Genomic DNA, 72,089 nt, shown 5'->3' with positions numbered 1-72,089 from the left:
AGGGAATTCAAATTGCTAACTGTAGGTGCTGACAAGGCTGCTTCCTTGTAGCTCTTTCACCCCAGCAGTTAGACAGCATGTGTCGGAAGAGGCTTGGGACTGCCTCCTTCTGCTTCTGAGAGTGTATGCTTGTGTTTGCAGGGAGGCTTCGGGCTGCCTTGTAAGATAAGGTGCTGTTTTCTGCTTTTTAAAAACTGTTCTGGGTGTTTTTGCAGTGTGGTTTTGAGCTGGGGTGGTTATGTTTCTGTGCTGTGATGTGTCTTGGGGGGGTTTGTGTGTTTTGGGGTTTTTTCCCCATTCCTGATGGGTCTTGGGGGGTTTATTGGTTTGTTTGTGTTTTCCCCCATTTCCAATGAGTCTTGGGGAGTTGGTTGCTTTTGGGGGGTTCCCCATTTCCAATTGGCCCTGCATGTTTCCCTTGCTTTTTCTTTTGTTTTCTTTGCATTTCCGATCCACCCCCTTTGTTCTCTGTGCATTTCCGATCTGCTCCATTTATTTTCTGTGCATTTCCAATGGGTCTTGAATGCTTGATTGCTTCCCCCCCCCCCTTCAGCCGGAAGGGATTAATCATGTTTCCAATGAATCTTTCAGTGATTTTATTTGGTGATTTTTTTTCTTCAGCCAGAACGGATTAATTGCATTTCAATGCATTCCTATGGGAAATGGTGCATCGACTTACAACCATTTCGAGTTATGTCCATCTTCTGCAATGGAATATGGTCGTAAGTCGAGGCACCACTGTACAAGCTATAAGACCTGTAAACATCACCTCCATTTTTACACATTCGTTGAACAACACTCTTACCATTAGAAAGTTCTTCCTAATGTTTGATTGGAATTTATTTTCTTGTAAATTGAACCTTCTGGTTTGAGCCCTGCTGTCAAGAGCAGCAGCAAACCAACTTGCACCATCTACCATGTGGCAGTCTTTCAGTTATTTGGTGGTGACTATAATATCACTTATCACTACTGTGTTCACCGGTTTTATTCTCTAAGACATTCTGAATAATGTGAATTATGGGCATATGAAACACATCTTTGAAAGGCCATATACAATAGAGGAGCACTATGATTGCTCCATCTTGATTTCCAACCAGACTTAACATATTTAGATACTTTTAATAACTGCCTTCACTCCAGCAAAGCAAAGCACACAGAAGCTAGAAGGCAAGCATTTAAAGCCACAACAGTAGATATCCCAAACTAGGATTTTATGAAGTTTGGTAACAACAAATATCATGAGAAATATCAATTAATTTCAATCATCTGAGCATGCAGGTAGTGAACAAAGACATCAAATAGCAGTGTTATTATAGCTTTTTGAAATTATAATACAACACTGGTTAAGTGTCACACAAAATTTAATATGCAGCAAGAGTCACAACTGTGTACTGGCACATGTTAAATCATATGTGAAGCCAGAGTAGACAGGAAGTAGACAATGCCTTCAGTTTTTTCTTATTGCTTTCATTCTAAGAAATGATGCTGCTGCGTTTTTTAAAAAGGCAAACACCAATCAACCTCTCTTTTTCTCCCATAGAAGCATTAAATTGGGTAATAATTGAAAGGGGTTAATTCATAATATGCATGAAGTGAAGAAATAATGTATTACTAGTACTGTATATCTCTTTGTTGGGTAATGAGAGCATTATAGCATAAATATAGCACTAGGTGCAATGTGTTCCTCTTTTTGCACTTTTGCAGCAGATTCTATAAAATAAATGTTGTGTACATCTAGACAAGCTTCCCAAGAGCAGGAAATAATTTTAAGAATGAAAGATAAGAGCAAACACATAGACAACATGTCTAGCTTAATAAAGTCATTGTCAGAAACTATTTGTCATGTGCTGAGAAGGTGAATCTTAATACATTGTTGATGTGACTCAGTGGGGGATCCTCATGTATTTGGTCTTTGACCAACATGCTGTTTCCCTGGTGGAGTGGGAATCAAGATTTTTTATATATAAAAAAGAGGACTCCAAGAAAAATGTCACTAAAGGAGAAGCAACAATGATAAAACTAGTTTCTATAACAACAGACGGAGCTTCAGCTAAGTTTGGAACCCAGGCGTCCTGGCTCATCACCATCATCAAGAGCAGTAAGGAAATGTGATAGACGTGACACATGCTTAGAGGTGGGTGGTGGAAAATGTTGACTCCATTCAAGTCAGAAGGTTTCAGCATCAGCTCTCCAAAATGCCTCACATGAACCTGAGGCAGCCTGTGGAGAGAAGTGATTTGGGCCATTGTTATAGCAAAGTGCTAGGCCTGAATAAAAGCAGTAGATATCTTTTGTCGTTTAGTCATGTCCAACTCTTTGTGACCCTATCGACAAGAGCACGCCAGGCCCTCCTGTCTTCCACTGCCTCCCGGAGTTGGGTCAAATTCATGTTGGTAGCTTCAATGAAACTGTCCATCCATCTCATCCTCTGCCATCCCCTTCTCCTCCTGCCTTCACATTTTCCCAACATCAAGGTCTTTTCCAAGGAGTCTTTTCTTCTCATGAGATGGCCAAAGTATTGGAGCCTCAGTTTCAGGATCTGTCCTTCCAGTGAACACTCAGGGTTGATTTCCTTTAGAATTGATAGGTTTGTTCTCCTTCCAGTCCAGGGGACACTAGCAAAGTTTTTTCAGCCCTTTGCACCCTTATTTCTCCATTGCAATGACAGTGAAATACTACTCCTTAACATCAAGTGTCTAGCCGAATGGAAAGATAGTGCCTTCTGTTGCTTTAGCCAGCTTCCACAATTCCTTAAGTGGTATTTAAAATATGCACTCAAATGGACTATTGCTCAGCCAAAACATTATGGTTTTTTTTCTTTTTCCCATTGCATGGGAAACTTCACTTTAGTGACTTACATTTCTGTCATGACAGGCATGAAAAAGGAGACCAAACTCAATCAAGAGATGACAGAATTTATTTTAGTTATTTACTTATTTATTGGATTTCTATCCCACTATCTAGACCAAAGGTCTACTCTGGGCGGTTTACAAATTTAAAAACAAAACCGAAAAAACATATATTATAGATCCAAGGTGGCGAAAGTATAAGAAACTAAGATATGGCAGGAGGGAAAGCCTGCCCAAATAGCCAGGTTTTAAGTTTATTCCTGAAAACACCCAGAGAGGAAGTCAGGCAGATCTCCACTGGCAAGTTGTTCCAAAGGCAAGGGGCCACTGCCGAAAAGTCCTTTCTCCTCAATATTTCCTTAAAAACCTCCCTCGGCATTAGGCCCCTCAGCCGCCCGACCTGACAGGAATGACTGACTCTGGCAGAACTGGGTGAGAGAAGGCGCTCTGCCAGATATTGAGGTCCTAAACCATTTAGGGCTTTATATATAATCATAAGAACCTTGAAATCAATGCAGAAACGAATGGGCAGCCAACGCAAGGCTGCCAGTGTGGGGGAGATATGTTGGTACCTTTTCACCCCTGTAAGAAATCTGGCCACCACATTCTGCACCATCTGAAGTTTCTGCATCAGTCTCAAAGGTAGCCCCACGTAGAGCGCATTACAGTAGTCTAATCTTGAGACTATGAGTGCATGGACCAAAGTGGTGAGTGCCCCCACATCAAGATAGGGATGCAACTGGGCAATCCGCTGAAGGTGGAAATATGCGGAACACACCACTGGATCTCCATTGTGAGCACTGGGTCCAGATGTACACCCAAAATGTGAGCCTCACTCTTGATGGCAAGACTCTCACACCCACCCAAAAAAGAGAGTGTTTCCCAGACCACTGATATCTGGGACACCCACCTGAAGGACCTCCGTCTTGCCTGGATACTCCTGCATCCATTGCTGAACAGCCTCCAGGCAGCACTCAAGGGATGAAATAGCATCCACTGTTGTTGGGAAAAAAGGAGATGCAGAGCTATCATCTGCGTACTGATGACATGAAGCTCCACATCCCCTGATGACCCCTCCCAGCAGCCTCATATAGATGTTAAACAGCACTGGAGAGATAATCAAGCCCCGTGGAACCCCACAATTGAGGCTCCACGGGGCTGAGAAACTCTCTCCAATCTGCACTCTCTGGGGACAGTCCCTCAAGAAGGAATGGAGCCAAGCAAGAGCCAGGCCACCGATTCTCAACTCAGAGAGCCCCCCCCCCAGGAGAATACCATGGTTGATGGTATCAAAGGTGGCCGAGATAGCAGGAGGACCAGCAGAGACAGTTTGTCCCTGTTGGCCTCCTTCAATAGGTCATCAAACAGGGTGACCAGTGCTGTTTCTGTGCCATGGCATGGTCATAAGGTCGACTGGAATGGATCCATGTCATTGGTTTCATCCAGAAGAGTGTGCAGCTGATCGGCCACCACCCTCTCCACCACTTTGCTGAGGAAAGAAACATTGGCGACGGGCCTATAATTACCAATATCGTCCACTGCCAAGCTTTGTTTCTTCCTAATGGGCCTAATGAGTGTCTCCTTGAGGGACCCATTAATTATTGTAGCCCATTCAGATGTTATAGGCCTGGCTGCTTTGATTAGCCAGGGTCAAGGGAGGAGGTGGTGGCACGACAGTGGTCAAGCACTCTGTCCACCATGTCTGACATCACAGGCTGAAAGTAGTTAAGTCTCTTTGGGCAAGATGTAGCCTTGAATGCCTTTGCTCAATCCGCTGTTTTCAAATAGGGTTAAGTTCCCAGCAGATGGCCTCCACTTTTGATTTTTAAAAGGCTGCAAATTGGTCAGGTGAGATTCTAGTGGAAGGCTGGTCACTATTACCAACTCTGGATAGATCGTGGACTATATGGAAAAGTTCCACCTGCTGGTTGGAGGTTTTGCTTATCCGGATAGTGAAGTAAGATTGACTAGCAGCCTTCACCTTAGATTGGTAGAGGTTACTCATGATCCTGACAGCTATTTGATTATTTTCCATTGGGTTCCACCTCCATATGGACTCTAGCTTTCTCCTATTTCGCTTCATTGATCGCAACTCTGGATTAAACCAGAAGAAAAGAAAAGGGAGTAGCATGTGGTAAATTGTTTTCAGGTAGTGGCCAAGATGAATAATATGACTTCAAAGTCCATCTTGGCTACAGTACACATTAAAACATGAACATCATATGGATTTAAAAAGAAGAAGAGCAAAGGAGTTTAGGATTATCTGTGGTTTGAATCTTGACATCAATGTGGAAGTGGACAGGTAACCAGTGTAAGGCTGCCAGGATGGGGGAGATATGTTAATTACCTGGCTGCTGTATTCTGGACCATCTGAAGCTTCCGCATCAGTCTCAAAGGTAGCCCCACATAGAGAGCATTACAGTAGTCTATTCTTGAGACGAGTGCATGGACCAGTGTGGTGAGCGAGCCCACGTCTACATAGGGATGCAGCTGGGTTATCCGCTGAACATGTACGTGGGAGGACTGAACCACAGACACTACCTGGGTCTCCATGGTAAGCACGAGGTCAAGATGGACCCCTGGATTGCAAACTGATTTCTTTTTGATGAGAATCATCTCCCCCAAAAAGAGTTCCCCGAACCACTGACATCCTGACCCACAGGATCTCCGTCTTTTTCTGGGTTCAACCCCAGTCCATTAAACAGCATCCATTTTAAGAAGGCCTCCAGGCAGCACCCAAAGGACAGAACGGCATCCACTACAGTTGGAAAAAAGATGTAGATTGGGGTGTCATCAGCATATTGTGGTGACACGAAGCTCCACATCCCTGGATGACCCTCCCCCAGCAGCCTCATATAGATGTTAAATAGCATTGGGGAGATGATTGAACCCTGTGGGACCCCACAACTGACGGATCACGGGGCTGATACATTCTCCCCAAGCTAAACTCTCTGAGGGCAGCCCTCCAAGAAGGACCAGAGCCTCCCCAAGGGGATACCGTGGTTGACAGTATCAAAGGCATCTGAAATATCAAGGAGGACGAGCAAGGATATTTTGCCCATCAGCCTCACTAAGTAGGTCATCTAGCAGGGTAACCAATGCCATTTCCATGCCATGGCATGAAGCCTGACTGAAATGGACCCACTGAAAGGGTGTCGGTTTCATCCAAGAGGGCCTGCAGCTGATCAGCTACCACCCTCTCAACTAACTTGCTATGGAAAGAAACATTGGCGACGGGCCTATAATTACCAATGTTGTCCGCCTCCAAGCTCGGTTTCTTCCCTAATGGGCCTAATGATCATTTCCTTAAGGGCAAGAGGAACCTTGCCCTCAAGAAGAGACCCATTTATTATTTCAATAGCCCATTCAGTTATCACCAGCCTGGCAGCTTTGATTAGCCAGGCCAGGGAAGAGATGGTGACTCGGCAGCAATCAAAGACCTTGTCCACCTCTATGGACATCACAGGTTGAAACTGAGTAATTCTCAATGGACAAGTCACTACACTGGATGTCTCAGCTCGATCCACTATTTTCAAAGAGGGTGCAAGATTCTAGGGGATGGCCTCCACTTTTGATTTAAAAAATGGTGCAAATTGGTCACAAGAGATGCTAGATGGAGGCCAAGCACTGTGGCAAATTCCAGATTGGTCACGAAATATGTATACAGAAATGTTCTGCCTACTGATTGGATGCTTTGCTTATCTGGGCAGCAAAGTAAGGTTTTCTGGCAGCCTTCACCTTGGCAAGGTAGAGGTTAGACACAACCTTGACAGCTTTTAAGTTGTTTTCCACCAGGTTCCACCTCCAAATGCTTTCTAGCCTTCTCCTGTTCCACTTCATAGACCACAACTGCTGGTTAAACCAAGGCGCTGGTCAGGCTCTGTAGTGGAGAGGGCGTTTAGGAGTGATCATGTCCACAGCCTTGACACAGCATACCAGCCATCCACTAGGGCCTCAACAGGAGCACCAGCCAGATCAGTTGGAATCTGACGCATGGCACCTGGAATCCAATAGGATCAATAGACTGGCAGTGGACAATATTGGTAACAGGAGAGTTTATAGTAAACAGGCGCCATTGTTGCCATTCTCCACAGTGGAAGGTTAGATGAGAAACCTCCACAAAGCATACCAGGTGAAGAGGTGAGGAAGAATGGCTTCTATGGCTAATGTCAATGATGGAACTCACAGAGGAAAAACATCCCAGCGACTATTAAGGGGATAATGACAGCACTGCTGTCTCAACTCACTCTGCCTCCACCATTGCCAATGCTGCTTGGGGCCAGTAACACACAGCTGGCAGAGCCTTACAACACTGGGCGCTGATGAGCCTCTCAAACTCCGAGGTTCTACTAAGCCTCTCAGCACCGGGCACACCGAGCTTTATGAAGTCAGGTTCTTCTGAGCCTCACAGCGCCAGGCTCCAAATGAGCCTCATGGTGCCATGCTCCACCAACCCTCACAACGCCAAGTGGGTTCCACTACTCCCCACAGTGCCAGGCTCCACTGGGTATGCTCTCATCCTCCGGAGCAGCCTCCAGAACAGCACAGCGACCCCTAGGACTCTCCCAGATGGGTGAAATTGAGTGAGATTAAGCAGTTAAAAAAACAAAACAAGTAAAGCAAAATAGAATGAAATAAATGAAAGTATATTGAAATAGAAATAAAATAAAAATAAATACAATGAAAACCAAAACAAGAAAAGAAAATGAACCCAGCAGCGGGAGAAACAGTCCCATCTAACTATTGGGATGCCATCTTGGTTCACAGTACTCTATGTGCCCTGTATATGATCTGCATTTTCCCAATTTATAGGAATGATTTGCTTTTTTAAAAAATCCCCCAGAGATCAATAAACACTGAGATAATATCATGTACATAAGGATGGGGCTGATGAAAATGTCTCCTAACACAGTGGTTCTTAACGTGGGCAGGGGGCGTTTTCATTTTTCAGGGGGGAGGTAGAACAAAAAGGGGCAGTGTGGGGGCGGTGGAACAGAAGGGGGCAATAGGGGGGCACTGGAGCAAGCCAAACCTGTGAAGGTGGCTGCAGCCGTGGTGCTGGCAGTGGGTCCAGACAACCCAGCTCTTTCTGCCTGCCACGTCTCGCCTTCCTCCCTTAGGGGAGCACCGAGTGTGGATTGGGTGGAAGGAAAGGGTCTCTCAGGTCCCCGTCCTTGCCCGGTGAAGTGCTGCCTTGCACCTGGGTGAGGAGGGAGAGACAAGCCCCATTTGTCCGTCCTGCCTTCCCGCCCACCTTCCTGCCCGTTGCAAGGGAAGTGCAGAGAGAAACGGGTTGGTTTGGGATGGCATGGCAGGATTTCTAGAGATGGGGCTGGCTCAGGTCATCCTGGGTGGGTGGGAATTTGGCAGCTTTTCCAGCTTTTCTTGTTGTCCTGTTGTGGCTGGCTGGCTGTCGTGTGTGTGGGAGGGTGGGAGAAAGTTCACCTGGCCAACTTTGGCTTTGAGGGACGTCGGACTTGAGATCTTCCCCTGTCTTCTCTGTACATGGGTGTGACATGCCTTTATGTGTCAATCCTCTGGGAGAGAAAGCTCTCAAACTGAACTGAGAGCGCTGAGGGCAAAATCTATGGGGCTGTCATAGAGAGACCAGCAAATGCACTGTGGAAAGTCAGCCACTCCTCTTTATCCCTGAACCCTGAGGATCTGTTCAGTGAAGGCGAAAAGGACAGCATGTCAGTGGCTTGAGTATAACAGTTTGCTTCAGGAAGGGGGTGGCAGGGGTGCTCCAAAAAGTTAGACTACAATTCTCACAATCCCCTGCCCTCGGCCCACCTTCCCGCCCATTGCAACGCAAGCGCAGAAAGAAATGGGTCGGTTTGAGGTGGTGCACCATCTCTCACTGAGCTATTCAGCAGTTCAGTTGTTTATTGTTCTGTTGGGTACTTGGAAAGTTGTTTTTAAGGTAATTTGTTATGGATGTTGTTGTAACCCTCCTCCCCCAAAGTAATTAAGAGTAGTAGTTACTCATTACTTTCTGACTAGTGTAAAACCCTTAGGACTGTGAAGTGATTGGCATAAAACTTGAAAATTCTTCTCAAAATCTTCTGAAAAGATAATGTGAAAATGTTACATTAAACAAGTTTCTTGCGTAGAAGGTTGCTTTGGTCAACAGACTTTTGCATTATTCCAACAATGCTCCTTGAATTAAAAAAAAAAATTAAAACTTCTATAAGGCAATATACAACCCTAATTTGCTTCTCAATTTCCTTAATACAAAGTCTACTATCTACAAAATTTCTCTCTAACTTTGCTCTGCTTTTTCAAAAAAAAAAAAATTTGAGACCCAAGTGGGTTGCTATCTTGAATTTAGGGTTCAGACAGCAGCCAAATCAATATTCCTTTCCTTTCAAACAAATACTCTATTATTCTAAGATTCTCTGATTCTTAAAATTCTGTTAGGACTTGTAGCTGAAGTGACAAAACCAATTGCTAGCATATTATTGCCAGCAATGGCAATAATATGCCAGCTGACATATTATTGGTCAGTATGAAGACTAGTGACCATCCCTTCCACACTGAAGACAAATACAGTCTGTCCCCTGTCCAGCTCCCTGATTTTGCTGCTTTTGAGACTGCCTCTTTGCCTCGGCCTGCTGGACAAGGGTCACTTCAAATTGGGAGAGGCTGTGACGCAATGCCAGCCTCCAGGCTGAACACTCAGATGTCAAGGTTTCCCGTCTGTTGAGGTCCATTCCTAAGGCCTTCAGATCCCGCTTGCAGATAACGAGCGCACCGTTTAATGTTCCAATGGGTTTTCCCGTTCCGTATAGCGATGTTTCCCCATAGTGAAGGTTAATCCGGAACGGATTAACCTCGCTATGCGGGGCACCACTGTATCCTTGTATCACAGCTGTGGTCTCCCCCTGGGGCGATTTCGCCGCACTAATTTTCCATACAGGAGATATTTTGGAATCCGATGTCAAAGGGATCTGATGTTGAGCCATCAAAAACTACAGTGCCATTCATTCCCCCATGAAAGGACCTGATGATGTTAAGGAGTCGAGGTGGACATCCAGTCTTGGGAAGTATTTTAAAAAGGCCCTCCTTGCTAACCAAATCAAAGGCCTTTGTGAGATCTATGAAAGCCACAAACAGTGGCTGTTGTTGTTCCCTACATTTCTCCTGCAACTGTCTGCAGGAGAATACCATGTCAGTGGTGGATCTATTAGCTCGAAATCCACACTGTGATTCTGGAAAGACTCTGTCTGCAAGGACCTGGAGTCTCTTCAGCACAACACGGGCAAGCAACGCTGAGAAGAGAGATGCCAGGGTAGTTATTGCAGTCGCTCCTGTCTCCTTTGTTCTTATACAGTGTCGCTTTGATTTTTGTTGCTTTCCTTCTGTAAAATTTTTCTTTGTGTCTTTTTAACCCTTTTTATAGTGTGCATGAATTTGTATTTTCCTCGAATCTTAATTTAATTTCAGAGTTTTCATCTTGAAATTTTTAGTTCCTGCATTGCGGTTTGTTTTTATGCCCTTTTTATATTTCTGTTTGCATCTTAAAATTCACTTGTAACTAAATCATTAAATGTTAGTGGGTTTTTTTCAGGCATTTCATTTTCTTGCAATTGAATTTTATTTTCAGGGGTCATTGGATTTAAGTGTCAAATAAATAAATAAATAAATAAATAAATAAATAAATAAATAAATAAATAAATAAATAAATAAATAAATAAGATATCGCCATGGGGAGGGGGCGATGATAACTTCCTCAATGGCTCAAGGGGGCATTTCTTTCAAAAAGGTTAAGAATCACTGTCCTAACAGATACAAGGTGGGTTGGCCCTGATCAAGATGCCCTTTATTTAGACACAGAGCAGGTCAGGAGGCTTCAGAGCACCTCTTATTAAAAGCATAAGAAGAGGATACAATGGGGGGAAAAAGAGAGTTCAGGGACCTTTAAGTTGGCCATCCACAATCTGCAGCACCTGGACAGCAATCTCAGGAAATATACCATATTTTTCCATGTATAAGATGCCTCCATTTATAAGACATCCCCCACACACTTTTCTAATCCCCAAATTAAGAAAACTTAGCTTTGAGTATTCAGCCTCTCGGTTCAGAACACTCAGACATTTGGAGTCCCTGTCGAATCTGAGCACTGCCTATAGGCTCCACCTCCAACCAAGTGTTTCAGTTGGTTCATTCAGCATCAGCTGACATCAGTTCCATAAGGCCTGTGACTGGATGAAGCTAAGTCTCCTGACTGCAGGAAGCTAAGCCTCCTGGTTGGAGGTAGCTAAGCCTCGTGATTGAAGGAAGCCTGTTTACAGAGGAAAAGCACGGACTATTTTGTCCTCTCTATGTTCTCAGCTTACTTCTGTGTAAAAGACACCCCTCAATTTTTAATGTAATTTTTAAAGGAAAAAGTAGTGTCTTATACATGGAAAATACGGTACCAGTCACATTCTTTTTTAAATCAGATGATATCAATTGCAAAAATCATTTCTATTCTACCTGTGTTAATATGTGCAATTTTATACAAGGAGGTTTTTCTTTTGACTGCCTTTTTGTGATGTATGTCTTCTTTTTGGATGAGGAATAAGTGGCCACTCTGTCACACAGGTTTTGTCAACTGCCAAAGTATTCTCACTTGCCAGGCATTCCAGGTCTATGGACACTGAGCATGAGGGATTGTATAGGGCTTTGTAGGATTATATTCAGTTGAACAAGAACTAGTGAAGGAATCTGTCAAACCCTTTTTAATTTAAGCATGCTTCTCTGGACTCAAAAATATCTGAACTATATCTGAAACAGTGAATAAAATATTTCCACCTCAACATGCATTTTTTAAAACGTGCTTGTAAAGTCAATTTCAATTGAAACCCCACCCTCCACCACTGTGCAGCATTATGCAGCAACCAGAAGATGACATAACTCTAAAATAAAATATCCCCTGAAAATAAGCCCTAATGCATTTTGGAAGCTAAAATTAATATAAGACACTGTCTTATTTTCCAGGAAACACGGTAGATACTGTTGGTGGGGAAGACTTTCCACAATATACTGGAGGATATGTATATGCCACTTAGCCCTGCCTCATGTCCCATAAGTGATCCTGGTGCTTCCACATCTAGCACAAAATCATGTCCTGAAGACAGTGTTGGATGGTGAACATCCTCCCTGAAGAGCGGAAAAGCACTGTGAAGTACACTTGGGCATCCCTGGGTGATAGCATGCAACTGGTCAAACCTTCACTTCCAGAGGCGTTGCACTGTAAATTGTGCAGCTTTCTAGTATGGATAAAGAAAGATCAGGACTAGAAAGGTAAGGTGGACAATAGAGGGTGAAACCAAGTGAAGCATTAGAAGGAGCCAATTAGTTCTGTTTTATCTGCTTTCTTTTCTCTTGCAATGATAGCGCAACACAAGTCATTGACACTGAACATCTAACTGAATTGGAGAACAGTCTCTTTCATAAGTTCAGCCAGATTTCACAACATTGTATGTGATACTTTGCTAAGGCAAAAATATAACCTCTACTACCTTCTATTCACATTTCTTTTCCATTCATTCTAGCCACCTCTCTAATTAAGCCACAGTTACAGAATGGGGCAGTGTTTTTCCAACAGTATGTGTTCACACTGCACTACTTCATTCCCATATCAAAAATGCACACAGACACTGAAGCTACATATTAGAATCATGAAGTCAAAAAGGGCCTGTAAGACCTCTGAGTCTAATTCCCTGCTCAATACAGGAATACAAATCAAAAGACATCTGCCAGTTGGTTGTCTAAATTTCTCTTGAATGTGTCTGGTGGCATTTAAGCACATTTGTACAAACTTATTATTGCTGCATGGGAGAGCAGCAATAGATAGTGTATTGTGCAACAGAGGAAATCAGCATTCCACAAGGCAATTCTAAAAACAGGGGGAACCTCAAACAAAAATTAAAACTTTGAACCTGGACATGAGATCAGCACCAAATCTGGCACATATATAGCAGACAGGTGGTTTTTGCTCTGTGTGAAATTTGGGGAAGTTTGGGCAAAGAGTTTAAAGTTATGATTTTTTAAAAGATTAAAACTAGAGACAAAAGTAACCAGAAACTGCTTTTTTTGGGGGGGGGGTCGGCAGATTTAAAACAGATCAAATACAGTGGTGCCTTGACTGATGACCATAATCTGTTCCAGAAGATAACTTGAAATGGTCGTAAGTCGAAGCACCATTTCCCATAGGAATGCATGGGAAAGTGATTAATCCGTTCTGCCCCCCCCCAAAAAAACTACCCCCAAAAAATAAAATAAAAATAAAACACTGCAAGCCCCATAGGAACATGCTGGGGCTGCAAAATAAATGAAAGAAAGAAAGAAAAAGAAAGAAAGAAAAGAAACCCCAAAATAAACATAGCAAGCCCCCAAGGTGCTGGGGCTGCAAAAAACAAAAGAAATCCACCACCGCCGGGGCTGGGGTGAGCGGCCAGAGCACCCCGGCCAGGAGGAGCCTCTCCTTCCAGAGCCTGGAGAGGTGGATCGCAGCGGGGGGGGGGGGCGCAGCCATGACGGTGGCCCAGGCCAGGCTCAGCCTCCCGGCAGCAGGACGCTGCTGGCACCACCCCACACCCTGTCCCCGTAGGAGCCCATCCGGGGGCAGCGGCACTCACCTAGCCATGCGGCTTCCTTTGGCGCTGCCTGGCTGGACCTGGTGGAGCCTCTTGCAGCACTTCAACAACAAGGCTGGTGGAGAAGGGGAGCTGCCCCCATGGGGCCAAGGACTGAGCACAGCCCTGCCAGGAAGGAGGAGGTGGTGGCGCGGGAGGACCCTTCCTCTGGGAGCCAGGATCAGGGCCCCCTCCACTCCTGCACTGAGGCCTGGGACCCAGCAGCAGCAGTGGTATTGGCCCCACAGAGGGTGGTGAGGAGCACTGAGGCCCAACTTGGGTGCCCCGGCGAGCAGTCCCCGGAGCCGTTGCCGGAGCGGGAGGCTGCGTCAGGCACCCCCAGTGAGTGAGCCACCTGCTGCTCAGGAGAAATTGGAACATTCTATGGTCCGGACATGTCAAAATTAGTTTACCAAACAGGTTAAAGGGTGTGTCTCCCAGCAACCATAATACAAAGCATGTGCTCATCTTCTGGAATCCTCTTGTCCTGGGTAATTATACATGATGGAAGTTTCTGTTGGAATTTGTGTATAGTGTAAATATATTTAAACTTCTGTTTTAAACAGCCAGGAAATTAATTTATTTTAAAAAAACCTTCCATTTTATGAACATGGGATATTGTACTTCGTTACCCATGATTTAAGTTGGTAGGAAATGGTTCAGTATTGCTGCATAATATTATGCCTGCCTTGCCAGCCAGATAAAAAGATGCCACGCTTTACGCAGCAAAGTGCAGACTGAATGTTGACAACATCAGTGGCAGCAGTCAAGATGATCTACAGGTTACCCTCTTCTGACCACTACCATTCACAAAGTGACACCAAGTAAGGAGAAAATCCCAGAAACTGACTCCTTTTTTTTAATCAGTTCACCACTTCTTACCCAAGCACAACACAAATTTCAGAGCTGTTTTTCAACAAATGTAAATGGTAGTGAAGGTATGCTGTAGAGTGATCCCCAACCTTGGGCCTCCAGATGTTCTTGGAATTCAACTCCCAGAAATCCTGTCCAGCAGAGGTGGTGGTGAAGGCTTCTGGGAATTGTAGTCCAAGAACATCTGGAGGCCCAAGTTTGGGGACCACTGCCGTAGACCATCTTGGCTGCTGCTATTTCCTGGCTTTTTAAATCATGGGTAGAGAAGCACAGTATCCTACATTCATAAACAGGAGGGTTATTTTCTTCTTCTTTTTTAAGGACTGAATCTCCCTATAACCATGGAGCTTCCTGACTCTCTGAAATTCACTGGACAGAAGTTATGTTAAAACACACCAAGCAAATAATATTCTTACACAGCTATTTCTCATCAAATTCTTCCTCTAAAAAAAATGCAGAGCAGGAATTTTTGGCCTGCTGCTGTTCTTTTAAAGATAGTCACAGAGATTCTTCTGTGATTAATATGCTTGCTGACTAATTTCTGATGAGCCAGAGGATCTTAGCCGCCCAACATACATGACCCCTCCAGATAAAGATTGAAAAGGTTGCTTTCTTCAACGAACATGCACTCACAATCACACATGCCACCTTTAATAGCAAGAGAGCAAGACTGTCTCCCAAATGCTTTGCAAGTGCACATCACACAGTTAAGAATATGTATTTCTCTCACAACAAACACTCAAGCAATCCCTTTCAAGTCTCTTTCCTCTACCCACACTAAATAAAATAAAACAAAAACAAAGAGCTGCTCCTCAGTGAACTTTCCTCCCGCCTACACAGGTGAACTCCAAAAGTCAAATAAATCCAATGTGAGGTTTCTTCTTCTATTCTTACCAGCACAGAAGTCCATCAAAGCACCTTTTCCAAACATCAGTGCGAAATTGAAAGAAAAACAGCTGCAGCCAAGCAATTTACCTACCCAGGGCATGACCCCATTAGCTCATTGGCTGGGATGGAGTCCCATCAGAGTCCTTGGAGGGTCAGATTTCCATAAGAGCCCATCCATTAGTGAAGTTCACCTATCTTTTCTTCTTGCCCCTGCCTCTTCCCTCACCCCACCCCCACCCCCTTGTTCTTTATGGACCAAGAAATGTCAGCTCCTGAATTTTGTTGGGCCTTCAGAGAAAAGAAAAAGATGTGTGTTTGTTGTTTTTGCAGGGAGGCACTTGACTGCTGAGCTCTAACAAAGACTGAGTATTTAGCCTTGGTTGGGCATTCAGAAAAAGGTATGTTTGTAAGCCTGAATGGAGATTAAGTTCTAGCCCTGCCTCGTTGTCTGCTGATGTTTCCACGTGAAGGAGGGCAGTCTGAAGAGACAGTTGGCTACATGTTGAGTCTTTCAACATGATTGGAAATAGTGATTATTCCAGTCAATGGAAAAACTCCAGGTGTGGCAGAAATTTTCTTCTTCAAGTAGTCTCCCTCCCCCTGGAGACAAAGACAGGTGTGGGTGGGTGGGGGTAGATCTCCTTACCTGCTTGCACTTTAAAACCGACCATTCAATGCCTGAGTAGGATTGACAGTCCACACATGCTCCTCAATACACCTAGCAGAGCAGGGATTTGAACCCAAGTCTCCTGATTCTGTATCTGATACGCTATGGACTGTATGACACTGGCTATCCATTAACGCCTTTATTAGATCAATATAGTCTCAAAGACAGATTGCCTTTCAAGTCCTATAGAACTCTTCATCAGGCTGGGCTGCACAAAATTACCTTGGTCAGAAGCTGAGGTTAGACTGAGTCTTGAACTGTGTGAAGTAGAAGCTTTGTTTAATCCAGTTTACCAGTCAGTCATCTTTTACATTTTAAAATAAAATGATTCATGGGGAGGAGGGTCTTTATGTAGGTAAAGAAACAAACCACAAACACTGATACAACTACTGGTGCATACAGGAAGAATATGGCACAGCATCCCAATTCTGTATGAACTTCAGACATGAGGCCAGTCCCATTCTGGGACATTCTCAAAGTACTGCTCAGATTATCCCTCTGAAATGATTGTTGTTTAGCTAGATATTTTAACAAAACTACAGCAGCCGCTGTTTATTTTACTTCTCTATATATTAATTTTCAATAAGCTGCAGAAAATACCAGGCAGTGAGCATTTCAGAGTTACTAACCACTATGTCACACTTACCATATTTTTCGCACCATAAGACACACTTTCCCCCCACAAAACAGGGGGGTGGAAAGTCTGTGCGTCTTATGGAGGGAAGAAAACAGATTATATTTTCCTGTTTTCTTCCCCTAAAAATTGGTGCGTCTTATGGAAAGGTGCGTCTTATGGAGCAAAAAATACGGTACTTATTTGATTTATATCCCATATTTTTCTCAATGCTGTGTCCCAAAGTGGTTACCTCATCATCATCTTGTGCAGCATAGTAAACAAAAATGTATTTCCACTTCAATAATAGTAATAATGTCTAATTGTGATGACTTTTGCATATCTTATTCTAGATAAGTGACTGTTGCTCTTGAAGAAAAACGGGGGGTGGGGAGGAATCCCTCGTCTAGGTGCCAGCTTTCATTTTTTTTCCCTGAGAAATCCCGTGGAAAAGTTTTATGGTCATTTTTGAAGGAAAGAAATACCAGACTGTGCAAGATGATGACAATTTCTGCACAGAATAGCATCCTACCTGTACAGCAGCTACATGGTAAGGGCAGAAGATACACCAAGCAGAGCTGAACTGTGACAACCTCTGCACAAAATGGCATTTTTCCTCCGCAGGACTTACAGGAAAGGATATTAAGCTGCACAGAATTTACCAGTTTCCTGTGTAGACAATTATTAACATTTTTCTTAAAGAGAAGACAGGAAGATGGAAATACCCTCTGCCCAAAGGGAAATCTCGGCACAGTGAGAGTCTGCAAACTGCAGAGTAACAAGACGTTCTTGTTGCATCATACTTCATCTCATCCTCTCCCATCTAGTTTTTGTCCCCCAATACTAATTTCACTCTGTGTCTATCAAGCATATTTAGGCCTCAGTGTGCAGGTGGGATTCCCCAAAGAGTTTTTGTCCTTCTCAATGGATATGTTCTGCAATCCCAAGAGTTCTCCACCTCCTTTTGCATGTGTGCTGTTGTGCTGGGCATTGTACCTTGTAGATTAGTTATAATTATAGAAAAGCTTTTACTCGGGCACATTTTGATATGTTACTACTAGCCAGTTTATTAGGCCGCTATACACAAATTCCATATCATGAGAGAGTTTGCTCTTGTGATCAAAAATCAGTGGAGGACCTGGCACATATAGTGCTCTATTGTCCACTATTAGACACCTATTGTGAAAGACTCCTCAATCCTATTTTACAAAAACATTCTAGCAATTCTGAACAAGAAATACCTCAAGATTTTACTTTCCGATAGAGACAAATTTGTCACTTTCCGTATGGCACGGTTTATCTCTACATTGATTAAAAATAAAATCTATATCCCCTGCCTCTACCAATTTAAATTAATAGCTAAGCAACTGTATCTTTGGGGTTGTTACCCCCATGATAGGTGCCTGCTGCTGGCATTGGTTAATGTTTTCCATCTGTGTTTGTCCTCTCCTTAGATGCTTAAATTTTGTGCTGTAATAGAAATCAACTTGATACTAAATGGCTTTTAATATTTTATTGTACTACAGTGGTGCCCCGTATAGCGACGTTAATCCGTTCCAGGATTAACGTTGTTATCCGGATTCTTCACTATGTGGGAGGGGAAAACCCATAGGAACGCATTAAACTCCGTTTAATGCGTTCCTATTGGGGGAAAACTCACCGCTAAGCGAAGAATCCCGATCCGGCCACCATTTTCACTGCCTCGGTAAGCGAGGCGTGAAAATGCTGCGGGCGGCCATTTTCCCCCAGCCGGGCAGCACTTGCTTTGGCTGTGGACGCCTCCCCGCAGGTTGCACCGCCCAGCTGGGGGGAGAAGGTTCAGAGCCCCCGCAGCGGACGCTTCCCCGGAGGTTGCTCTGAAGCCAGGCTTCAGAGCAACCTCCGGCGAAGCGTCCACCGTGGGCGCCCTGAACCTTCGCCACCTTCTCCCCCCAGCTGGGCAGGGCATGCCTCTGAGCACCGGCAGTGGACGCTTTCCCGGAGGTTGCTCTGAAGGCTGCGCCTCCCAGCTGGGCGGCACTGCCTTCAGAGCAACTTCAGCTTCCACCCCGGGGCTCGGAGGCAAGCGCTACCGAGCACCGGCGGTGGACGCTTTCCCTGGAGGTTGCTCTGAAGGCTGCGCCTCCCAGCTGGGCGGCGCTGCCTTCAGAGCAATCTCAGCCTCCACCGGGGGTGCTCGGAAGCAAGCCCCACCTAGCTGCGGGGCTTGCCTCCGAGCACCGGCGGTGGACGCTTTCCCTGGAGGTTGCTCTGAAGGCTGCGCCTCCCAGCTGGGCGGCGCTGCCTTCAGAGCAACCTCAGCTTCCACCCCGGGGCTCGGAGGCAAGCCCTACCGAGCACCGGCGGTGGACGCTTCCCTGGAGGTTGCTCTGAAGGCAGCACCGCCCAGCTGGGCGGCGCTGCCTTCAGAGCAACCTCAGCTTCCACCCCGGGGCTCGGAGGCAAGCCCTACCGAGCGCCGGCGGTGGACGCTTCCCTGGAGCACCGCTGGCGCTCGGAGGCAAGCACCGCCCACCTGGGGGGAAATGGTGCAAAGCGATTTTTCCCCATAGGGGCCATCGGTATGCGATCGCTTTTGCGATCGCAAAATCCGCATCGGTATGCGGATTCGTCGTTAAACGGTGCACTCGTTATACGAGGCACCACTGTATATCCTAATGGACTATATTATATTGTTTATATCATTTTATATTGTTTTATCCGATGTATGTTGCAATGGCCTGTGTGCCACGCAATAAACTTATTTTGCTTGCTTACTTGTAGATAAGAAAGAACATCTTAGATGATACTGCATGAAAGAAACAATAGATCTGAGACCTAAAAACAAACCAACAATCCGACCCAAAAACAAAAACAAAAAACACCCCTCTCAGGTTCCTATGATTAGTTAAGCATGAAATTATAAACACACCATACACATGGTTGTGAGCTCTACTTTTCCTGAGAGAACTCACTCATACAGATACAAGACAATATGCAATATATATGGAGGTGCTTCTGTCAGATTATTTCACTCGCATGATTAGAAAACTGTTCCCTTGGTGCTTTGGGTATCAAATTTCAAGCCCCCCTTTTTATTATAGTGAAGGCATACTGTAATCTAATGGAAAATATTGATTTACCTTTGTTTTCCATTTTTAATTGTAATTATTATGCCAAGTGAAGTCACATTTATTTCAATGACTAACGTCTTCTGCTGTTAGAAGTGATCACAGCAGACTGGCTTCAAATAATCTATGATACGGACCAACAGATATGTAGTGGTTGCATATTGGCTCAAAGTTACTGATTTGTTTAGTTGCATTATAAATTGGTTGCCATGGTTATATTTCAAGAGATAGAACAAAATGACCAACTCTCTCCGCAATTCTGTTCTGTAAATATTTTATGAACTTGACCAAGTATTTTAGGTCATTAGCTTAAAAGTTTGATGCTTAGGCCTCTCAGTTCAGCAGCTCACTTCTTTTCCACAAGGTAAGTTGATTTGTTCCCATGCTGCTGCTGAATAAATATGGTAGACATATCCATCAATGTGCAGACTCTGAAAAAAGCAAGAGGTTGGAAGTAACTGGGTGTCACTAACTAGTCCACAATTAGTCCCTTTCTCAAGTAATTGAGGTATAACTATATCACTTTGCAGTATCTATCTATCTATCTATCTATCTATCTATCTATCTATCTATCTATCTATCTATCTATCTATCTATCTATCTATCTATCTATCTATCTATCTATCTATCTATCTATCTATCTATCTATCTATCTATCTATCTATCTATCTATCTATCTATCTATCTATCTATCTATCTATCTATACCCTGCCCATCTGGTGGCCATTACTCTACTGCTACTACTCAATTGCAACTAGATGAGAGATAATGTCACTTTTTTCCCGTGTAACCTTTTAGTTATTTTTTATAGTTTCAGCAGCAGAGGAATAACATGTTTCAAGTACTGTCTCAAGCTCTGCCTTCTTCTCTGTTGTTGTTGTTGTTGTTGTTGTTGTTGTTGTTGTTGTTGTTCTTCTTCTTCTTCTTCTTCTTCTTCTTCTTCTTCTTCTTCTTCTTCTTCTTCTTCTTCTTCTTCTTCTTGATCATGTTGTTCTTGTTGTTCTAGTTGCTGTTGTTGTTTTAATCTTAGAACTGCAGAGCTGGAAGGGACTCTATGGATCATCCAGCCCCTGTCAAGGAGGCACAGTGCAGGAATCCAGCTCCCAAACTCTGGCTCCACAGCCATATACAGTAAATAAACCACTGAGCTATCTAGCATTTCTTTGAGTGTTGAGATGATCAGTGAGACAGATGGGAGGAGAACTACATTCTGTATCTCAGGCCAGCAGCTTGTTGCATTCAAAGGTGCAAGTATCAGAAAGGAACTATTTTAGCTAATTTGGTGAAACAGAAATTCTGGTTTTAAGGAACTGTACATATCACAAGAGCTGATTGCATTTGGGGGCATAAAATATAATAGCAACCAATGTTTTATAAAAGTAGCTTTACATGATCTGGAAACAAGTAAATGTCCTGTTCATGAGCAAGAATAAGGCACAGCTGAAATGGCTTGTGTGTTGTCCATTTATTCTTACACTCTGGGACAGACCCCATATGCAAGTCCACATGCATGCAAGAATAACTCAATAATGAGAATTAAGTTCCAGGAGAAAAGAGATTCCAGGTAAGGTGGCACTTTGCTTCTTCATTACCTAGATGGATTGGTCACTATAATACACTGAATTTGTATGAATAAAGTGCTCTCCCACATCACTTCAACCTGATTTCAGAAGAAGAGTTTGTGCTTTGTACCACAGGTTACACAACTCTTTCCCTCATTCTGACCTGGCAAACTTCAGAGTGAAGGGAAACATCAGAAATACTCCTGACATTTCCCCTCGAAAGCTTGCCATGTCAGAATGAGGGAAAGAGTTATGCAACTTGGTAGTGTCACAATTGCTGTGGAATGTGCCCAAGCTTTTTTAAAACTACACATCCCAGAATCCTTAAGCCAACAGGACCTTTAACACTAGCAATTCCCACTAAAAAAACAAACAAACAAACAAAAAATGGCCGCGCATTCAGGTGCTGCAGCTCAGTGCTCATCGACTTGGCGTTCTTTATGGATGTTTTTGTGTGTATTATTTTGTGTTGTGAATACCTCCGGCGGAGTGAATATACTCTACAGCAATTGTGAACTTATGAGGATTGGACTGCAATGTAAACAAGAGATAACAGCTAAGTTTATTTGGAAACATGGCATACCATCAGAGATTGCAAGGTCTCCCGGCTCTCTGTGGACTGTAATTCCGGCAAGAGTGAGTGTGAGAAGGAAAAGAAAACGAAAGGAGAGGAAGAAGAAAAGGGGCTGCAGGGCTGGTGTTTTGTATAGGCTGCAAAAACAAACGAAGCGGCTACCACTCCCAAGTCTCTTTCTGACTAATGCCAGATCAGTGGCAAACAAGATGGATGACTTAAGGTTACAGGTCTCCTCAAGTAAGTTTGTGAAAAACTGCTGCTTGTTGTTAATCACTGAAACCTGGCTGAACCCCACTATTCCAAACACTGTTATTGATATGGAAGGTTTTTTATTACATCGTTTGGACAGAGACAGGAATGTGGGGAAGTGCAGAGGAGGAGGATTGTGCGCGTTTGTTAGAGAGAGCTGGTGCACAAACTCAGAGATTATAACACGTCATTGCTTGTTGGAGCTGGAATATCTGTCTGTTAAATGCAGACCTTTCTACCTTCCTCGGGAATTCAGCGTTGTCATTATTCTTGTTGTTTATATTCTGCCGGATGCAAATGCAGATTTGGCGCTGGGTCATCTGGGCAATGAAATTGGCAACTTGCAAAGCAAATTTCCGGATGCTGTATACATTATTGCAGGAGACGTCAATCATGTAGACCTACGTGCGGTCCTCCCTAAATTCCATCAACATGTAAGGTGTGCTACTAGGGGGTTGAACACCTTAGATAAGGTCTACACGAATATTGCAAATGGATACAGGACATTACAATTGCCACATCTGGGCCAGTCTGACCATATGTCCCTGTTTCTAGCTCCGGAGTATATTCCTCTGAGAAAACAGTCAGGGCCAGTAGTCAAGACAGTGAAAAGCTGGCTGGAGGGAGCAATGGAGCAGTTAAAGGACTGTTTTGAACAGATGAATTGGGAAGTTTTTGACCATCCTGATTTGGAAGAACATACAGCTGCAGTGTTAGGGTATATGGCACACTGTATTGACACTGTCACAATGGATAAACATATCCGGGTTTATCCCAATCAGAAACCTTGGATGACCGGGAAGGTTAGACGTCTGTTGTATGCTAGAAATAAGGCTTTTAAGTCTGGGGATGATCTAGACTACAGTGTAGCAAGAACGAACTTGAGGAGAGGCATTAAGCAAGCTAAGGCCGAATATAAGAGGAGAATTGAGGACTGCTTTCTCAGCAATAACATGAGGCAAGTTTGGCAGGGGGTTCAACAACTAACAAACTACAAAGCAAAAAAGGTTTCCTCGGGCGGAGGCGTGGAGGTGGCTGAGGAGTTGAACAACTTTTTCACTCGATTCGAGATCGATCAAACTGAAACTGTTCATTTGCCATCATTTGCTCAGCAGAGTCCCCCCTTCATTGTGACTGAGCAGGATGTGAGACAGACTATGAAGGTGGTTAATTCCAGAAAAGCAGCTGGACCCGACTCAATTCCTGGTCGGGTGGTAAAAGGCTGTGCTGATCAGCTAGCCGGGATATGGACTGTAATTTTTAATCGATCCCTGACACTATGTGCAGTTCCTGTCTGTCTCAAGGCTTCCATCATCGTTCCACTGCCTAAAAAGTTGCCTACAAACAGTCCGAATGACTATAGGTCGGTGGCACTAACTTCAATCTTAATGAAGTGCTTTGAGCAGTTAATTCAGAAATATATTATCTCCTGCCTTCCTGATTCCTTTGATGGGCTTCAGTTTGCTTATAAAGAAAATAGATCAACTGAGGATACGATTAATACTGTGCTTCATATGGCTTTATCCCACTTGGAAACACAAGGGAATTATGTAAGAATGCTGTTTGCGGACTTTAGTTCTGCTTTTAATACCATTATACCCCACAGATTAATAGTCAAATTTAAAGATCTAGATTTTCCAGATTCTATCTGTCTGTGGATTTTGGATTTTTTAACAAATCATCCACAAAGGGTTAAACTGAATGACTACATCTCTACTGACAAGATACTCAGCACTGGCACTCCACAAGGTTGTGTCCTCAGTCCACTACTGTTCTCCATTTATTCATCGGATTGCACCAATAACCATCCCAGTAATAGGATTATCAACTTCGCAGATGACACTACAGTAGTAGGACTGCCTCGGGGATGATGAGTCTGCGTATCGGGATGAGGTATTACAGCTATCCCGCTGGTGCAAAAAAACCAATCTTCTATTTAACATCCAAAAAACCAAGGAATTTATAGTGGACTATAGGAAAAAAAGAGCAGATATCCAGCCACTGTATATAGATGGAGTTTGTGTGGAACAGGTGGTTGAATGTAAGTTTCTTGGGACCATCATAACAAATGACCTGACTTGGAGTGCAAACACCGCTGTGTTAATTAGGAAGGCGCAACAACGGTTGTATTTTCTAAGGACTCTTAGAAAACAACAATTGACTGAGAGTTTGTTGATCACCTTCTATCGGAGTTCGATTGAGAGCATATTATCCTACTGTCTCTGTGTATGGTTTAAGAGCTGCACAGTGGCAGAGAAAAAGGCAATTCAAGGGGTGATCAAGACGGCCCAAAACATCATTGGCTGTTCACTCCTCTCTTTGGAAGAATTGTATAAGAACAGATGTAAGAGGAAGATATCTAATATACTGAAGGACTCCTCTCATCCGGGACATCAGCTCTTTGAACTATTGCCATTGAGTAGGAGATTCCGGGTATTGAAAGCAAGGACAAGCAGATTCAAGAACAGCTTTTACCCAAGTGCAGTATTGAGTTTAAATGCGGGGTCATAAATTTTTGGTGGAATTTTAATTGCTGGGAGAAATGGGATATCTATATTGGTATGGTGAGTGTTGTGTATATTTTAACTTTTTTTTTGTAGCGGTGTTGTCCAGTTTTACCTTGGGGAAGAGCACCTCATTTCGTTGCACCCAATTGTGAGTGCAATGACAATAAATTTCTTATGTCTTATGTCTTATGTCTTAATCATTGACTTAACATGGTGAAAACCTAATTGTATCAGGTCTTCACCATGTCATGTCAGTGGTCAGTGGGTAATGACACATGCTGAGCAGAGGAATACCAGTTGCTCACATGATTAGACCTAACGGAAAACAAATCTGTTATGGAACAATGTACCACAGTTTGAAATCCTCCTGTTCAATGACCTGACTAAGATGTGATCCAGCTAACAGATTTAATTACCCATATCGCATGTTTGTATTCTGGGCATCCCATTCAATTCCCTTCTGCCACCGTTTTCCATTTTTCCCTTAATGGACATTATGATTTATTGGGCTAGATTATACATGTGTGTAGTGAAGGGCAGGTGCCACCTTAGCTTTGTTTTCTTATTTCCTTTCCTCTTCCAAAAGTGTATAGTTTTACAGACTTTGTTGTTCCCTCAAGCTGATGCCTCTGTCATGTTTCCACTGATTTTATTTCAACTGGATTCCTGTCACAATTTGATACCCAAGACCTTTGTCAGAGAGGGTGATGCCAACATTGCTGAGAAGTGTTGTAAATGAACTTATTAATTCATGACAGGATTTGCAATCCTATCAAGGAACGTGATTTCTTACTTTCCTAAAGAGACATTGCAGTTGTTCTTATGTAAAGAAATTACGTACTTAATTTTTGTTTCTCAACCTAAATTGGAATGACACTCTCTTTCTCTGTGTGTCTGTCATTCTGAAAAAGAAATCCTGCAGTTCTACACGGCATGCTTACATTAGTTTTAAAGGCAATAAGCCAATCCCTTATTTTTCCAGAGTGAAAAAGCTGAGCTTGGCAAAAGCAAATTATGCAGAGACAGTGGAAAGCCAAATAATGAAGATGGTGAGGAAAAGGAAGAGGCGAGGAAGGCAGGATATATTCTTGTCTTCTCCATTCCCCGCCCTGAAAAACATGCATTGTAATAGGCAGTCTAAGTCCCTATCATTTCTTGCTTCTTCACTGGCATACCTATATACTAAATGCAGTGAGGTTTATCTACTTTAAGGCTGGCCTTTGCAATCTCAGTTCTAGTCCAGTTCCACAAATATTGGGTCAGAGGAAAAGTGTCAACTACACGCCAACATTTGCAACACAGTTTGAGTATTTCTCCAGCTTAGATTTTAATATAAAACAGTGGAGAAGCCTCTTTCTCCCATCCCTCTAGGCTTTATAGGCATTTTAGCTGCGTGAGAGTGCCACGACAATTTTGTGCAGCAGAAGAAATCAGCATTCTATAAGGGAATTATTAAAATGGGAACATTCTAAACAAAAAATGTAAAATTTTAAAACTGGGCTTCAAACTTACACCAAATTTAGTACAGATGTAACAGACAGTCTGCTCTTGTTCTGTGCCAGATTTGGGGAAGGGTTTTCAAGCCATGATAATTGCTTTTGTGTTTGGGTGAGAAGTGGTTCACTGATGAAAAAATGAGCCAGGTTCTGGGATTTTCCCCTGCTTGGTGTCTCTCTGTAAATGGCAGTGAGCATAAAAGGGCATCTTACTGTTTAATAGAAATGATATAATAAGAAATGTATCTCTCTCTCTCTCTCTCTCTCTCTCTCTCTCTCTCTCTGTGTGTGTGTGTGTGTGTGTGTGTGTGTGAAAAATCCTAAAAGCAGAATAAACTAATTCACAGGTTTAAAATTGCATTTGGAAAACTCAGGGACATAATTTAAAATACATTTATGTGGCACCAAAGGACAATATGAATGTCACATGAATGTCTATGATGAAAGTACTCCAACAGTGGTGTGCTAATGAACAAATCCTCACTCTAGTAACCAATAAACCATATGTTTACCATACCTGATAAGGGTTCCTTAAGGATTAAGACTGGAGGCCTTTCTCCTGGCATGTTTGCTGTGGACATGGGAAAGGAGATGGTTAGTGGTGGCTGCAGGCTGTCCATCTCCCTGCTGTACTTCCATTGGCAGGGAAAGACTGTCCTGTCCTTTGCAGGAAGGCTTTTAAATACACAAACAGTGGCTGAGGAAAGGGACTTTTAAGAGGAAGGTTGTCCTTTTAGCTTTTTTAATGGATTTTACAGTGGGGCTAGGTAAAATCCAGAATAGAACAGAACAGGACGGAACATAACAGCACTGATGTTACCTGTCTGTCATGGGTTTGGAGGGAAAGTTCCATCCTATGGGGAGTGGAAGGCGGGACATCAGGAGGAGGGGCTGTACTGTATAAATATGTGATGCCTGTGTGGTGAGAGAGGAGATGCTGAGACAGACTGTGAGACACTGGGTTGGGACGAAGCAGCAGCTGGGGAAGAAGAAGCTGTTGTGGGAGTCTGGGTGTCTGACAGGGTACTACTGTGTGTCAGAGTACCAACCTGATAAGTTCAGGTGTCTGTGGGTTAGCCAGAACTGATGGGTTCAGGGTCTGTGCTTTAAGTTAAAGGTTCTAGGTGAACCAAACTGTATGCTTGTGTGTGTAAGAATAAGCCACGTTACTTTATTTTATTCACCTGATTGTTTTATTTACCCTGTTTGTATTTAAAATAAACCTTATTCTTTTATTGTTTAAAAATCCATCCCTGGTCTGTGTGACTTCTTAAAGGGAATGGTTGGTGGCAGCTTAGTGTAACTGTGTGGCAGATCCCAGTAGGTCTGGGTTTGTCACATTGATTGGTGTCCAGCGTGTGGGATACGATTGGTCCAGTTGTCCAGCGGTCCAGCAAAGCCTTGGCAGGTGTGCCCAGAGCAAGGGGGGTCTAGTCAGGGACAGTCTGAGGCGCGTAGGTAATCTTCTAGGTGTACCTCACGGGGAGGTGCGCTAGTAGAAGAACGTGCCAACTGGGGAGACTTAGATTAAGGTGCTCTGAGGCAGCCTAGTTTTGGCGGGAAAAAACTGAGGAAAAACTGCGTAGCAACAGCGAGCTAGCTTGCCAGCTGAGAGGCCCAGCAGAGGGGGGTAGGCTCTGACTCGATACTGTTGCAAGTTTAGTGCTGAAGAACAGCAGCAATCTCTAGGGAGAGCTGGTTCTTAGGCAAAAAGGAAAAAAAAGTGGTCGTTTTATTTTGAGGCTTGACTTTTTAAAGCAGCCTGTTCTGAGGGGGGGGTATGCCCTTGACTCGAAGCCAAGTAGCAGACATGAGTGAAGTGAAAGACCCCCAGATTGACCAAGGTTCTGAGGATGAATTTGGCTCAGTGCAAGGTGACAGCACAGGAGAGCAGGACCCAGAACTCAGAAAATTGCTCATAGCCCAACAGCATGAACTGAGGATGAGGCAATTGGAAAAAGAAGAAAGATTAGAGAGAGAGAAAATTGCTCTGGAAAAAGAAAGAATGGCGTTTGAATTAAGAAAACTGGAAATGATGAACCAGAACAATAATAACAATAGGGATTCTGAGGGAGGCCAATTGTCTAAGGCTGACCTGAAGAAATTCCCTGTGTACCACAAGGGAGATTGTCCTGAGGTGTTCTTTTCCTTAGTGGAAAGAGCGTTTGTGGACTTCTCAGTGAGGGAAACTGAGAAGATGACCATCATGCGATCTTTAATCAGTGGTAGCCTTGCTGAAGTTTATGCCGAGATGCCTGAGGAACTGATGAAAGATTTTGCAGAGTTCAAAAAACTGGTGTTTGCAAGACATGGGATAAATGCAGAGCAGCTGAGACAAAGATTCAGGTCCCTTACCAAGAAGCCAGAACAGACTTTTACCCAAGTGGGGGCCCAATTGGTGAGGCTGCTTGAGAAATGGCTATCGCAGGAGGGAGTAGAGACCTATGAACAGCTTAAAGACTTGATAGCCCTGGAACAGTTCTATTCAGTTCTGCATGGGGAATTGAAATTCCAGGTGAGGGAAAGGAAACCGAAATCTGTGGCAGCAGCCGCAGAAATCGCAGATTTTATCTCCCAAATAAGAAAGCCCTTGGGTGAGGGGAAATCTGTAGGTAAACCCAAAGAAACCTACAGCAAGTACTCTCAGGGACCAGGGAAAAGCCAGCAAGGGGGAGGGGCCCATGGTGAAGGGAAGCCCTCAGGCATGAAACCAAGCCCTCAGAATTTGGAGGGAAAACCGAAACCAGAGGAGAGAGAATCCAAATACCCTAGAAAATGCTATTTCTGTCAGGGAAAGGGTCATCTGATCTCAGAATGTGAGAAATTGAAGCAGCTAAAAGGAATGGTGCCTCAGAATTCTAGTGGGACCAAGCCAAAAGCTGTGTTCTGTGTCCAGAAAGAGCAAAGCTCATTGTCACAGAGGGAGCCTGTTGCCATGACTACTCAGTCTGGAACAGCTACCGCTGCTGATCAGGCTGAGGAAAATGGTCCTCTTATGGAGGTAAAGCGCTGCTTGCTGGTAAAAACGGATTCTCAGTTGTTTGAGACAGCAGGGGTGGACGTAGGAATACTTGACCGTCAGTATAGGGGGCTGCGGGACACTTGTTCCCAGGTAACCCTGTGCCATCCCGATATCATTCCCTAGGGAGTTTATAATCCCAAATGAGAGCATGAAGGTGGCAGGGATTGAGGGGCAGATAATCTCTCTGCCAGTAGCAGAGGTACCTGTCAACTTTCAAGGCTGGAGGGGAGATTGGCGGATAGCGATTTCATCTACTCTGCCAGCAGCCGTGCTCGTGGGAAATGACCTGGCTGAACATGTGAAACGGGTGCTAGTGATTACACGCTCACAAGCCACCACGGGGACAGTTCAGGGGGGTAATGATGAGCCAGAGACGGAAGCAGGTGGGGGAAGTTCAGAAGCTGTGGTGGAAACCTTAACCACAGACAGCAGATTTGGACAGGAACAAAAGGCAGACGCCACTCTCCAAAAGTGTTTTGAACAGGTGACTGACGCCCAGCTAACACCTGAAACCCCAGTGAGATTTCTGGAGGAAAAGGGGATTTTATATAGAGAAACCCTGAGGGATATCTCAAAAGGGGGAGATGGGATCAGAAGTCAGCTGGTGGTACCTGAAAAGTATCGCCCCATGATCTTACAAAGGGGTCACTCTGACAGGTTTGCTGCACACTTACGGGTGAAAGGGCCCCTTGATTTGATCAAACAAAATTGGGAGCAGATCACCCAGGATGACCCACAAGACGTTGTGACTTACATAGACACCTTGATGAATGACCTAAAGCGAAATCTAGAGCTGGCAGCAGAAAACCTGCAAGCGCAGAAGGTCAAACAGAAAACATGGTATGACCGCAAAGCTAGAGAGAGGCACTTTGACCCGGGGGAGGAAGTGCTTTGGCTTAGGCCCTGCAGAGAGAATAAACTGCAGCTCAAATGGGCAGGACCATATAGGGTCATTTCCAAGATGTCAGACCTGAACTACCTAATAGAGCAGGAGGAGAACCAAGCAAGGAGGGTGGTTCATGTGAATGCCCTAAAACCCTACTACAGAGGGGAACAGAGGGTTTTATTCGCGATAAAAGCAGCTGAGAGTGAGGAAGCTGAATTACCCTTCTGGGAGGGTAGAGGGGAAGTAAAATACAACCCAGAGGAGGTAAAGATCAGTCCTGCACTCACCCAAGACCAGCAGCAAGAACTAAAAACGCTGCTTAGTAAATATCAACAGGTGTTTTCCAACAAGCCGGGGATAGTGAAGGGAGTGATGCATCGGATCCATACAGGGGATGCACCCCCGCAGGCAGTATCCCCATACCGAGTAACGGGACCCTATAGGGACAAGGTGCGGAAGGAGCTGGACGAGATGCTTAGGGAGAACATAATCGTCCCCTCTTCTAGTCCTTGGTCCTCTCCGATAGTCCTTGTGGACAAGCCTGATGGGAGCATTAGGTTTTGTGTTGATTACAGGAAATTAAACCGTGTAACCACTCCTGATGCCTACCCAATGCCCAGGCTAGACAACCTGATTGAAACCATAGGGGGTTGTCGGTTCATCTCATCGTTGGACCTGGTAAAGGGATATTGGCAATTAAGAATTGATCCCAGGGATCAAGAAAAGACTGCCTTTTGCAGCCCTTTTGGTCTCTATGAGTTTCGAGTCCTGAGCTTTGGTCTCAGAAATGCACCAGCCACATTCCAAAGGCTGATGGACCAGACCTTGGCAGGGCTCAGTGACTTTACAGTGGCCTACATTGACGACATAGGGATCTTCAGTAATACCTGGGAAGATCACCTGATACACCTGGAGTTAGTGCTGCAGAGGTTAAGTGCAGCAGGGCTAACAGTAAAGGCCAGCAAGTGTCAGCTGGGTAGCCCAGAAATAAAATACTTAGGTCACATGGTAGGGGGAGGAATGATAAAACCCCTGGAGGCCAAAATAGAAGCTGTTCGTGATTGGCCTAGACCCAACACCAAGAAAAAAGTCAAATCATTTCTTGGGTTGGTGGGCTACTACAGAAAGTTCATCCCGAGGTTTAGCGAGATTGCGGCTCCGCTGACCGATCTGACGAGGAAGAAGGCTGATGACCGCATCCCGTGGACCAGCGACTGTGAGGCGGCGTTCCAGAGGTTGAAGGAGGCGTTGATCAACTATCCTGTCCTGCGTGCTCCAGACTTCGACCGGGAGTTCATCATCTACACCGATGCGTCTAACAGCGGGGTAGGAGCAGTTCTGTGCCAGGAGGATGAGAATGGTGACCAGCATCCAGTGTCCTACCTGAGTAGGAAACTCCAAAAAGGTGAGAGACATTTGGCAACCGTGGAGAAGGAGTGTTTGGCCATAGTCTACGCGATCCAGAAGGCCAAGCCTTACATCTGGGGAAGACATTTTGTTCTGTGTACTGACCATTCACCATTGCAATGGTTAAAGACAATGAAAAGCCACAATAGCAAACTTATGAGGTGGGCTTTGAACTTACAGAACTATGACTTTGAAGTGAAGGTGGTCAGAGGGTCAGTGAACTGTGTTGCTGACGCCTTATCAAGAAGACCTGAAGACGGAAGACGGCGAAAGAACATGGACTATATGTATATAATGAAAACAAAAAGTAAAATGTACCTGGTTTTAAATTGGTTTGTATTAATAAAGGTAAATTGGTGTAATGTATATGGTAAATGCTTAAATGCCTATTTGAAATGTTTAACTTAGAATGTAAGTAAGTATAATATGGTAGGTATAATTGGTGTTGTGTGTTTTATACAGGTTGTTTTTTTGGGAAAAAGCACCTTAGCTTTCCCCCTACAAAACAACTTATAAAGAGGGGAGGTGTTACATAACAGCACTGATGTTACCTGTCTGTCATGGGTTTGGAGGGAAAGTTCCATCCTATGGGGAGTGGAAGGCGGGACATCAGGAGGAGGGGCTGTACTGTATAAATATGTGATGCCTGTGTGGTGAGAGAGGAGATGCTGAGACAGACTGTGAGACACTGGGTTGGGACGAAGCAGCAGCTGGGGAAGAAGAAGCTGTTGTGGGAGTCTGGGTGTCTGACAGGGTACTACTGTGTGTCAGAGTACCAACCTGATAAGTTCAGGTGTCTGTGGGTTAGCCAGAACTGATGGGTTCAGGGTCTGTGCTTTAAGTTAAAGGTTCTAGGTGAACCAAACTGTATGCTTGTGTGTGTAAGAATAAGCCACGTTACTTTATTTTATTCACCTGATTGTTTTATTTACCCTGTTTGTATTTAAAATAAACCTTATTCTTTTATTGTTTAAAAATCCATCCCTGGTCTGTGTGACTTCTTAAAGGGAATGGTTGGTGGCAGCTTAGTGTAACTGTGTGGCAGATCCCAGTAGGTCTGGGTTTGTCACAGACATCTTAAAATTTGATGCCAAAAATAGTGGGATTCAAAAAAAAAAACAACAAAACCCATAAGAGCAGTATTTGCATTCCAAACCCCCAAAATATTCTTTCATTGACCCCTTATTGCAAAAAAGAAAAAAAAAAGAAAAAAGAAGAAAAGAACCTGTCTGAACAGAATACAATGGCTTGGAATGTTAACGTCCAAGTAGACTAATCGAACCTGGTTCATGACACATGTGTGACTAGATGAGACCAATACAGCAAGCCATAAATCATCCTCAGGAACAATATTTCAGTACCTGTTTGTGAGACAGGGGGGCAAGAGTGGTAGCCCTCTCGCCGAAGTGCCGTCCCTCCCCCTTACAGCCGAGAAAGAGATACAGACCCTGCCCACCAAATCTCCTAAGAGAACAAAACATCAAGGAACAGACACAGAGGAAATAGAGGGGGAAATACGAAAGTTAACTGTTGAAGGAACTGAGGGAAAAACGGTAGGAGTAGAGCAGAAGAAGAGGGTAGAGGTAGAGGTGGGAGTGGCAGGAGGGAGGAACCGTTGCCGCCAGGTTGGGAGTGAGTCTGGATGGAGGATCCCTGGACCAGAGCATGGGAAAGACCGAGGGTCCCAAAGGAAGAGGCGGACTATAGGAAAAGGAGAGAGATTCCCCTGAGACCTTTGTATTGGGGAGAAGCAGAAGCCAAGGAGTGGAGGAGAAATCTAAGAGAGGAAAAAGAGAAAGTAGAGAGAGAGGGAAGGGAGAGGTTGGAATGGAGGGTGAGCAAAATGAGGACGAAGGGATACAGGGGGACCCTGGAAGACACACACACACACACGCTGGAGGCTCCCTGTGGATGGATGGCCGAGAAGACGATACCATGCCCCTGCGGTGAACCTGAACTTATCCTTAGATTGGCCAGGCCCATGGAACCTGAGTGAAGGGAACCCATTCCTAGATGAAGAGTGGAAACCCCTGACTGACCTTTGTCAGAAGGAGAAAAGTGCTGGAATAATTTTGTTGACACTGGTTATTTGTTGAACACACCAATAAACATCATGCCTGTTTCCAAATTTTAAAAAGTCTCCTAATTTATTTGAATGAAGAGAGGAGGGAGAGCTGAAACCTCACACTGTTCTAGGCAGAAAATTGATACTGTGAAGAACAGCCTAAAACAGTGACTTCAGAGTAGGGCAACACAACAAAACTCATCTGTCCCATTGACTAGAGGGAAATGATAAAACTAGTCCCAAAATACTCCCAGAAACAACATTCCAGTGTCCCTACTAGGCAGAAAATTGATATTGCCCCCCTCAAAAATAAAAACAACTCCCACATATAAAAAAACAACATAACACAATGACTTTGGAATAGGACAGCTCAGTGACAATCACCTGTCACAGAAAAAAATGAAACAAAGCATAAACAGCTTGAAAGTACAGAACAACAAGATATGCCCCCTCAGTCTCTTTTCCAGGATAAGCCAAAGTGATGGGCCTAGGAATGCTGGCAGAAAGCATACAGCCACAATCTTTGTGTAGACTGTGGTTCCTGTGGAAGGTCAGTGGCTTGATGAAGTACTCCTATCCAGTCATATATGACTGAGGAATTGGCTGCTGTCACCAGCTCAGAAGATGCTAGTCATGGGCCTTTTCAAAAATATGGAATGTAGGCTGAGAACAGGCCTTGGAATAGGCCTTCCTGAGCTCCACTGTGGCTGGTAGCATTGGTCCCCTCTACAGCAGTGGGATGGGTGAATTGGCAAGGTGTTCTACTTGGAAATTGCTGGTCTGGGTTGATTTACATAATTTTGGTTTCCCGCCTGCAGTGGGTACTGCAATGTACTTCCTGATATAGATAAGGTTAAAAATTAGCCCTGGTTAAAAATTATATATATTTGCATGTTATTACATCACTCCACTCTCATTTGATTTGACATGTGAACATCACAGTTTTTAGCTATTTTGTGATATATGGATTTTTCTGACTGGAGTGGATAGTGGAATATGGTTCCTGGGGCTTTTTTCAGGGTTGTGGAAAGGGTTTCCTTTTGTGGGGGGAGGGATGAGTCGATCTCATTTGGTTGTGCAAGGCTCCCAAATTGCTATTGTAGGCTCCCCCATAGACATAATATTCATTTTCTGCCCAGAACAGATACTGAAATGTTTCTGAATTGGTTTTGAGGATGATTTCTATGTTTATCCATTGATTCTTTTTTGGTATCAGTTTTTATTAAGAAGTCCCCATTCCACCCCATTCTGTTCTGTTCCATTCCAGCTTTTACCTAGTCCCATGTTTTTTATTGTTACAATTGTTTTAATATTTGTGTTCTTAAATAATTTGTAAGCCACCTACAGGGAGGAAGGTAGAGAAAAATTAGATGAATAAATAAAAAGTTGTGGATGGAGACAGTAAATCCTTAAGGTAGTCACATACCAAGCTGTGGAAATCTTCAGAAGTCCAAAACAAAATTCTGAACAAGCTCAGAAGTAGGCTGGAAGCCCTGGTTAAAAATTAATTGCTAACCTGGGAACATCTTATTTCAAATAATCATGAAACAGCAGCAACAGAATGATGAGATGAAGGCCTTTTTAAAAGAGGAAGTCTTACATGTTACACAGGAGACAGTGTATACTATGCTTTCAACCAAAATTCTGCAACAGCATTTGTCCCCAGACTTTGACAGCTCGATAACATCAAAACAACAAAAAGATGACAAATGCTTGGAATAATCCAGCCACCCTTTGTGTGATAGTGAACATAATTTCTCTTACAAAGGAGAGTCTCCAAGGGAAATGGACAGCAACTGTTGAGTGACTGAGAAACAAGGACAGAAGCCACTAAGATAAGAGCATCTTCTTATTCACAATATCCATTCCCTGCCCTGTAGATAATCTCTTTATTCATCTGATGTCCTGGAAATTACATGATTTGTTACAGTTAAGCCCTTAATTACATTCTCACTGTTTCTTATATATAAGAAGACTTCAGTTGTGTAAAACTTTAAAGTATTTTGCTATATATATACTTTAAATAAATACTTTAAAGTTTTATACAACTGAAGTCTTCAATGTAAATTCTGCTACCCTTTACTCCCTTCATCAGCAAGCTTTGTTTCAGAGAGTATTGTGAAATACATGGTTTTTTATTATTATTGTGAAGGGTGTTGACCATGTTTGCTGAAACTGAAATCAACAAAAGTTGGCTAGAATAAACCATGTATCTCACAAAATGATGTAAAATAAAGAGAGAATAGAATGTACTAGAGGAGGGTTGGATGGAAAGTAGCTCAGAAAATACTGGTTGGTGTCAGAGTCATCTGCAGGATATCAGCAAGGTTTTTTATTTTTTTAAAAAAAGACTGATGGGAAAGGATTTTTTTTTTTGTAGTTGAAGTTTTCAAGGAAAGTAAAAGAGTAATATTGTACCTTTTTTACTTCTCAAGACCTGTTACAAAATTCACCTTGGCCATTTTTCTGTATTGCTTTCTATTTATTTTTATTTTTTTTGAAAATGCACAAAATCATGCATATTCCTTTGAAGTGAGAACAGCTGAGCATCTATACAATGAACAAATATATAGAATTACATTTTAGACAATAGGAAAAAATGCATTTCATTCCTTAATTCTAAGTGCATAGTTGGCCAGTATTCTGCAGCAAGCATGGCTTCATGCCCTCTTTATGGTAGACAGTTGTTCATTTGAAGGACTGCCAAAGAACATTCCTCCTTTTGAAGGTGTCCTTCATTTAAAGAGCTGTCCAGTAAAGGAGGAGGGGGAGTTCAGGGACCTCAGAAGTGTCTATGCACAGTCTGCAGGTGGACAGCAAACTTACCGGGAACACAAGTCATCTGGTCACTGTTTTCCCCACATGAGTGGGATCCATTATAATTCCATGCAGTTTATAAAGATAATTTCTAATTGGGCATATGTATCAAATCTGGCATCTATAAATAGGCTGATGCAATTTTATGCAAACCTCAAAGTTTAAGTTAAAGGGAAAAAAAGTCAAGTAGATCCTGCCAGTCTGAATTCAGTGAAGCCCTGTACTGTAAGAACGTTTTGTCACAAATTGCCATTCCGCAGCTTGGCACAGTTCAGCAGTTTGACTGTACAACTTCTTTATTGGGCACCCCAGCTTCCCAGCCCCGCCTCCTCCAGCGGGTGCCCATACAGAGGCAGCAGCCAGAGGACGCAGGGCTGAGAAGCTGCACTGCTGCCTCTGAGTACCTAGGTAGGGCTAGGAAGTTGGGGTACCCACAGAAGAAGCTGTCTGGCTGAACCATGGTGAACCGTGGAACAGTGCTTCAAGCCCATCTCTAGTTAAGTCCATTTGAAATGTAACATCCAGGGGCTTATTTGAGGAGCTTAATTTTGGGAGAATAAATTGTCCTAATTTAACAATCACTCTCTCTATGCAGTATATCTACAAATACAAGAAGCAGGGCCCTATAGATTCTGATGAACACTCTCTATCATAGCATTGCTTCTGAACTTGCAGAGTCACTTGGTAGCTGTGACTGGTGAAAAGCAAAGCAATTTTAAAACAATGTTAAAAAAAAGCCAGACAAAACCAGAACTCTTTGTTCTGGCTTTATTCAGCAAAGCAGTTTTCCTCCTCTTATGTGTGGGTGTCAATTAGTAGAATGGCCTTTTCCACATTAGCAGGTTGACCTCCCTGAAGGTAGGTGGGTTACATTCAGTGCATAGAAAAACCTTGAAATCCACATGAGTTGAGGAGTAGAACATATCTGCCTGTTTGTTCAGAATACAGTAGCTGTTAAAATACATCAAAATTGTCTCTACTTATTAACTTCAGTGATGGCTTTACTTTTTACTGTTTATATGTTTTATTTATTGTTTTCAGTTTATATTACATTGTTAACCACCTTGGGCACGAAGAAGCAATCAAAAATTGCATCTACTGCTACCAAGACTTTACTCAGATACGCAGAAGGAAGTCAGAATTGGATGGGGACAATGCATTTCTGCCTTGCACTTTTTTTAGTATACTGCCTGCAGTGGCAGATACAGAACTTGGTCCTGCCTGCGGTACTGCATATGTACAAAATATAATTATTATTTTTTAAAAAAGTATTTTTATAATACAAAAAAACACCAAAAAACACATATGTAACAACAAAAATAAAGAAAAAATACAAATAATAGTGCTTATTATAAACTAAATTCTAACGTGTACCCCATACCCACAGGACTCCATTTAATAATATTTTATTACGGACTACCTCTCCAAAATTGTATTGAGTTTTCTTTAGAGTCTCTCCCCCTTCCTTTCACTAACACAAATTCCACAAATTTACCCCAAATATCATAAAAATTGTTAGAACTTATTTCCCCTTTTTTTATTTTAAGTTCAATAGTCAATTTATCATTTAATGCAATATCCCATACTTCACAATGCCAGTCTTCTATTTTAATATCATTTTTGTCTTTCCAAAATCTAGCTATTAATATTCTAGCACTTGTCATAAAATTGGTGATTAATTCTTTCGAGTGATGGTCCACATCTGTGTTATCAATAATTGACAATAAAGTAATTTTAGCATTAAAATCAATATATTTACCAAATATATCACACATTTCCTTAAAAATCAATTCCCAAAATTTCTTAACCACTTTACATTCCCACCACATATGAAAATACGTACCAATTTCCTCATCACATTTCCAACATGCTTTGGGGTACGTTGAATTTATTACATTTAATTTTACAGGAGTCAAATACCACCTTAAGCAGATTTTTTAAGAAAAATTCCTTTATTCTTATTGACATTAATCTTAAGACTCTCATCCTCCACATTTTTACCCAATCCTCTATTTTAATTTCTATTTTTAAATCATTTTCCCAAATTAATTTCAAACTTTCTATTCCCCATTCTTTTCCCTCTTGTTCCAAAATTATATTATATATTTTACTTACTATTCCTTTCAAAATTGTATCTTGCATATCTTCATGTGATGACAGAAATTGTTCGTACTTGGTAAATTCTCTACATTTGCCATTAGTTTTCAACCAATCCTTTGTCCAGGTGTCTAACTGAATAAGATTATACCATGATAGTTTATTAGTTTGAAGTTTAGACATAATCAACTCCTTCAATCTCATTTTACATATCCAGTCCTTCAGTCTTGCAACCCTTTTATTCTTTAAGAGTTCTACTAAATCCTTTAAATTTGTAGGAAAACTTTCTATCTCAGTCACTAATTTTGATAGTGGAGGGACAAAACTTCTCTTTATATTTATTCCATTTATTTAACAGGTTTCTTAAAAAAAGGTTTTTCATCTGATTTATTAAACTTCTCTTTACTATATTAAACAAGTTTCCTTCAGCATTTCCATTTATTTCTGGAGATTCCATCTCCCACCAAATTAATTTTTCTTTATTGTATATAATATCTCCAATAACTCTTAATTGGTTTGCTATATAATAATTTTTAACATTAGGCATACCCAAACCTCCTTTTTTGAGCCTTATACCAATATCTTTTATTTATTCTAGATTTTTTGCCTTGATTACTAAATCCATTAATTAATCCCTGCCAATACTTAAAATCCTCTTCTTCTAATTGTATTGGGAGAATCCTAAATAAAAAAGTAATATTCAGTAATATTTTCATTTTAATTATAGCAATTCTCCCAAACCATGATAGTTTCAATTTGGCATACTCTTGCAATTTATCTTTAATTTCATTTTTTAATTTATTAAAATTTTTCTCCTTTAATTTTTGAGTTGTTCTAACTATGTTTATACCTAAATATTTGATATGATTGCACATTTTAACACTATATTTATTCACAAACATTTCTTGTTCCTGTATATTATAATTAAACATCATCATTTGTGATTTTTGCCAATTAATCATTAAACCTGTTATTTCCCCTGTACAAAAGATTAGAAGGGGTTAAGGTACCCTTTCTGTAGCTAGACTAAATGTAGTAAAACACGTATCTACTCAGTTCAAGGAAATGCAAAAAGAAAAGGCACCAGTGCAAAGTATTTTGGGAGAATATAATGGCCTAAATCCTGTTTGCAATCCAAACTAGATTTGACCCTTTGAATCAACTGTTGAATGGTAAGTCAGCACTCCTGTAAAGCTCACTGGTTCAATGGACAAAATCCTGTTGCATCGCATAAGCAAAAATGTAAGTTTCAATCCTTTTCTAGATGGTAAATACAAGTCCTGGTTGTGATTCGGGGAAGGGGAGTTAACACACCAAGCCAACATACTCACACACACCTTGAGAATTGTGGCAGGAGCACTTTATTTACTAGACAGGAACAAACTATAACTTACAACTTTGCTTACATTATATAACAGGATTTTGGCCGATGGGTTACTATAATTAAACAACCAATTGAATGCAGGCATCTGTCTGATAATGTCTGGCAAATCCATCTGCCATGACCTTTTGGGAATTTAAATTCAGTGCACTAATGGCAAGATACTGGTGCAGGCCTCATGAAGTGAGCCCAGATCCATGAAAGCTAGCAGTTACTTGATTTTTTTTAGTAGTCTATAAAGGTATCATCTGTTCCTATATTCATCCTATAATTGTGCATATGATTTCCTTTTCCTGCTTATATGCAGACTTCTTAGAATATATCTCCTCTAGCATGTAAGAAACATTGCCTCACCTTACTTTAACCAGCTAGGAGTTAAGTATAAATGTTCAACTTGATAAGCAGGAATTGCACTGTCTTAGGATAAATGGACCTAATCAAGGGCATTTGTGTGATTTTGGGATGAATATAGGGTGGAACAAGTAGTGTTCTCCCATGGGAAGGACAGCCTCCACCCCATGGATCAGTCATGTTCAATCCATTGATTTATCATATTTTTATAAGACATGCCATGATTCAAAAGCAATGAAGGGGAAATCAAAATAAGCAATATATTTGAGCTGGTACCCAAGGAAGAAGTTTCCCCATCCAGGGCAAATGGAGTTTTCATGGACATCTGGAAGCACATACAGTGGTGCCTCGACTTACGAACATCCCTACTTACGACTATTTTGAATTACGACCAGCTCTGGCCACAAAATTTTGCTTGTACTTGCGACTGGAGCTTCCACTTACGAACAGAAAAAGGCAGGGGAAAAAGGCGGGAAATTCAAATTTCTAACTGTAGGTGGTGACAAGGCTGCCTCTTTGTGTGTGATCGGAGAAGGGTGCCTGGTAAGGTAAGGTGCTGTTTTCTGCTTTTTAAAAACTGTTCTGGATGTTTTTGCAGCATGTTTCTGTGCTGTGATGGGTCTTGGAGGGGTTGTTTTTTGTTTTTGTTTTTCCATTTCCGATGGGTCTCGGGGGCTTTGGTTACTTTTTTGAGTGTTTTTTTCCCATTTCCAATGGGTCTTGGGGGGTTTGGTTGCTTTTTGGTTTTTTCCCCCATTTCCGATGGGTCTTGCATGCTTCCCTTGCTTTTTCCTTTGTTCTCTTTGCATTTCAGACCTGCCCCTCCTTTTTTTCTGTGCATTTCGGACCTGGTCCCTTTGTTTTCTGTACATTTCGGACTTGGTCCCTTTGTTTTCTGTGCATTTCTGACCTGGTCTCTTTCTTCTCTGTGCATTTCTGATGTGTCTTGCATGCTTCATTGTTTCCCCCCCCTCCCCCCTTCAGCTGGAAGGAATTAATTGTGTTTCCAATGAGTCTTGCAGTGATTTTTTTTGTGGATTTTTTTCTTCAGCCCAAATGGATTAAATGCATTTCAATGCATTTCAGTGGGAAATGGTGCTTTGACTTACGCCCATTATGACTTTCGCCCATCTTCCTGAACCAATTAAGTTAATAAGTCAAGGCATCACTGTAAATACCAATTGAGTCCCCAACAAAGATTGGATCAGGATGTCAACATAAGAGCACAGGGCATAGCAGGCACCAATCTACCTTTATAAAAGGTTCCCCTTGACAATTTTTGTCCAGTCGTGTCCGAATCTAGGGGGCGGCGCTCATCCCGCTCTTCAAGCCATAGAGCCAGTGTTTGGCCGAAGACAATCTTTCCGTGGTCACATGGCCAGTGTGATTTAGACACGGAACGCTGTTTACCTTCCCACCGAGATGGTACCTATTTATCTACTTGCATTTGCATGCTTTCGAACCGCTAGGTTGGCGGGAGCTGGGGCAAGCAATGGGCGCTCACTCCATCGCGTGGATTCGATCTTACGACTGCTTGGTCTTCTGACCCTGCAGCACAGGCTGCTGTGGTTTAGCCCACAGCGCCACCACGTCCCTCTACCTTTATAGATGGTATGTAATTGACTGAAATTTTATGTCCTGTTTGGTCGGTATCTGCTTTATTTTTTTTTATTTTTTTACAGCATGTGCTGATACTGGTAGATTCTGTAGCAATATCTCTTTCACCATGTTGTTGCCTTGGGTTTCTCAGCCAACCTACTAAATGTATTTTAAGTCTTTGGTAAATCACTATGTTCACGGTTGAGACAAATTGATTGCTCATACAAAAGTAAAGAACCTATCTAAGATTTTTACTTTTTGAAAGTCCATAATTTTGTTGTTTTATGTTTTGGGTGATTGTACTAAACACCCGTCTTGGAAATGGGCAACTACCGTTCAAGCAGGAAAAAAATGTTGCCCTCTCACCATTTATTTATTTATTTATTTATTTATTTATTTATTTATTTATTTATTTATTTATTTATTTATTGAATTTATATCCCGCCTATCTAGTCAGTTACGACCACTCTAGGCGAAGAGTTTCTGTGCTTTCTTGTTTAGTATATTAAAACGATACAGGGTATATTTTACACCTTTAGCTTTCACCTGCTCCAAGACATTGCAAAAATTTTTGTTAGCTCAGTAAAGGGTGTGTGTGTAGGATGACCTTCAGTGATAAAACTAGGGTTACAAAAAACCCCTTTAAATCACTGTGAGGCTGGTGGTGAGAGTAAAGCCCCTCTCATGAGAGCGCCATCCCTCCCGCCCTCTGCCAACAAGGAGGTACAAACACTGCCCATCCCCCCTCCCAGGAAGAATAGACCACTGGAGCAAAACCCAGGTAATGCGGAGGAGAAACTGAGGGGGATGTCTGTTGGTGAAGGAGGGAAGATCTTGGCAGGAAGAGAATGACAAACCCCGGGTAGAGGTGGAGGCGGGGTTAGGAGATATAAAGAGGGGGGAAGACAGTTTGCCAGGAGGTTGGGAATGGATATGGCTGGAGGACCCTTGGACTGGCAAGGTAGGGAAACTAAAGGTTCCAAGAGAGGAGGCTGATGCACGGAGGAAGAGTGAGTCTACACCCAAACCCTCTTATTGGGAAGAAAGGGAGACGAAGAAGTGGATGAGGAAGTTGAGGGAGGAAAAGGAGAAGGTGGAGAGAGTAAGAGGGAGAGACTAGAATGGATAATAATACAACACCAGCAGAGGAGTCCTTTGGGAGACTTTGGCAAGAGGATGCCTCCCCACGAGAACCGGTATGGACAGATGACTTGGATGAAGATACAGTACCCTTATTGGAAGGGGAACAGGAACAATTATTGAGTGCGAACTGTTCACTGGACTGGCCGGGTCCCTGGAATACTCAGGAAACAAATCACTTTAAAGTTGAAGATTGGAAAGCCCTCCTAACCAGTTGTTAGAGGGAGGCAACAATTGGAATGCTTTTGTAAACATAGGATGTTTATTGAATAACCCAATAAATGTGTCTCCAATTTCTAAACCCAAGAAGTCCGTCAATTTATTTCAAGAAAAAGGGGAGCCAGGACATGAACCCTCACAATCACTTTTAGTTAGTGACTGCCTGCCTCTGGTTGCCAGGTTAATGGGAACAGAAGGACTTACTGGAGGACCCTGAGCTACATTGCAAATATTGAATACAGAGGCCAGATAAAAATCAGTCAATCAGTCAATCAGTCAATCAGTCAATCAGTCAATCAGTCAATCAGTCAGTCTATCTATCTATCTATCTATCTATCTATCTATCTATCTATCTATCTATCTATCTATCTATCTATCTATCTATCTATCTATCTATCTATCTATCTATCTATCTATCTATCTGCAAGAATTCTACCTTTAATGCACAATCTGTAAACTGGGTTGTCTTTCAAAACAAAACAAACAAACAAAAGCCCAGAACAAAACAATGATTATTTCTGAGGAGACATTGATGACTAATTGTTGATCTTCTTCCAGATAAACACCAGACTAACTGCCTGGAATCCAATTACTCATTTTTCAAAGGACGAGGGCATACAGAGTCATCTTTGAAGAATCCCACACATCACTGAATCAGCAGAGAGCAGAAATAGTCACTCAAGTCAACCTTCTGTCACCAGCCATTCCCAATAGCATGGTCTGTATTTCTGTGCATCATAAAAATGGTTCCAGCTTGCAGTTGGAAAGGCTACAGAAAAGGGCATCTAATATGATGAACAGATCAAGACACCTTATGAAGATAAGCAAAAGCCTTTCTGCTTATTAGTTTAGGGGAAAAATATGACTAGCTGAGGACATGAACGAAGCTTGCACAATTATGGACAAATAAGTGGTAAGATGGTACGATGATGTTATTCCTCCCCCTGTCTTCTTTAGGAAAGTATGGGTCATTTAATGAAATGATCTGGTGATAGGCGCAGGAAAGAGAAAAATGAAGTACTTCACACGGAGCACAGTTAACTTTAAGAAATGCTGTAATTTAAGATGTGGCAGCAACTGTGAGTTAGGTAGCCCTTGTAAAACAGATCAGACAAATTACTGGTGGATAGGTGTATCAAGGCTATTAGCCATGATGACTGACCAGGAACTCCATGTTCAGAAGTAGGGTACCACTTAAAACTAGCTGTTAGTGAGAAATAATAGAAATGGTTGTCGGCTTAATGGGCAACACCTCTTGGAAATGGAATACAGAGGCAGCTGAGCTTTGGGTCTGATTCCATAAGATTATTCTTGTACTAACAACTCAAGGTCATTTTTTGGAGGGTGGGAAGGGTGCATTACTTTATTTAATAGTTAGGAGGTAAAATCTGGTTCTAGAAGCGTAACAAAAGAACTACAAGCCTGGGTAATTACTGTAATGTAATCTGTTTAGTAAATAGGTAAAAACACCTCTTGTGGTCAGCTTTATATTTAATCTGCCTTTGGATTACTTTTATAAAATAAATTTCTTTGAAATGGTTTCAAATGGAAAACTGATTATATGTGCAGAACCCTTTACAATTATGCCTTGAGACTGAGAAAATGACAGGTAATTTTCACCAAACAACAAGCTTATCTTGTTAAGAAGAGAGAGGGTGTATTACATCTGTAGAGAGGTAATATATTCAATGGAAAAGTACATGTGTCGAAGTGCATGTTGTAAAAAGTGGCATGCTATAGGCATGTCATCATTTTATTTTAATGCCCATGAAGGAGTCCCAATGAGGATCAGGTTCAGGCCTACCATTGTGCCTTCAACTCCAGGGCACCATAAAGTTAATCCAAGCCAACCTTAGACATGGAAGGTACCAGGCATTATGTCAATCATAGAGACACAAATTATTGGATCACTGATGTGGATCAAAGACTGAAAAGCGAAGGACACTAGCCTGTGAAGCCCTGGAGCTCCAGAACCTTCTAGAAATTTCAAGATAGATGAATCCCCAGATGGAGTGGGCAAGGGGGTGAAGAGGATCTAAAAGTGACACAGCAAGAAGGCTGGAGTGCTGGCTGCCAGTTGGAGGCAGATGTCCTCACTATCCAAAGACTGGCATGCCTGTCTTGAGGCCACAGTAAAAAATAGGAATAGAACTAAGTTGTTGGGGACATGTCATGATACACAGAGGGAGGCTGAGGTAACTATTTCCCATCATTCTGGACTATGATCCTGCTTTGACGAGGTAGATAGAGTTCTGTTGGTTCATAACTTTAGTTCTGCCTTTATGACTGGACCTGTGACACCTTTTGATGGCTCCTGTCTGTGGAGGACTTGGTGACATGTGCAGTCGACATGAAATGTGCAGGTTTTAGCTGACTGTGGAAACTAAACAAGTGGACCTGACGGAGCTCCATGGAAAGGAATAGATCCAAAGAGAAAGAAACCAGCACTGAAAAGTTCCTATTTCTTAGCAAGCAAACACAAAACCTCAATAGCACTGGGCTAAGTAACTCACAATGGCCAAAAAAAATGTGGACAGATTCATATAACAGGTAATGGTTTCCTACAGGGACCTCAATCCAGCACAGATTAAGCCTACTGTTTTAAACACCTGGATATCCCAGTAAAATGTTAAATAACTGGACTGGGTTCAGGGGACATTTTTTCCAACACATCCAAATGAAATCCTTGCAATTTTCTATCTCAAGACAGGATATTGTGTTTTGAAAACATGCTTGATATTTGCTCAGTCTTCCATAGGAGGCATATTTGGGGTGGGGCCCACACTATTTGTGGGCCATATGTGAACTTCGAGGCTGTGGAGGGGGGTGAGAGGGTTTGCTTCCCCTGAATACCCCTAAGAACAAATTATCTTCCCCTTTCTTCATTAAAGGGGATACACATGTTCCTATGATATTTCTGGGTAGGCTCTACTTTATTCTTTATTAATAATTCTTACAGGAGGCCCTCTGAAATTAATGGATTTTTAGTTGTTTCTGGATCACTTGCATTGTTTTCAGAATATAAGTTGGGGCCCAACCCATATTTGTGAAGGCTGACCTGTAATGAACTATTCTTATGTGCAAACCAAGGGTTGAGATTACAGTTGTCAGGTCATAAATTTGTATATCTGAAGCTACACATGTATACCTTATTCACATATGCAAAAACATCAGTATGTAAATAGTTCATTAAGCTCATGCTTAAGTGATGTTTGTTTGCCTGTGCATTCCACGTATGTACACACACACACACACACAGAGAGAGAGAGAGAGAGAGAGAGAGAGAGAGAGAGAGAGATTAAATATGCCTCTTCTAAGAAATGTAGCCTGTGTGTTTATATTGTGTTTAGGAAATGTGTTGTCTGACAACATCCACCTCCTCAAAAGCACCTGGTTACTGTATTTCCCTTCTTTGGTTTAAAAGGAACCAGTGATTTGATGGAAACAGTTTCAGTTTCACTCAAATACCGTTTGAGCTTCTTTCAGTTTTCTGAAGTACAAATTGGTTCCTGCTTTGTGCTTTATTATTTTAAAGGCCTTGTGAAACACACAAAGCAAACTCAAAAGGAAAAAAAGAAGAAAGAGAATGCCCATCACATGAAAATAAGCACCTTGCATCAAGGAAGAAGACAGTTTCCTGTAGACTGCCAACTGAACTTTCATCATAGAAGTCACATTTTAGAAACGAATTTTTTGGAGGTTGGTTAAAAAGAATCTAGGCATCACAACTAACTCATAATAGATGCATAGTGATTTTTAAAAAAACTGATTCTTTTAATTTACATGCAATTTCAAACAGAGATAATAATAAAGGATAGCTTTTATAAATTGTTCAGTTAGGAATGCATTGATAATATTTTTTCCTTGTGCATTGAATTTATAGCAACAGCAATTAGAAATACAGCTTTAATACCTTAGTATCTGAGACTGCAACATAAAACAGGGTGATATGCTAGTGATGTTATTTTTAATGACTCGTGCAAAAATAATCTCTGACAAGGATTTTAATGTTTGACTGAAAAATGTAGGGAAGCATCAGGATGTAAAATTAGCACTCAGAAATCAGAATTGATGACACCAAATACATCAAGAGGATGAAGCAGACAGACATATAATATCCCTTTCACACTTCTTGCTACACTAAATGATTTATGTAAGAATAATTATTTATCCTTGATGCACCAAGAGGCTGCAGATTGACAACGCTGGCAAAAATGCGTTATCTCACACACCTGGGCCATCATGTGTGGCATCAATTAAAATGAAAGCACTGCGAAAATGTTTATTTTCAGTTTCAACATTGCCTATTATTTCTGAGGAAATTTCTGAAGGAAAATGGCTTAGTCAGAGGAGGCGCTCCTTAATTTCTAATGTAATGCTCAGTGATTCAAGTAGATGTATAAGGCAGCATCTGAATAGCCAGGATGATGGTTGTATGGAACACCAAACAAAAAAGCAGTATCAATTCCATTATCATTCATACCTGTTGTCCCCAGGATAGTGGTCCTAGAGGGATCTGGGAGAGACCATGTCTCCCCCTCAAATAACCTCCAATATCAGCTTGGATTATCAGCTTAGATATCAGATACAGAAATTCAGCCTTGGATCCTCAGCCCTTATGGAAAGGTCCATGTCTCTCACTGCTAAGAAGTCACAGTAACAAGACTAGAAAAGAGAAGTCTGCACATTTGAATTTTTTGAACTATACTTTGCTGCTTGAGAATTCGGAGCCCTGGAGTTCGAAAACACAAATCTGCCTCACTCCTGCCATTCTTGCAGTGGAGAGAGAAAAGAGGGAAAGGACCATTGGGCAGTCCATCAGCAAAGCCCTCTCAGCAACTCCTGACTTCTCCAAACCACAATCCAACTCGGGTGGAAAATATGAGTCTAGAGCTGGCACACAATGTTTCTTCCTGGTTCTTGTATTTAAAGAGAAGGAAGACAAACAGGCTCCCTCTCCTGCTCTCCTGCTGTGCTAGTATGAGCCTGGAAAGGTTTTAGTTAGGTCAAAAGTTCCATTGTTGAGTTCTGTCCTACATAATCCTCAGAATCCTCTGTTTTCAGCCTTACCATGGATTGCTACTAAGGCTAGACTTTCCCGAGATAGGATAAAAACGTATATTGCATGCAAATAATATAAATTTTGGAAGTCAGTTCTCCACCTCCTTATCCTTTATGGATAGTTCAGTGGTTTAGATACCTGGCTGTGGAGTCAGAGGTGGGGAGATCGATTCCCGACTGTTCTTCCTTGACAGAGGCCAGCTTCAATGATTCATGGGGTCGCTTCCAGCTCTGCAGTTCTAAGATTATTATATTTGTTTAATATTTTGCCACAAAGCCATTTTGAGCAGAATCTCAGGTGAGTATAACTTTCAGATGCATGAATGAATGAACAGAAATTTAATCTGATACAGAGATGTAGCATTTTGTCATATGTATATACTGTATAACTGTGAAGGTTTATGATCCTGCCTCATTTTTCCTCAGTACCGATAAATAAAGCATTTCAACACTGTTTCGAAGTCCCAGTTAGATGTAATCTGGGAGGAAAAGCGAGCCAATCTGGGAAAATTGTTAGGGAACAAAAGGGCTGTTGTGTTCAATTTGTGGTACTCAATTATCATCACAAACTGCAGATCCTCTGAGATGTATAAATAAAAAATGGGAAAGAGATCTGTATTCAACAGTTATATGTGATCAGTACAAATTGCCCTCCAATACTGTAACTAAATATGCTGTGGTATCAGACATGAAATAAAATTGATGTAGTGGTTTTAAATTAGTATGAAAGAAAAAAATCATCTAAATATATGTTGGAGATGATACTGTGAAGTATTCCAGTTGCATGCCAAATGGAAATCAATTATCAATAAGAGGAGTAATATAGTGAGTTTAATTGATTTATAGATTCTTTGATGTTAGTACTGGAGTTATTTGAAAACTGTGTTATTTGTGGAAGCCTTTCGTAACTCGTGAGATCATAGAATCATAGAATCACAAACTTCGAAGAGACCACAGGGGCCATTGAGTCGAACCCCCTGCCATGCAGGAACTCCATCAAAGCAGTCTCGACAGATGGCTATCCGTACTCTGCTTAAAAACCTCCAAAGAAGGAGACTCCACCACACTCTGAGGCAGCATATTCCACTGCCGACCAGCTCTGACGGTCAGGAAGTTCTTCCTGAGATTCAGGTAGAATCTCTTTTCCTGTAGTTTGAAACCATTGCTCCTTGTCCTAACGTCTAGAGCCCTGGAAAACAAACCTGTCCCTTCCTCGACATGACATCCCTTCCAATATTTAAACATGGCTGTCATGTCCCCTCTTGACCTTCTTTTTGTAAGGCTAAACATTCCCAGCTCCCTAAGCCACTCCTCATAGGACATGGCTTCCAGACTTTTGACCGTTTTGGTCACCCTCCTCTGGACACGTTCCAGGTTGTCAACATCCTTCTTGAACTGAGGTGCCCAGAACTGGACACAATACTCCAGGTGAGGTCTGACCAAAGCAGAACAGAGTGGTACTATCACTTCCTTTGATCTAGACACTATACTCCTATTGATGCAACCAAGAATTGCATTGGCTTTCTTGGCAGCCGCATCACACTGCTGACTCATGTTCAGTTTGTGGTCTACCAAGACTCCTAGATCCCTTTCACAGGTATTGGTTTCTAGCCAGGTGTCTTCCATCCTATATCTGTGCAGTTCATTTTTTCTGCCTAGGTGTAGGACCTTACATTTCTCCCTGTTGAAATTCATTTTGTTAGTTTTGGCCCAGGACTCTAATCTGTCAAAGTCATTTTGAATTTTAATCCTGTCCTCTGGGGAATTAGCAACCCCTGCCAATTTGGTATCATCTGCAGATTTAATCAGCATACTTTCTATTCCTTCATCCAAGTCATTGATAAAGATGTTGACTAGCACAGGGCCCAGAACAGAACCCTGAGGCACCCCACTAGTTACCTCTCTCCAGGATGAAGAGAAGTCATTGGTGAGCACCCTTTGGGTTCAATCAGTCAACCAATCAAAACCCACCGAACAGTGGCACCATCTAGCCCACATTTTACTAGCTTCCTTGCAAGAATATCATGGGAACTTTGTCAAAGGCCTTACTGAAATCAAGATATGCTACATCCACAGTGTTCCCTTCATCTATCAAGCCTATAATTCTATTTTAAAAAAGAGCTCAGATGCTTATGCTCACCTAGTCATGGCTTTTCTGCTCAGATATCAATTACATTGATAATTTTAAAATACCATCAGAACATTCGGAGACAGAATTTTTTGAACCCTAAGCAAGATGATATGTTTAGCACATTTTAAAATGAGGAGCTTCCTTGAGTGGTGAAACATATTTTTCATAGCATGTGCTTTTAATTGCATTTAATTTGCTTTGTGCTGTGTTGGCCACTGGAAGGTAAATAGCAGGGTTAATTTGTCAATCTATTTTTTGAGGTATGGTTCTTTGTTTGGGAGGGGAAGCAGGATAATCTCAGGGGATACAGATCTACTTAACATCATGGAAAGAAGAAAGGATAGCTCAGTGCTTACGTCTCCGGCTGTGGAGCCAGAAGTTGGGAGTTCAATTCCCCACTGTGCTTTCTTGACATAGGCTGGACTTCATGATCCATAGGGTCTTTTCCAGCTCAGCAGTCCAAAGAATTCCTTGGATTTTATGGTGGATCCATCAGGTGCAACCTCTCCAGCCTGGCGCCATTGTTTCTCCTTCCTTTCAAAGCACAGCAGACTTCTCAAGGCCCAAGAATTATTTCCAACCATACTCTCCACAAATATGTGCTTATTTTAAGTAAAGATTTAACATGCACATTATAGGAAGACACCAATATCCCCACAAAGCTTTGTAGAACATCTGGGATTTAGCCAAGATGACAAAGCTAACTAACTTGTGGAGATTCTGAAGCTGTTAATTAGAGGAAAATCTGTTTGACACTAAATAGGAACTCTGTAATTGGGTAGGCTTCTTTATTTTCAGCAAATTCTGATGCATATATTTACTATATTATTTCTAGGAAAGATTTTAATTGATTGCATTGTGTAAGTCTGCTTTTCCTGACTATTTTAATTCCTAAATTTCATGCTGCACCTAGGAGTGCATTTTATTTCAATTTCAGGATTGAAATGTAGATTTGTCTTTAATGATACAAAATTATTAGTATAGGTTTTTTTTTTTTTAAAGGAATATTCTCTCCTTTTCTACATCAGGATCCTGTACAGCATCCAATACTTTGACAGGATATTTCTGGCAGCAGAAGTATTACATCTAGTCACAGCATGCGGAGAAGAACATTGCATACATGTGTCATATAACAGCTTTTCAGTAAAAGAGGTGGCAACTCTGATAAAGAAGGTTGAACACATGGGAATTCCAACCTTGTAGTAGTTATGCACTGACACCTTTGGGCTAGTTGGAGAGATGGACAAATGGATCATGGAATCAGAATGAGAGTAATGGAGTTGGAAGCAGCCTAAAAGGCCATCAAGAACAATCCCCTGCTCAATGCAGAAATCCCAGTCAAAGTATATCTGACAGATAGCTGTCTAACTTTCTCTTGAATGCCTCCAGTGTTTGAGTGCTACTGAATGGATTAGTTCATCAGGGTTTTTTATATGTAGTTGTGTTTTATATTTGTTTTTATTTTGCATTGAATCTTGAGTTATTTTCTTATTTGGTACAGCAAAATTGAGAAATTATGGAAGATTCTTTAAACACACACACATACACACATATATATACACACACACCACTCCTAAGTAGTATGATTTTCTTCCTAATTGTGATTTTGTACAGCCTGAGAATTAGGATTACTAGAGGCACTGCCATTTCACTTAGATGTCCTCAAAGGCCTGGGCTTCTTCTGCCTGGCAGGACATCACATAGGGAGAAGCAATTGAGTTACAGTTTCAGAGTATTGGATTGTTGCCTGTACGTCTATCCATTCCTTAGCAAAAGAGATGACCCTAAGAGTAAAGCTATCAGATATGATGATTTTGAAAATTCCTTTCCTTTCCTTTCCTTTCCTTTCCTTTCCTTTCCTTTCCTTCCTTCCTTCCTTCCTTCCTTCCTTCCTTCCTTCCTTCCTTCCTTCCTTCCTTCCATTCCATTCCATTCCATTCCATTCCATTCCATTTCATTTCATTTCATTTCATTTCAGTCTCACCACTTTCCAAATTAGAAGCAGAAAATTCACTGAACAGCAGTCCCATGTGAGTGGATTAAGGCTACAGACAATTCCGCACATTACATGTTCTGGAAACAGTTATAAAATTCTCTTTGTTTTTTAGACAATGTAAGCAGGGAACTAATATGTTGGAACTGATGTGTGTGTTTTAACCTAGTAATACTGCAACACCATCACTGCACAGCTGTCACCTCACTTTGTCTTCTGAGGCTACCCTTTTTGTTTTCAGTTCCTGATTGTTGATTTCACGTAAGGAGTGTAATATATTCTGGTGTTGCAGCAAGTTGTCGTCAACTATGCTTATGCAAACTCTATGCAAATCAGTAGCAGGGCTTTGATTTACTCAAAGGAAGGACGTTCACCAAATGTATTGATTTCCCCAGTTTTAGATCCTCTGGATAATCTATAACAGTGAAACATGACTTGGATTTTATGTAGAGGCCATTAGGAGTAGAAGGAACTGTGTATCTGCCTTTTACTTGCATCTTGTGCTCCTTCCTTTATAGCTCCACAAGTCAGCCAGTAGCCTTGGAAGTGAATCAAATAATGCCAAAAGCAAAGCAAAGATGCTGAAAGGAAAGCATAAATAGGAGAAGATGATGAGGGATGAATCATTCCCCTCTCCTGCAACAGTTGCTACCTGAAGAAGCAGGTTTTTATGTCTTCATATATTACACCTGATTTTTATTCTTCCACATGTGCAAACAGTACTTGCTATTTGGTTATGGCATGCCAGCAGGATTATGACAACTGTGCTGATAAATGGCATGGAGCCAGCAGTCACATATTTGTACCTGGCAATTACACCCTCAGCATAAGACTCCAGAGAATCGCAGGCTGATGACTTTGTGGTGAGGGTGGTGAATGAGCTCCAGATTTTAAACCAAATGTACAGGAGCTAAACCCTATAAATTCAGGACCTTGGATAGCTCCTGTAAGGCTTGGACTAAATTTTATTTCAGATTCACCAGCCCAACTCATCCTATGATATTCACTACTGCAGAGCATATGTAATTGATTTTCAGTGTTTTTTGCAGGATGTTGAGGCTGTATACTATGCTTCTTCTGTATGTCCAACCCTCTGCCATGCATTCAAAGAGTATAGGCAGCAGAATCTGGGTCAGTGTATGGTGATGATGGGAAATGTTTAATCAGTATCCTCTCTCTAGTGTGGGATGAACAAACCCAATGTATATAGAAACCACGCATGTATTATTTTTTATTTTTGTAATAAAAACTCTGTTTTATTCTCTAATATGTAGAAATATCCTACTCGCTGAGTCCATTCATGTAACCTCTAACTGCAACCTCCTGCACAGAATTAAACCTAAATGCTTGGAGAGGGGAGGATGAAGGATGGCAATACGGTATAATAATTCAGGTGTTGGATATAGACCAAAAATAGATCTCCTGCTTCAGTCAATGGTTGGACTCAGTGACCTGTAAGGTCTGTTACAGCTCTACAGTTCTCTGCACCTGTGATTCCATGAAAGCCTGGCTTCAATGCCCTTCTCAGCTTTGGAAATTCACTGGGTGACCTTAAGCCAGACACTTTTCTCTTAGCCAAATTCCAATCACAGGATTATTGTGAGAAAAAGGCAACAGAGAAGTCATGTTTGCCTAATGATTGTAAATGTCACTGTTTTGGACCACAGAAATCCCTGGCCATCAAACCAACTCATAGGGAATTTCTGGGAGATATCATTCAAAATTGGTATAATCTCTCTTTCTGCCATCTGTCTCTAAATCCTAATTGTGTTGTTCCGAGAGCTTCCTTTACAGACTCATGTTCCCAGAGTATGCAGAGGTAAGAATATACCACAGTTTCTCAGAATCAGTTGCAGAACTACTGATGCAAACATTTCATGCCTTGCGACACCAAGAATAATTACACACTGAGTTCCTGTTGCTTAGTGTGGTACATTGCACTAGAGTAGGCCCATTTAATCAGTGTGTATCTCTAGAGTCAACTCCTCTGCAAGTTCCATTAATTGTTATTTCAGGACCTGCCTGATTATACCCTGGACCTTTTGAGGTCAGCATTATGGTTAACTTTTGTCTTCTACTCTTCTGCTTATGCAACCATATCAAATTGAGGTTACATTTTAAAGTTACTATGTGAACTTCTGATGGCAAGTACAACTTGTCATTCAGCCTAACCTTGTTTTTTGCACCCTTCTCCACACATGCCTATTCATAACTGTGTTCCAGTTACAGGGTGAATGCTGCTATTATTAAACCGAGCCAAATTAAATTTCAATTAAATAGTGCCCCATTAAACCTAGAAGATTTAAACAAGTCAGATGAAATTAATTAAATGAAACCAAATGAACAGGAGTTAGAATAATGCAGAACTTCCTTGTAAAGTATTCAGACTGCAAATATGACTGTATATTGCAGAAATTGAGTTTGATCTAATGGGAGAGTGGAAAGCCATTTGATAGCTCAGTTCTATGGTGCAGGGTGCAACCCCAATGTGTTGACTGAAAATGCATAATTTAGAGAGTGGTCGGATCCCCTCTCCAGTTATTAATGTTCTGATTTAGAAGCATTTGCCAAAATCCAACCATTTCTGGTTCATTAAAAGCAGGCTATTTCAGAATTTTACATGATAGATTTCTCTACAAAAATGACCTGCGAAGAAATGTTGGCCATAGAGCTATTAAGAATCCCAGTACAATGATTCTTAAATTTAGGTTTTTGGTTTTTTAAGGATTCAAAAGACTTGATGACAGTAGCATTTTTGCACCTGCCAAGGTGCATTCTAAAAAAGAAACAGAGGTCGCCTTTAGAAATTGCATTTTCACAAGACTTAGGGAAGAAATTAAGTATGTCCAAAACACTGTGCATCTTTTAAAATGCAAACAGGTATGTGTGCAGAAAAATGATACACACAAACATACTCTCATCAGTGGGAGAAATTTGCATCACTTAGTAAATGAATAAATAAATAAATATGCATGCTAGGAATACTATGCAAAAATGTACAGATTCAATAGGAATAGGGGGAAAAGCAGTTCAGTAAAATGCAAGGTTGGGAAGAAACTACAGTTGAGCTTTAGAAAACACAGTCAAATGAAAACTGAGAAGTTTTTACCTCTCTATCATCAACCATGTTCCAAGGTTATCTGATTAGAAAAAAAAATTATGGCATTCAGTTTCTGGCATGCCTTCATACAAGAGACTTCCCTAACATCAAAATTCATATCTTCATAGCATGACACCAGATAGTTTTATGCAGCTACATCTTCTACAGAGTTATTGAATGCTGGCTTTATGTAGAGACGTGTGGATTTTTTTTTTTAACTTTCCTCCACCTGCTCTTCTAGGACTGATGGTTGAGCAAATTGAATTTAAATGAAATTTTTGACTAAAATCCACAAACCATACCTTTCCAGATGGGTGCCAATGTGTCTGAAACTTGCTGATGGAAAAGTGTGCTTAAAAGATCTGTGCATTTCAAATATCTACAAAGCACTAAATAAGCATATTTAGTTAATACAGAGAGGATGTCAGTGAACAATGTGTTTAATTTTTAAATGGGATGGAGTGTGCCATTTTAAAAGATGAGCAGAAGAGGGTATTCTGTAGACCATTTTGACCGCCGCCATTGGTGTTGTCAACATTGAGGCTGCCCCTTGCTATGTAAAGCTTGGCATCCTTTTTCTTACTGGCAATGCAGGCACAATATTTTGCAGTAATATTGGGCCATCCCCTGGATTTTGAATCATGGGTACAGTAGCACAATATCCCATAGTTCATAAACTAGAGCGGTGGTTTTTTTTTGAAGAATTGAATTAATATAAGGAAAAACATATTGAAAATGTGTTTTTGCTTCTTCTAATCTGATACCATGATTAGAACCTTCTATGTCCCTCCTAAAAATATTTTTATTAGAAAGAAAAGAAAAGGTTCTGTGTAAGTTATTCCCCAGGTGGAAGCTCACAAGATTGTCCACGAATCTACATTCCACTCTGACAGTCTGAGGACTCAACAAAATGCTCTCAGTGCAATCCTGAGTCAAGATACGCACCAGCGATAAAAGATTAGGATTAGGCACAAAATCCCTGTCTGCAGAAATCCCTTTCTGCCATCTCTACTCAAAGATTTTCCAAGAGAGCTATCTGTTGGATGTATTGCTATGCTATGTGAGTTCTGCTGGAGGTAGAGCAGAGGTGGGAGATACTAAGATGGGAGACGGTTGGCTTCAGCACACCTTTAGCTTAGCTTTCTGTCAGCTCAGAAAGCCTTTTATCGTCTTGGCTAGATGGGATTACATTCTATGTTAAAATTGCAGCATTAAGTCCAAGATTTCTGTCATAGGGCTTGATGACACCTGCCAAAACAACCCCAGTTATACCACTTTGGCCATTATTTGTTCCATAATTTTCTGTTCACAAGATGCATGGCCAACACAGATTCATTTGCTCCAGCAATCAGTTTATTTCCCTTTCACTGGGAGGGTTGTTTTAAATTGTACCACTGATGTATCCTTTCGCTCCTTATTGTTTCAGGGTGTGTGAACCTTGCTGTTGATTTATTTCCTTTGTGAAAGGTCAGGTTTCTGGGTGCTGTGGCCACTTTATGGCCACTGCGATTGTACCCTTCTTTATTTTTTTAAAGGGATATTGATAAATCAATAAATAGTAACAGCTACTTCTTCTACCACAGTGATGAAACCAACATGAATACATTGCTCAGAAGGAGACAGCCTTCCCCTTTCCTTGTGGATGAAAGAGGGCTTGAGATTTCCTGCTTTTTAACAAAAGGAGTGTTGCATTTTTAAAAATCCTGCTCTTCACAATACTCTGCAAGTTTTATAAACCTGGTTTCTCCTCCTGATGCTGTTCAAAATGGAAAAGAAAAATGAAAGGGAAGAACTAGAGGGAGAGATAAGGAAAACAGGAAGAGTGAGTAAAGGAGGGAAGGGAAATGGAGAGTAGGAAAGAAAGTTCATACTGCTTCATCAATATATCACCTTTAGTAATGTTTAAAAAAAAGGCAAGTGGAGGCTGATTATCCGAATAAACAGTAGAGAAAATGAATTGATACAAAATTAAAGAACACTGTATCCTGCTATAATGGTTTTAATAAAAAGAAATTAAGTACAGTTAAAACCATATAAACACTCCCACTGATCTATATATACCACCTGACCACAGGGGGAAAAAACATATTGGTACAACAGAGATATAGAAAGAGTCAGTATAATTGGGGTTCTTTTGTCATATGTGATCAAGCCCTTGCATACACTAAAGAAAATCCAGACTGTGACTATTGCCTGGGCAGGAGATAGGAACCTCTCAGCCCACCTGAGTGGTCTTAACTGACCAGATAGGCGGGATATTAAATAAATAAATAAATAAATAAATGAAAATTTCAAATTCCTTCCATGCAAGTCTTACAGTAGGAGACTTTTGTCCCTGAGTGATGAGTAATAATCACATCTAAATAACTGGTGGAAGAATGTGGAAGAGCCAGCCCAACTATTTGCTAGACAAAAAGCAACTGCTTCAGGCAGCAGATTTGGAATATGATAAAAAGTTGGTGCGTTCTTACTCACTTCTTGTTGGTAATTGTATTTTTACCACCAGAGCAAATGGAGGTGGATTTGTGGGATTTTTGTCCATGTGAGCCAAATTAAGGTCCTTAACTTTTGGGTATAATCCACCTCAATGCAGGATAATAGAAGGGTGAATTTGCTGCACAACCTCAGGACTGAAAATATCTTGTAAACTGATTCTCACAGAAAGGTATCTCTTCCAAGATTATGTGTGGCTGTATCTTATATATTCAAACACCACATATTGGAAGTGAAACAGGAAAAATTGTGCATTGGGTGAACATGGGTGTGGAATATAAAGACAACTAAAATAAGTGTACAGACAAGGTTAATAATCTGCCTTTGTTGCAGCCTCCCATATGAATTAGCACATTAATATGTAGAAACTCATCACATGAAATTGTAACCATCCAGTGATGGGTCAATCAGCTGAAAACTGTCAATTAAATGTATTTAGAAAATGATTTCTCTCTCTTTCTCTGTGTGTTAAAGCCAAGGGGGCTTAAGGAGGCAGTTATGCTGATGTAAAATAATTTACTGGCTTATATTTGGGTGGACATCTGCATTTTATTCTTTTGTTTTGAATGAACCAGTAGTATTCCTGTCTAGCTCTTCTGCTCCTCATTCACTTAAAAAACAAAAGCAGTATAATCTTGGAATGAAACAGATCACTCTAAATATGACTTTGTGCATTCAGTCTCATTGCACTGCTGGTAGCTCGCACCTTAATTGTGTGCAAGAACTGAACTGGAGCCAGTTCTGGTTGCAGTCTCATTAGCATATTCATAAGTCACGGCTTCATGCAGGTGCCAGAATGCTGAGAAATGTTTTGTGACTGCTCAGCTCAGCTATACAAGAAACTCCTAAATAACCCTGTTCTGGTTTTCTTTTCTCCTCCTCCTCCTCTCCCCCCCCCCACCTTCTTATTTTCAAGCCACTATGCATTGTACAACAAAACTCTTTTATGATTGGGAAGTGAACACTAAGCTAGGCTTTTTTTGAGGATGTGTTGAGGAAATGACCTGCCATCTCCTCTGCACGCGCACACACACACACACACACACACACACACACACACACACACACACACACACACACACACACACACACACACACACACACACACACACATGGAGCCCCAATACTCATGTTTTGGGGCAAAGAGACTAAAGAGTTCATTAGCAAGCCCAGATCAATGAAGTGTTCCTTGTTATCAGGCCTTTGCCAAATCTGCCTCTGCAGTGTGTGTGTGTGTTTTGTGCTCTCACACTTGATTGCTTTCTTGCCAACAGGATGTGGATGAATCAGATATGCACCAAGTGGGATTGCCTGATAGCTACTGGATTAGACAAACGCAGATCAGAAATTATGGATGACAATAGTCAGAGAAGGGAAATGAGCTTCCCTTTAATAACTTCAAAAAAGCAAAAGCCCTTAGTGACTCTAATAAATGCAAACAAATGCATGAGATCAGCCAGTTAGTAGTGCCAGGATCTGTCTGGAACAATCTCACCCTTTGGTTTAGATTGGAAAAGGATAAGGCTTCTTGGGGGGAAAATCAGGAATCCTGCTGTACAAAAGATATGGGCTCAAATAATGCTTTAAAGCTAGACAGACAGACAGACATAAACACACAGGCATGATGAGAATTATTACTTAATCTGTGTTTTCTCAACAAAACAGTCTAATTCTCACTTCTGGGATTAATACACAGATCAAATACTAGCTATCCTTCTGATTGTTTATTGCTCTCCTTATTTCAATGCAAAGTGCACAGAAGCATAAACATGAGTTCTATGCACTTAAAAAAAAGAGGGAAGAATGATGCAGGGCTGGGAAGCTCATTCTCCTACTAGTTGTGAACAGTCTTACGACTAATCACATAATGGGGATTCTGTCCAATAGGGAGGAGTGGAACAATTACATGACTGCCCTTCCACTCTGCATTTCTTCAAGAGGGTCCTGGACAAGGAGTACGTTCACACAAGGGAAGACTGCATTCAGAATAATTGAACAGTTAACTCATCATTTCTTCTCCTTTCTTATCAATAAATAAGGCATGAGATTAGAAAAATCATATTCTCAAGCCCTATCAATAGAGCATATGTTGATAATGATAACAGTGATTCTACTATTGCAGGTGTAGAGCTCTGGTATCATTTAGGAAAGCTTCAGATGAATCCTGATTGTAACTTACCTTCACACTACTGTGATAGTAGTCTTAGATGCTGCAGAGGTTCCCAAACTTCTTGGCCTCACCCTCCTCCTTGGACTTTTGAAAAAATGGCATATCTCCCTACCATTCCTTGACATTCTTTTTCTTGCCTTTGTTTTGAAAGAGCTCCTGAAATGGATTGCAGGATGGGTTTTTCACATAAAGTTGAATGAGTCTCTGAAGCTACAAGGGAGCTTAAAAACTGAAGGTCCAACTTTTCAGGCAGACTTCTAACAATCATGATTGAGTCCCTGAATGCCATTTTTAAGTTCAGATAGTTTTTAATGTTTACCTGCTTTTAAGTATTCAGTTTTAATTAGTGGATAACTTAATTGGTTTTTGTTAATGTTCAGCTTATCATGATTTTAATTCATTTTTCTTTTTACCATTGTGAGCCACCTTGGATTCCCTTATCAGGAGAAAGGTGGCTCATAAAACAAACAAACAAACAAACAAACAAACAAACAAACAAACAAACAAACAAACAAACAAACAAACAAACAAACAAATGAAAAGGCATGGGATGGGAGTGATTAGGATTGGATGGAGGTTGCTCCTATGGAACTTAATATTCAACAGAGATGTCTCAAAGTTTCATCTGATGACACAGGTCCCTGAGAAAACATCAACAGTTTGATTTAGGAAAGAAGAAGCAGGTAAAGAAATGTATATTTCTTTGTTGTTGTTGTTTTACACCACATAGAGTACCAATCTTGAAACAAACAAACAAACAAACAAACAAACATGCAGGGGGATCAGATCTCATCTTCCTGCTTGTCCTCTTCACCATTTTGTCTTCTATCACTTCTTGGCTTGTCTGTTACACACAGTAGTACTCAGGCCATGCTGGTTGGTGGATTCTGGAGCTTAAAGTCCAAAAAATAGAGAGAGGAAATTTTCCAAGCTCTGGTGGTGATACAACAGGTGAAGGGAGGTAAAGGAAACTCTCTGCTGGGATAGCAAGGTAGGCTTACTCCCAAAGACTGTAAGTGTGTATAAGATAGCAACTTTAGCTCTTCCAATTTCAGCCCATCCTCACCTGCCACATATTTCCATGTCACAGGAGGGTGCTCTCAAGGGAGACAAATCAACCCCCAAGGAACCTATGTTGCTTAGCCCAAGAGTGGTGGGAAGGACAGGAGGAGGAACAGAAAATAACATAGCTCCTCCTATTCCAATCATCCCAGGACTAAGATAGGAAAGGGGAAGTGAAGACAAGTGGTAGTGGTAGGTGGTGAGTAGTAGCAGTAGGTGACCCTTGCATGCACAATCTTCCTCACACAACCGGTGGAGGTGACATGTACTTCATCAAAGGCCAGTTCTTTCCAGAATCCCCTGTTTCTTCAGAGAAGGGGCAGCCTCAAAGAGCATCTCTAGAGGGGGTGGGAGGGCAATGAATACTGTGCACATCATCAGGGTGACACTCTCTTGTGTTTACTCTCATTCACAAAGTGATACCAAGCAAGGGGAAATTCCAGAAGTGGACTCCTTTTTTCACCAGTTAACCACTTCTCACCCAAACACAAAGCAATTGTCAAGGCCATTTGCTGTTTTTCAACAAGTGTGAGAAGAAGAGGGTATCCTGTAAACCTACTTGACTGCTGCCATTGTTGTTCAAGCTTTGCTGTGTAAAGCCATCCTTTTTTCTTGCTGGCAATGTGGGCATTATATTGTGCAGCACCATCAGACCATTTCCTAGTGTTTTAAATCATGGGTACAGAAGTACAACATCCCACATTCATTAATAAGTGGCTTTTTGAAGAACTGATTTTTGGGGCTTTTTAAAATCAGTTATAGTTTCACTAACACAAATTACAGCTGAAACTTACTCATGTAGAATTATCCAGTTCTAGAGGATCCCAAAAGATGAGCACATGATCTGTACTATGATTGCTGCGCATGAACAGAAGCAAGAACAGCTGTGATGTGGCCCCTCTTTTTAGAATTGCCTTCTAAAATGTTAATTTGCTCTACTGCACTATATTTAATATTCTTGTGCAGGAATAATCATTACTCCTGTGTAGCAATAACTATTAGTATGCATTCATCACATTCTAGATTATTGTATTCAACTGAAATCATTGTTGAGATTTAGTCATTAGGAACTTTCATTAGATCATTTAAGACTGATATGTTTCAACCAAGAATCAAGAGGGGGGAAAATTAGGTTTCCAATTGTGCAGCCTGACTCTATGCAGGCTTACCTATAATTACACCCTATTGAGATCATAGTGGTATTTCTGATCAAGTAATTAAGGATTGTCTCCTTAAGCTTTTAACCAAAGTAGAGGATATCATAGATTCATAGAGTCGTGGAGTTCGAAGGGACCTATAAGGCCATGGAATCCAACCCCCTTCTCAAAGGAGGAATCCAAATCAAAGTATATCTTACAGATGGTCAGATAATTTTCTCTTGAATGGCTCCAGTTTTAGAGCACTCACCACCTCCCGAGGTAATTATTTCCATTGTTGTATTGCTTTAAAATTTGCAAGTTTTTCCTGATATTCAAATGCCTCAGTCTTCTTTTCTAAAGGCTATACCTGTCCTGTACTTTCAGTCTTTCCTCATAGGGCTTAGTTTCCATTCTTCTGATCATCCTTGTTTCCCTCCTCTGAACTTATTCCAGTTTGACTGCAACTTTATTAAAGTGTGGTGTCCAGAACTGGACACTTTACTCAAGATGAGAGATACTATGTAGAATATTAAAATATTGTCTGTAGGATATATTTGCAGTGGAAAAGATGAAATTAACTAATAAGAAAATATGCAAGACAGTTGAACTGGAGACCATTGGTGTAATATAAAACAGTCTTGCTATGTTTACTTAAATGCAGGAGTCACTGGGTGCATTAGGACCTCACCTCATTTCTGTGTGCGTAAGGTTGCAATCTGATGCAGTCCATCCCTTATTTGCATATATAATCCCTTGCTAAGAGTCATTCAGCAATTGTCCAAGGTCACTTCGAGATCAATTCAAAGAGCAGCAATTTGTGAAAAAGAGCCTGCAGAACAACAGAGGAAATGACAGGAACTCATGATAACACTGGAAAATACAGAGCGTGCAGGGAAAAAAAAAAACTATTCAAGAGGGGAGGGAGTGAAAGATAACATAAAGAACAATTGCACCTGGGCAAGCTTGGCTAATATATATGGAATATCTGCAGTGCACAAGGTCACATTGGCTATATCTGAACTGTGGAATGGGGGTGGGGGTGAACAGCTCTTTGAAAATGTCATCAATGTATTATGTATAAAATGAATCTGTGTTTCATTTCAAAGTCAGCCATGCCTGTCTTCTATTGTCTGTGTGCTTTTCTTTATCAACAAAGCAGATTCATTCTTCTTTTCGTTAGGCATGGAAATACAATTTCCATTTCTTCCCCAGGTCTTTGTTGTTATTATTATTGTTAAAGACCTGCTAGGAAGTCACAAGGTCCTGCTGGCATAAAGTTCAAGTATGCGATTGCCTTTTAGAAATGCATGTCTGTACTATAGAGATACGGAGGGAGCACTCCTGGGTATGAGAATGGGCAGTCAAAATAGTATCATGAAGAGAGTCCTCTAGTGGCTGGTAAAGAATGTGGTCCCAGTTCCTGTATTACCAATTCCAGCTCTAAACTTTGTTGCCAGTGTGGCATGGATTAACCGCAGGAACTGCAGTGTAAAATGTCCCCATTTAGTATTTCAACTGGCCTTGATGTCCTATAGGATACTTCAACAAACAGACAACAATTTAAGGATGTAGACCATGTTCCATCCTAATTAAGACTATATTATTATTCAAAAATACCAGCCAATCAAAATTATTAAAAAACTGACTGGCATTGCAAAACAAATTCTAAACCAAAAACTTTTGCCTGCCCATCCTGGAGTGATGAGATGCGACACAGGAGGTGGGTTAAAATATGGGCCAAACTTTATTAAACATATTAACCATTAAACATATTAACAAAACATCCCCTTTCACAAGGCGCCTAAAGTAGGGCAGAATCATGTTCTGTGCCCGGGGTTGGCCTTGCCCCAGATGCAGGCTCTAACTGTCTGAGTTTCAGTAATCTATGGAAGCCTGCCAAGGACGAAAGCCAAACGAAACTCCTGATTCAAGATGATCTGTACCCCAGGGGACCCCTGCTTCCTCCCCATCCCAGTGGCCAAGACAGGAGGATTTCAATGCTAGGAGGTGGGATGGCCCATATCCCTGTTGGGTGCCCACTTGATATCACCTTCTCCCTCATGATTTCTGCCACTACTCACCATGACATAGAGGTTACTCAATATGCCCCATACCCTCCTACCACTGAAAAGTTTGGACCTAAGGCCCCCTTGAATGTCACACACAAATAAATCCAGGCCCATATCAGATAAATGGACACCATTGCTCCAGTACAATCCATGGTGATGCATTCAAATGTCTGTGTGTGTTGCCATGGACCCAAGACTACCTGCAACCACTCTTGCAACCTCCCAGTTGACACCATGCCGCACCCTGTCAATGAGCTTCCAAACCCTCCATGACAGCATTGCTGACCACACAATACACAGTGAAGGGCACATGGCCCATAAAGCCTGCAGACCAGTGGTCTCCTGCAAGATAAGAGACTTGCCTGTGTGCTTAGCTAGATCATCCCCACCTAGGTGCACCACAACTATATCAAAAGGCAACTGTGCACAACCCTGGGTGACCAGATCCATAAAATCATCCCATAAGAGTCCTCGCCAACCTCACGACTCCAATGCTGCCCAGGCACCAAGGCCCAGATTCTGCCACCAGCTGGAATAACAAGTGAACATAGCTGCCCAGAACATGAAATTATGGCCGAACAGAAAAACACAGATCTGGTACTCCAAATCTGGAAAAAAAAAACAGGAACAAGAAAGAAAGGTAACACCTAAAACTACAGCAGTGGGTACACATATCGGCAATGTCTGTGGGAAGTTCATCTCCCCACCCCCTTGAACAACAAAAGCAATTTTGAAAGGAGTCAAGTTTCTGTTAAATATTGATGTAGTATATATGCTGTTCTTAATATTGCTGTTTTTGTAGCTCTGTGAATGTTATTTCTGAAATCTGCAACTGCTTATAATACTATGTGAAATTTTGTGATATTGTTCCCAAAGCCCCAATGACAATGGGGACCACTGAGGTATGTTTCATCCACAAACAAGACGTTTTGATTGCCAGATCTCTTTATTTTGTTAATTTTTCCAATTCTTTAGTTTACCATTCAATATGTTCTAATGGGCTAAAAACTCACCGTCCAGTGAAGATCCTTCATACGGGGGCCATTTTCACTGCCTGTATAGCGAGGAATCCATCCCTAAGCACAGCGGGGAGCCATTTTAAGCACCCGGTGGCCATTCTGAAAACCTGAGGATCAGCTGTTTTTGATCCTCATAAAGTGAAAATCGATTCCCGAAGCTAAGCAAAATTCCCCCATTTAGGCCATCGTTTTGCGATTGCAATTGCAATTGCAAAAACATCATTGTAAAGCGGATTCACCGTAATGCGGAGAAATCATTAAGCAGGGCATGACTGTATTGCCATTCCTGCAGCTCTGCCACTGTTATTTCTTAGATCTGCAACTGCTTATGTTGTTGTTGTTGTTGTTGTTGTTGTTGTTGTTGTTGTTGTTGTTGTTGTTAAAGTTTTGCTGGTGCATAGGGTGGACCAAAGAGTCAAGCCTAAAAATGTATGGGTGACATGAAATATTTGCAAAATTATTCATTTTTGGATTTCAGGACCCAAATTAGCTGGAAGATGGTAACAACAAGAAGAAGAACCTGCATCAGCACCTCCACACCACCACCTCTTTTTCAAAATATTTTTCAGGTTTGCCCAAGCCTACTGACATGTAACTGAGGCATAAACTGTCCCATTTTGGCTATTCAGGAATGGAATCATGGAGAAATGAATTCACTATTAATAATGTATAATGCTGTTGTTGACATGAAACAAAACTGAATTGCTCCTTGTAAGCCTTCTCATGTACTTTATTCCTCCATCAGATAAAAGAGAAAAAACAACAACCCTCAAACACCAGGTTCGCAAGCAAAGACCTTCCCCTTCAGGCAAGCTTTAAGCAGTATGTTATCTCAGGAATGCTGGTTTCAGCTTTCACATTTTTAAATGTTTCTGAATTGTTTTTAAACTTGATTTTTAAATCTTAATATATGTTTAATTGTTTTTGAAAATGATATTTTTGTAGTGTGTTTTTCTCCTCATCTGTTTTATCTGTTGTAAGCAGCTTTGAGTCCCTATGGGGGGAAAACTGGCAAATCATTCATTCATTCATTCATGAAAAAACCAGGAGACACTAAACTTAATTACTGTATCATTCCTTAGGAAGGAAAAAAAGGTGAGATGCTTCCATTATTACTTCTGGGCACATACTATGAATAGACTCTGGCTTCAGTAGTTGTTGCATCTGCTGATTACTGTGCTGGCACATATTTATTGGCATAAGAGGCGCCATAAGAGGTGCTATCATTTTTTGTTGTTTTCCTTTTCTCTTTGAGGACGGAACTGAACTGCAGACAAATTAACCTTAGAAAGCCTAATTTAGCCAAATTGGAACTTATAAACGGTACCCTGGAGGTTGAACTGGATGGGACCTTGAGCCTTTAGACGGGTAAAACTCTCTATGTTTGAGATTGGATTCAAGCTTAATGGAACTGGTTTGATTAAAGGATATGGACAACTTTAACTTGGAATACAATTTTTGACAATTGGAACATGTGTCTGGTCTCTGAGTGTCTGTGAATTTTGTTGTATGGGTATACTGTGTATATACTTACAATGACAATAAATTATGATGATGATGATGCTGATGCTGATGCTGATGCTGATGATGATGATGATGATGATGATGATGATGATGATGATGATGATGACGACAACGACAACGACAACGACGACGACGATGACGATGACACAACAAGGACAATTTTGGGAGGAAACAAAATCTACCCTTCAAGGAATTGTAGAAATAGTGAGATCCCACAACGAAGAGGCAAAACTACTCACGGCACAGTTGAAGAAGAATTATAGTCAACAGGAGACAGGAAATAATGAAGTAGGAAATGAGAGGGTGGTGAATGAGGTATGCCAACCTAAAGAAGGGCTGGAGGAAATAAATGGGGAAAAACTAGTGGAGTCAAGGAGAGTTTTGAGGAAAGATAAAGGAAGAAAATCAGCAGAATTAATTAAAAATAGCCTGGAAGATCTATTGGAGATAGACCAAGTGTATAAAGTTCTATTGGAGGTAAACCAAATGCATAAAATGGCCTCAGAGGACACAAAAAATGGTAGAATGTTTAGAAAGGAAGAAAAAAATTGAAAAAAGATTAAGAGAAGGAATTAGAAAGATGAAAAAGGGAAAACAAGAAGGTGGCCCTCAATGTTGGAAAGCATGTATATACTTAACTTCTGGGATTGCAAATTGCATATCTTATATATTAAAAAAAGAGAATTGAACTGAAATAAGGAAGCATTAATCAGGGTAAAGGCATAGTATGGTGGGGGGGGGGTTAAGGCAAATTGAAGCTAGATATAAGGTTGGGGTAAACAAATAATACATAATGAACATGCATTAGATATGAGATTGTTATAGACAGGATAGAAAATGTGGAGATAGAAATGGCTAAACAACTATACAAAGAAAATATGTATAAAATGCTCTAGATAATATCTATTATGTGTTAAGAGCTTACTCAGTTATCATTTATATAAATTACAAAGTTTGTTGGTTAAATCGCATCAAATTATTCTGATTTGGAACTAGAATTACTTTTATTAAGTATGTTATTAGAAGATTTTGAAAACATTATATACTACAAGAGTAATATAATAGCCAATATTTTATACTAAAATACATGCATGAATGGTTTGAATGATCAAAATATGTGTGGAATTTGGGGGGATAATTGGGAAGACATTAAGGCGTAAAAACAAATAATTGTAAGCAACCCATGTAACACAATGTTTGATAAGCATAAACCAAATGTAGATAGATTGAAAAAATAATAAAATGTATAAAAAAGAGCTACATTGACTTTTGCATAACAAAAACACACAAAACTAATATGAAGCTCATCTTGTTTTGCAGCATATTGTGTGTCCTAAAAATGGAAGATCTGCACAGATTTCTGTATAAGGTTATTATACTTCTTTTATCTGAAATGTGGTACTCTGACTCTGTTACACTTTCCTGTAGATTGTAGCTGCATGAGAGTGGATCTATGATATTGTGCAGTGCACCAAATCATTGTTCTACAAAACAATTGTGATTAGAGCCCCAAAATAATAACTTTGAAACTGGGCTTTAAATCAATACCAAGTCTGAAACATTTGTAGTAGAGAGTATGATCTTGCATTGTGCTAAATCTGGACATGTTTTGACAAAGGAATTTTTGAGTTACAATTATTTTAATGTAAAACTATTTTGCACCCTTGTTCATAAATATCCCCAGATTTGAAACAGCTCACATAAATTGAAAATATCAGTCTTATCTTGAAAGAAATTGGTTGGTCCCACCACTTCAAAATAATAATAATAATAATAATAATAATAATAATAATAATAATAATAATAATAATAATAATAATAATAATAATAATAATAATGATGATGATGATGATGATGATGATGATGATGATGATGATGATGATGATGATGGTGGTGGTGGTGGTGGTGGTGGTGGTGGTGGTGGTGGTGGTGGTGGTGATGATGATGATGATGATGATGAAAATATCAGGTTGCAGGGGCTGAAATATTGATCCTCAAAAATGCTATTTCAAATAGGAAAAAAAGACATTTTGTTATACAGTGGTTGTTATACTTTGTCATCCTTTTTCCTGCTGCCAGTCTGAGATCATTATTGCATAGCAATATCAAGCCATTTCCAGGCACTGAATTCTGGATAAAGAAGCACAATATCTCATATTTATAAGCCTGAGGGTTTGTGTGTGTGTGTGTGTGTGTGTGTGTGTGTGTGTGTTGAAGAATTTACAATTCTTGTAAATACAAGACTGTATTTCTCTTTTTATCAATCAATAACATTAGCACTTTGGAATAATTTTATCAGCATGTAGGGTGCTAAAACACATACACACACACACACACATACATAAATACATAAATACATAAATACATAAATACATAAATACATACATGCATGCATGCATGCATGCATGCATGCATACATACATACATACATACATACATACATACATACATACATACATACATACATACATACATACATACATACATACATACATACATACATACACACACACACAGCCCCTGTCATTGCCATCCAATCATCATCTTAGAACTGCAGAGCTGGAAGAGAACCTGTGGACCATCAAATTTAGTCCCTGACGGGTAGGAACAGTGAGAAACTGAGCTCCCAACTGCTAGCTCTGCAGCCAGATACCTAAACCACTCAGCTATCCAGCAGTTCAGTTAAGAAAGAGTAGGCAGACCTTTTATTCTGTGTGCCCACAAACAAACAAAGGCATATCTTAAACTTACTTCTAACCTTAGGAAAGAAGGCTTTGGGAAAGAGAGTGAGAGAAATTATTCCCTGTCATACATTTTTAAGCTACAATGAGAAAACTAACATACGCAAGCAACAGTGGATGAAGTGTCTTTTTTTTACTCCTGAGAAAAGATATTGCCATACCAAGGGTGAAAGCTTTGGATTTTCCTGGCTTACTAATCACCTTTTGTGGATACATGCCATGCATTAAAGTGTGCTTAAAGAGAGCAAATATTGAATTTCCCTGAGGAATTTTATAGAACTGTGCTGTGCGATACCCACACAGTTCACACAGATGCTGATGCAATAAGGAACAAATTCACCCTAGCCTTCTATCCTTACCCTTATCTTCCAAACAGTCATGTTGATACCTCATACCTTGGAGAGTTCTGTAGTCCACCTACCCGCTGTTTCAAAAAGCTATGCCTCTTAAATCCAGCCTCTGTGAAATGCAGCAATGATTATGGAATCAAACCACATCATAAAGAATGTGTCCATCTATCATGCTTCAGGTGATAATCCCTGGCCTAGCAGTCCCATGACGACTCATTCTTTGACTGAATGCTTTGATTAGGACTTTTGGAGATATGGTTCCACCCACCTATTGCCTCTAGCTTTCCTGAAAGTGGTTGACAACTAACCAAGCTGAAAAATCAGTTTTGTTCATTTTTAATAGCCACTAAAAGAATAGAAGGGAGGAAAAACTAAAGGAAGGAAGCTAAATTGAGGTTACAATATGGGCCTGCAAACCCATGACCTGCAAGCTGAACATGACCCAAATGCCATTTTTGGGAATGAGGAAAACTACACCACTGAAGTTTAGTGGCAAAATGCTCCACTGGAGTTCGGCAGCAACTGGTGTGGAGGGTATTTAATGCAAGTACTTCTTTTTCTTGCTTCAAATGGCTTGTAGCAGTTTGGTGCTAAATTCTGGAAGCAAAGAGGGAACATCTTCCCCTTAATGCTGGCTTTAAATGGCTGGTGCCCATTTGCTGTTAAATTTCAGGAGCAAACTGTGGTGGCCCATTTAAAGGAAGCAAAACATGACCAAGGTCCCCTGTGTTGAAAATATGCTTTGTAAAGCATGCCATTTTCAGCCACTCTGGGGGAAAAAAGGAGGAAGACATGGTGTGAAGAATGCATTACATGGGAATGCATTCTGTAGAGAGGGAACAGAAAAGTGTGGCGTGATAGAGGACTGAAAAGAGTTTTAAAGCATAACAAGAGAGATGAGAAATAGCATTAAGGAGGACTGAGTTGATGTTAATAATTTGGTCTCTTTCCATTTCTCCACTACATCTCCGGTATTCTGCAGAGAATGTTCTCTTGCTAAACCCAATTTTTGGAAGTATTTGGGAGGGTTGTTTGCCAACTATACATCACAATTTGGCTTGTGTTTATAGAGGCAGTGTAGTATAGTGGCTAGGATATTGGACTAGGATGTGCATGCACATGAATCATTCACAATGAATCTCATTAGGTGACCTTGGACAATCTCTTAGGCTGACTTACTTCCCAGGGTTTATTTAAAAACAAAGGGTAAGAGCCACGCACCATAAGAGGTGCTATCATTTTTTGTTGTTTTCCTTTTCTCTTTGAGGACGGAACTGAACTGCAGACAAATTAACCTTAGAAAGCCTAATTTGCACTGAGCTCATGGAACAAAAAGCAAGATATATGTAAATACAAAGGAATTAGAAACCTATACTGAGTACAAAGATCTATTTCTCAATCAATTTTCTTGTTTCTATGGATTGGGCTGATCCAGCAGGGAGACCATCAATGCAGCTTCTGTAGATGTGCTTCTGGATGAAACAGTCATTGCTGAACCCCTTTGGTCTTTCCTGCACTTAGGAATCCTTCTCATATGGACGGGGATATGTTTTCCTTCTTTGAATAAAAGGTAGAAGTCAAGAACCACTCCTTATGTGCAACAAACCACACCCAAAATTGGATCAATGACTTTCTAGATAACAGCTACAATGCAAACATGGGAGGAAGAAGATAATACTGAAAGAAATGGCCACAGTTTCTAATGCAATCCTCTCTCTGCCTTTTCCCTGTCTGAAGCCTTTCCCTGTTATCTCTTCTACAGAGCAGTGCACTGTAAAATTCAAATTTTCATGGATTGCACAGATGCATGAAATTGGTCTCAGCTCCTGTCTGACAGCTAGAGGTTGCTTTGGCCAGTTTTCGTCTTCCATTTCCCTAAGAGCATTTTTTGCTTTTGGGAAGAAAAAAAGGAAGAAAGCATTCCTCATTAGTACCTTGAACAGAATGATGCTGAATCTGCTACATACCCCCCTTTTTCTTTTTTGACATTTCTTCTGTTATTAACTGTATTAGAGAGATGTAGCCATCCTTTACAGATGAAGAAAAAAAAGTGAAGCACAGAACCCCCACACTATATTTTTTGCCTCTCTAGCTGTCCTCTTCCAAGCAAAGATGACATGGAACTAGAAGAATAATTCCTGAAGTTTGAAAAGAGATCTGATTGTCACAACACATGTTTTTCATGTCTCTTGTAGTTTGCAAATCACCCTGCTTTGATTTGCCATTGGTCTTTAGATGCA

At 41.2% G+C, this 72,089-nt stretch overlaps 1 long non-coding RNA gene across 2 annotated transcripts; it reads left to right on the top strand.

Annotated features, from left to right (window-relative positions):
- Window positions 1-13,356: 13,356 nt before the first annotated feature.
- LOC144588459 (uncharacterized) lies at window positions 13,357-68,001 on the top strand. Of its 2 annotated transcripts, none has more exons than XR_013544035.1 (2): window positions 13,357-15,630; window positions 43,556-68,001. It is a non-coding gene; the product is annotated as an uncharacterized LOC144588459 (long non-coding RNA). The 2 variants fall into 2 exon arrangements; XR_013544034.1 differs by having other exon boundaries at window positions 37,252-68,001.
- Window positions 68,002-72,089: the final 4,088 nt, after the last annotated feature.

Source organism: Pogona vitticeps, chromosome 3 (assembly GCF_051106095.1).
Source record: "Pogona vitticeps strain Pit_001003342236 chromosome 3, PviZW2.1, whole genome shotgun sequence".
In the NCBI taxonomy this organism is placed as follows: Eukaryota; Metazoa; Chordata; class Lepidosauria; order Squamata; family Agamidae; genus Pogona; species Pogona vitticeps.
Note: the sequence above shows the minus strand (reverse complement) of the source record. Positions and strands in the feature narration are given on the sequence as shown.